General features: G+C 43.6%; 2 protein-coding genes across 12 annotated transcripts; both read left to right on the plus strand.

The window, feature by feature from the left end:
* On the plus strand, window positions 3,658–9,090 carry ACTC1 (actin, alpha, cardiac muscle 1). The gene is made up of 7 exons (NM_001170517.2): window positions 3,658–3,883; window positions 4,430–4,580; window positions 5,743–6,067; window positions 6,717–6,878; window positions 7,063–7,254; window positions 8,034–8,215; window positions 8,770–9,090. The coding sequence occupies exons 2-7, from the start codon at window positions 4,452–4,454 to the stop codon at window positions 8,911–8,913; spliced, it is 1,134 nt and encodes a 377-aa protein (NP_001163988.1). The 5' UTR covers window positions 3,658–3,883; window positions 4,430–4,451; the 3' UTR covers window positions 8,914–9,090.
* On the plus strand, window positions 33,298–50,599 carry GJD2 (gap junction protein delta 2). Of its 11 annotated transcripts, XM_021098291.1 has the most exons (7): window positions 33,298–33,477; window positions 37,171–37,268; window positions 45,054–45,073; window positions 45,160–45,265; window positions 45,909–46,061; window positions 46,828–47,000; window positions 47,991–50,599. In XM_021098291.1, exons 6-7 carry the CDS (start codon window positions 46,930–46,932, stop codon window positions 48,883–48,885), a joined length of 966 nt encoding a protein of 321 aa, XP_020953950.1. In that variant the 5' UTR covers window positions 33,298–33,477; window positions 37,171–37,268; window positions 45,054–45,073; window positions 45,160–45,265; window positions 45,909–46,061; window positions 46,828–46,929; the 3' UTR covers window positions 48,886–50,599. The 11 variants fall into 11 exon arrangements, with proteins under 11 accessions (XP_020953950.1, XP_020953935.1, XP_020953948.1 ...); XM_021098276.1 differs by lacking the exons at window positions 45,054–45,073; window positions 45,160–45,265; window positions 45,909–46,061 and adding exons at window positions 34,460–34,582; window positions 42,289–42,379; XM_021098289.1 differs by having other exon boundaries at window positions 45,054–45,168.

Genomic DNA, 66,272 nt, shown 5'->3' on the forward strand with positions numbered 1-66,272 from the left:
CACCTTGGGAAGAGAGGTAGTGAGTTATCTAAAAGGCAGATTTACTCTTCCAGGATGTAACCTGGGAATCTGAATTTCCCTTAGGCAGCCCAGAGGATTTGGCTGCAAGTGGTTCTGGCATTCCACTGGGAGAAACAGCAGTCCTGGCAGACTGGAAGGCATGTGGGGGAGTGGTTAGGAACAGGGCGTGGTCAGGTGTGGGGATTTTAAGCCTCAGTCTTTCATTTGCTCATGCCTGTGACCTTGGGCAAAACAGGCACAACTGTTCCCTGTCTCATGGGATACAAACCAGTCTTTCTCAAGTTGCAGGGCGCAGCCATTCCTGGGGTTTGAAATCAATTTAGTCACAACTAGCGTCAAAAAAAAGAAAAAAAAAAAAAAGACAAGTAACTCTGTCCAGTCTCTTGGGATAGACCATAATGGAAGAAAATATAAAAAAGGGAATATATATATTCCCTTTTTGAATGGGTCACTTTCTGTACAGCAGAAATTGGCACAACATTGTAAATCAACTATACTTTTTAAAAAAAGCCTCAAAAGGGAGTTCCCATTGTGGCTCAGTGGAAATGAATCTGACTAGTATCCATGAGGATGCTGGTTTGATCCCTGGCCTCACTCAGTGGGTTAAGGATCCTGTGTTGCTGTGAGCTGTGGTGTGGGCTGCAGATGTGGCTCGGATCTGGCGTTGCTGTGGCTGTAGCATAGGTGGTGGCTACAGCTCCAATTGGACCCCTAGCCTGGGAACCTCAATATGTTGTGAGTGCTCCCCTAAAAAGACCAAAAAAAAAAAAAAAAGGCATTTAAAAAAGTAATTGGGAGGTTGGCTGCTCAGGAGTGTGAATTACTTAACACTACTGAATTTTAAGTGGTTAAGATGGAAAATTTGTTATGTATATTTTACCACAATTTTTAAAAAGGGAATATGTAGAATGCACCACAGAGGATAAGTAATTTTTATATACTTAAGTGGATCCATTAAAACCAGCAAATGAAAATCAGTCATTGAATCTCATTTTCCCATTTACTTATATTTTAAAATATATAAAAAGAGGGTTTAGGAGTTCCCACCGTGGCGCAGTGGTAAACGAATCCGACTAGGAACCATGAGGTTGCGGGTTTGATCCCTGCCCTTGCTCAGTGGGTTAATGATCCTGCGTTGCCGTGAACTGTGGTGTAGGTCACAGATGCGGCTCAGATCCCGTGTTGCTGTGGCTCTGGTGTAGGCCGGTGGCTACAGCTATGATTTGACCCCTAGCCTGGGAACCTCCATATGCCGCAGGAGCGGCCCAAGAAATGGCAAAAAAAGACAAAAAAAAAAAAAAAAAAAAAAGAGGGTTTAGAGTTTTAAAATGTGGCCATTGAGCTGTATTACAGTGAACAAATATCAAACCATCATAGATCTGTCAGGGAAAAATTATTACCATAAATATAATGCATAAGAAAATATATTTTGTTCTAAGTGGGAAAAGGTGGAATTGTTTTTAAACATTTTGAGGGTGAAGATTAATTCACGAACCTGGTCTCATTACTCCACTGGACTAACTCCCCACTACTACCCTTCAGGGCCTATATATCCCTAGGTGGGTGGGCTGGAATTAGCCCCTGAGCCCTGGAATTAGTTTCAAAGGATTCAGGGAATAACCACGGTGTTCAGGGATCTGCTAGACTTCCCAGGAGTTCCCCTTACACATATGGCAGTGAATGTGGAAATCTGCCATCAGCCACTCCCAAGGAGAAGAAACTCTTTCACACAAGTGTTTGTGAATTTCAGCCCTACTCTACTTTAAAAATATGAAATAATTCCTCAAAAAGGCTTTCTCTGAACCCTCTTTTGAATCCCTTTTTTGTGACTGTCCCAGTGGTTCCCTCCTTGTCCTTCCCAGCATGTACCATAACTCCCCCTGACTTGTCTGTAATTGCTTTGTTATGTTGATCACCGTCACTCACACAGTTCTTGTCCCATAAATACTTGCTGAATCAATAATCGCTGAGTCCTTTCACAAGTGAGAGTCACAGCTCCCTTCAAAAGAATCACTATGACTGAACTGTAATAGATACAGTTTGCTTTGTATCTTCTATGTGGCTTATATCACTTGTCTGCAATTATTATAGTAACTAATAGTCCCTGCCTGAAAAGAGTTACTGTGTCCTTTTTTTTCAGAGGAGAAAATTGGAGCTTAGGAAGTTGAAGGGACTTGCCTAAAAGCAAATGGGTAGTAAGTGATGGAGGCAGGATTCAAACCCAGGATCAGTCCCACCAGTCCTATTTCTCCTTTTTCTTGGTCTTCTGCATCTGTCTGAGCCAAAGTAGCCCTGCTCTTTGCATCCTGTCAAAGGGTATTCTCATTAAAAAAAAAAAAAAAAAAAAGCCTACGATGTGGTGGAGTGTGATCCCACCCTCACCTGGCTCTGTCCCTCAACTGCCCCCACATGTTCTTCTCCAGATCAACCCAAACATGGTTGGGGAGCTTTGAGGGGAGGACCCAGCATTCCCCAGTCTGCACAAGTATCTAATCAGCAGGCCTCCTTAGCACATCAATCCAAGACCACTCCAGAGATGGATGCCTGTGCCCAGTTTTCTATTTTTAACTGGTGTGAACAGGAGGAAAAAACACAAGCATTAAAAATCCAAGTGCCAGTCAAGAACTGAGAATACAGGGCACCCCAGGCAAACCAGTGATCTGTGTCCTTCTTATGTCTCTCTGTTCCTTTCTCCTCTCCTTGATTCATATCATCTTTTCATCCCTTTCTCCCAAGTCCCAAGATCCTTCAAAATCTGTTTCCACAAAGCAGCTGATATCATTTTTACCAATGAAGCTTCTCACACATCCATGCACATCAGCTGAGCATCTTGCTAAAATGCAGATTCTGACTCAGTAGTTCTGGGATGAGGCCTGAGACTCTGCTCTTCCAACTCAATTCTGGTTAAGACCATACTGTGCAGCCATGTGATCTGTTCATACAGTTGAAGTTGCTATTATCTTCTTGACAAGAATATTTCTCTTTGTCTTTTCTCCACCTGGAATAAAGGCTTTTGCCCCAGTTTATGGATGTTGTCCACCAGCAAGTGGACAAGCCAATTTTGGCATTTGTTCCTTCATTCACTTTAGCCACAGGTGATCCTTTTCTGGACTAAAGACAGGAGTTGTGCATAAATTGGGGACCAAGGTGGCCTTGGTTAATCTCAGCTTCCCTGCTCTAGAGGAGCACAGCATCCAGGTTGGTGAGGGCTACAACAGGAGGGTGCTCTGTCCCCAATGCCCCTTTTTTGGCTGCCCACATGTACTGCTGTGGTGCCCTTTGGGCCCCAGAGGACTGCCAGTGCTTTGCTCCTCCAGCTCCCAGTCTGGGAAGATGAGAAGCTGCTGTCACTCCCCTGCTGCCTTAGCCCAGCTGTCAGGACCCCTCAGCAGAGGGCAGGGCGCCAAGCCTTCCCACTCGTGTGGGGCTTATTGTTTCTGAGGCTGGCGGGGCTGCGCAGGAAACTAGTCCACAGCACACCCAGGGAGCACCCCCACCCAGGAAGGGGGAGGGGTGGGCTGGCGTCACTTAGTCTTCCCCTAGCCCCTACCCTTCCCCGCCTGCCCCTCCCTGGGTCCCTATTTGGCCATCCCCCAGGCTGCCCCCTCCCCTTCCTTACATGGTCTGGGGGCCCCCCGGCTGATCCTCTCCCCTGCCCTTGGCTCCATGAATGGCCTCGGCGCTCCTCAGTGGCGCGAAGGCGACCAAATAAGGCAAGGTGGCCGACCGGGCCCCCCACCCCTGCCCCCGGCCGCTCCAACTGACCCCGTCCATCAGCGCGCTATAAAGCGGCGCGCCCCGCGCGGGGCACCAGCGCCTGCCGCCGCCCGAGCCCAGCCGAGCCCAGCGCGTCCCGCGGACGGTGAGTCGCACCGCCGGCCCGCGCCCGGAGCCCTTCCTCTCGTTCCTGTCCCTCCGTCACTTCTTTAAGACCAAACTTTCCATTTAGTTCTAACTTATTTTGTCCTGACTCTAGGTCCTCGCAGAAGGGGGGGGGGGCTTGGAAGGGGAGTCTTGGGCCCCAGTGGGGGCATTTGGGGTCCCTACCCTGTGCTTTTCCCTCCAACTGGAGCTCAAGCCTGAATGGGGTGTGAATGGGACAGAAGTGGGTTCCCGGTTTGTGACAAGGCGAAGATGTAAAGGGCTGAGGAGCACCTGCTAAGGGGTGACCGCCCCTTTTGAACCAGAGCAGGGGCTGAGCCTTCTGCGGGGGAGCCGGAAGGTTCCTCTCCTCCCCGCAGCTTCTTCCCATCCTTCTTTCCTGCCCGAAGGAGAAGGGAGGTGGCAGGCGTCGCCCACTCCCTTCCCTGCCCGCGGATCCCCCGCCCCGTCCCCTCCTCTCCGGGGCGCGGACGAGGCCAGTTCCGCATCACTGAACGTGGGCCACCTTGCTATCCTCCCCCTGCAGACCCTGCCAAAGCTGTACAAAGATGTGCGACGACGAGGAGACCACCGCCCTGGTGTGCGACAACGGCTCCGGGCTGGTAAAGGCTGGCTTCGCAGGCGACGACGCTCCCCGCGCGGTCTTCCCTTCCATCGTAGGCCGCCCGCGCCACCAGGTAAACTTGGCCCCCCTCCCGACCTGCCCTCCCCCCAGCCATCTCCACAACCCCTCCTGGCACGTCTTCAGCGAGGAAATCTCTCACTTGACCTTCCTGCGTCATGACCTCTTTAGGTCAAAAAGGAAAAAATGGATTCGCTTCCAATCGGAGCCAAGGCAAAGCAATACTCACACTCTCCAACACACCAGGAAATGTGCGTTTTCCCCAGTCGGCTTCAGGCTTCAGGCTTCAGGGACTCAGCACAGCAAGGGTCCATTTCCCTGGTATAAAAAGGCAGCAGCTTCTCTCTTCTGCTCCTGACCTGAATCTTTAGTCCTGTGTCTTCTCTACCTCTCAGACTCTTCACTTTACCCCTTGGCTTCCCTTTTCAGTACTGTTCAAAACTCATAATAATACACTTATTATTAATACCAACCAACCCAGGGCCAAGCCACATTGCTCCCTCTTGTTCACAGCTAGTTCAGAGGACTCCCAAAAGATGTCATCCATCTGCTTCCTAGCTGTTGCATTTTTAGAAGCCAGGCGTGACAGAGGCAGTAAGTGCCATGGTGATAGTTACATACCACCTTATTTATTAAAAGAAATACCACCGTCTCGGGCTTTGCCACAATGCCTGGCCAGACAGAGTGCCAGGAAGGAGAGTGGCATTCCTAAATGTGGATGGATGATGGGTACTCCAGGGCCGCTCTGGGCGGGCTGGATTTCAGTGACAGGGTGATAATGGCATATCAGTCCATCTTTTTATGTTCACTTGATGGATGTCAAAATCTTTTCTTAGGACAAATACAATGGGTCATTAATTCAGTCATTCCACAGTGTAGTCATTCATATTCCAGTTGACATGGGTGATGAGCTTAATAATTTAATGGAGGCATTATAATATTTTAAAAACGAGGTGAGGCTCTGCTCCTTCAGTGAAATAGCTTCATTCCTTCCCATCCCCAGTTGTATTCGAAACAATAGAATAATACTTGGAATGGGGAGAAGGCAGAGGGCTGATTTTAAGTGATATTTCTGAATGGGAGTGAAATCCATATTGTTTATTATTTCTGCTCTCCATAAGATGTCCCTTGACTTTGGCAGGTAGGTATAATTGATAAGGCATCGATTATTTTCCTGACACTGTGGAAGCTGATTTTCTCATCTTTCTTCTTGTTAGGGGGTCATGGTGGGTATGGGTCAGAAGGATTCCTACGTGGGTGACGAGGCCCAGAGCAAGCGAGGTATTCTGACCCTCAAGTATCCCATTGAGCATGGCATCATCACCAACTGGGATGACATGGAGAAGATCTGGCACCACACCTTCTACAACGAGCTCCGTGTAGCCCCCGAGGAGCACCCTACTCTGCTCACTGAGGCCCCCCTGAACCCCAAGGCCAACCGCGAGAAGATGACCCAGATCATGTTTGAAACCTTCAATGTCCCTGCCATGTATGTGGCCATCCAGGCGGTGCTGTCCCTCTATGCTTCTGGCCGTACCACAGGTACGTTTGGATGGTGGGAGAGTCCCTGCTTAGTTGTACTCCCAAGTCATCGACCTTGCTGTGACTCACTTCCCCCAACACAAAAGGAATGGTCCCCGGAAAGGTGTCTGTGCTGAGAGAGGTAGCAGTAGTACCCTGAGGTTGGTTTCAGAGTACACTTATTTGTAGGAGTGGAAATACAAGAACATGGAGTTAGATCCTTCCCTTGCCCAAAGTATATAATGTCCCATATGGAGGCTCCATATAACCTATCAACCTGGAATAATCACAGCCTCTGGGCAAATATCCCCAAAGAGAACCCACATTCCCTACAGGGTTGGAGTCAAAAAAGAGAGACGTATAAGTTAGATGGGAGGAAAGAAAAACATGCCTGGACACTTGCAGAATGTACTAATGTTTCAGTAAGAGGGACAGGCATTTGAAAGTATCCTGTTTTCTACTACAGTATTTAAAAGGATGAACTGGTGTTGACTTCAGATTTAGTGTCCATGATGCTCATTTTTATTCTTCATGTGTAAGAGATCTAATTTTATCTGGATCCTTGCCCTGTACTAGTATCTCTTGGCCAAGATTGGAGATCGGCTTGGCCATGGCCAAAGCAATGGTGTCCTCAGAGATTTACATTGTTCTGGTCTCTTTCCTCTGACAGGCATTGTTCTAGACTCTGGGGATGGCGTAACCCACAACGTCCCCATTTACGAGGGCTATGCCTTGCCACATGCCATCATGCGTCTGGATCTGGCTGGTCGGGATCTCACTGACTACCTCATGAAGATCCTCACTGAGCGTGGCTACTCCTTTGTCACCACTGGTAAGTGTGTGTATGTGTGAGTGTGTGTATGTGTGAGTGTGTGTGTGTGTGAGTGTGTGTGTGTATACCTCATCTGTCATGGCGTGTGTCTGCTTTTTGTCTCCACCAGCGAATCCACCTGCCTCCCTAAGTTTGACTTCATTCCTCAGAGGTTAATTGTGACCCTCTCCCCCATTGTTTGCAGCTGAGCGTGAAATTGTTCGTGACATTAAAGAGAAGCTGTGCTATGTTGCCCTGGATTTTGAGAATGAGATGGCTACAGCTGCTTCTTCCTCCTCCTTGGAGAAGAGCTATGAACTGCCTGATGGCCAGGTCATCACTATTGGCAATGAGCGCTTCCGCTGCCCTGAGACGCTCTTCCAGCCCTCCTTCATTGGTGAGTTGTAGGGTCTAGTGCAGAAACACAGCTTGGGGGCTCCCAGAGTAAAACCTATTATGATCAACAACGATTATGGGGCCCTCACAGTAAAAGAAGTCATAGCTTGGAGTCCCACACAGTTTGCTTCGGGTCTCGATGCCTCATTACAGGACTGGCTGTCACTGCTCTGCAGCAATTATATAATAAAGGATGACACATTAGCTTCATCTCAGAACAAAGAATGAGGCAGAGTGGTAACTGATTAATCCATCTCTGTAAGGAAGAGATGATGACTCAAGAGTGCTGCCTTGTTCCAACAGGTTCCATCACCAAATAGCTGGACTTTACTTTCAAGTTACTCATTATTAAGTGTAACAACAATCCTACTGACAATAATAAATGGACACTTGTGTGTCACTGAATGTCTTTCCTAAGGAATGATTTCCAAGAGGAAGCTTGTCAGGGTCTTATTTTAATCCATAAATATGAATCGCATTAATTAATTTAATGGAAATGTGTGTCTTATCCTCTTCTAATACACTTCCATGCATTTGATGGGTACAGCAAACAGGTGTTAAACAGGTGTTAAACACAGTTGTGTGTTTCTTGGCAGTCTGCTATTGATTTACTCTCAGACATCTGTTCCACAAAACCCTGCAGTGTGTCTTATAGAGGAACATATGTTTCAGAGACAAATGGTGACAGTTCACCAACACAGAGGAGTCCTGTTCTCTTTCCTCCACCCTGGTCCCCTGGCCTAAGTGCACTGTGACTTTTTTTCCTTAACTTGTTCCTAGGTATGGAATCTGCTGGCATCCATGAAACGACTTACAACAGCATCATGAAATGTGACATTGATATTCGCAAGGACCTGTATGCTAACAATGTCTTATCTGGAGGTACCACCATGTACCCAGGTATTGCTGATCGCATGCAAAAGGAAATCACTGCCCTGGCTCCCAGCACCATGAAGATCAAGGTAAAGAACTTTGTGGGTGGGGTGTGTTGGGGGGTGGGGGCAAGGCAGGTCTTCATATTCCAAGCAGAATTCCTAACTTCTTTCCCCTCACACTTAGTTTCCTGTCTTACCTTGTAGTTTTTCTAGCACTATTTCTAACACTTTTTCTGATTTTTCTAGCACTTTTCCCAAGATAGGAGATTTGAAAACACTTCCAAGTAGTGGATAAAAATAAATCTTTAAAGAAAAAAAAAAAAACCTAAATCTTTGAACACATTTTGAAAGTCCCCAACTTTCAATCTAGCCTCTACCATGTACCAAGCTTATTGTCACATTACACCTTGGTTCAAAGAAATGGGGAAGTTCTGTTTTACAGAGACTTTGATTATGGGAATGGTGAAATAGAGGAAAATGCATTAAATTTCCCTCAGCCATATTCATTTGTGATAATGAAATATCACATTACAGTGAATTGATCATGAATATATTTTTTGTGAATCTCCCTAACAACATGTTGGTTGCTTTGTTGCTTGGAACTTCAGAGTTCACTGGAGGATTTTGGTTTTGTTCTGCAGATTATTGCTCCCCCTGAGCGTAAGTACTCTGTCTGGATTGGGGGCTCCATCCTGGCATCCTTGTCCACCTTCCAACAGATGTGGATTAGCAAGCAAGAGTATGATGAGGCAGGCCCATCCATCGTCCACCGCAAATGCTTCTAAGGTGCCTTGTCTCTTAGTCTACTTTACGTTCAGGATGACAGGTTAATGCTTCCAACCCACCCTTCTTTATCTCTTATCCATCATTGTACAGTTTGTTTACACACGTGCCATTTATTTGTGCTTCTAATATTTATTGCTTTATAAATAAACCAGACCAGGACTTGCAACCTCCCAAAACAAGCCTCTCATTTCATTTGGGGGTTTGGGGTGGGGGTGGGAGTGGGGTGGGGCCAATGTTTGCTTACTCAGTGTATGAGCACATCGATTGGTGGCTTTGAAAACCACATGCATTGTAGTATCACAGCACTACCAAGTTCATCAGATGAGTTAGTGTGACTTTTAGCTGGGAGTTACAAGATTAAATTTTGATTTTACCCTTTGGGACAGAATCATGAACATATTTCATATCTGAAAAGCAGATTAGGTTTAGCTCCACATAAGCAAGAAATGGAGTTGGATGACACAATTCCATAAGATTAGTTTCTATGGATGACACTGGAAATTGTTTTAGCACAAGGTCCAGCTGTTTATGTAACTTTGCAGAAACCACATAGATATTGGTAATGAAAAAATCAAAGACTATTTTAAATAAATTAGTTCACATTCTCAATTCTTGTTCTCTTCAGTTGTCTTCCTGAGGGCCATGCTTGTTAATGGTGAAACACTGAGGCCAGCTGACAGATGAGCCCAGCTGGCTTCCATTCCAAATACTCCCTAAACCAATCAAGACCATTGTGCATGTTCAAAACAAATGTGAAGAAACAGGCACCATTTACCTCTGCCTAATCAGCAACTGACTTGTGGGACAGAGGTCTTTGAAATCTTGGGATCTTGGGTTTTTTGAAATCTTGGGATCTTGGGTTCTTTGAAATCTTGGGATCTTGGGTTGAGTGGAATGAAGGCAATGAAGTCCCAAGGGAATAAGGGGAGCAAAAACCCATGATATTCCTTTTACTCTGTGCTGGGCTCTTTACAAAGTATGATGGCAATGCATCTAAAAGAATTTACTGTGCTCTGTCCTTGAGGAGCTCACATACACACTACTCATAAACCCCCAGGCTTCAAGGAGATGGACCTGAATCTGGGTCTTGAAGAATGGTTAAGAATTAGAGTGGTGAGGAGTTCCCTGGTGGTGCCATGGGTTAGGGATCTGGCATTGTCACTGCAGTGGCTCGGGTCGCTGCTATGGCACAGGTTAAGTCCCTGGTCTGGAAACTTCCACATGCCACAAACACATCCAAAAAATAAAAAGAACAAGAATCAGAGAGATGAGCTGAGCCTGGAGGAAATCTTAGCAGAAAGAAAGGAGGCAGAAGCCATCATATAAAGCACAGGGCAGGCTTGTGGGAGCTGATGAATTTTAGGAAATGAATTTGGAAAGGCAGATTTCAACCTGACTGCAGAAGCTTAAAAATTTGCACTTTCAAATTAATTGTTCATGAACTGTTACAGAATTTACATGGACCTAATTAAACTAATTAAACTTGCATGGACCTCATCTATTGCATGGACCTCATCTATTGATGAAGGAATCAAGACAGAAATTAAGCAACTGGTACAATGTTCTGCAGCTTGTTTGTGGAATACCCAAGACAAGTAGGCAGATTTTTTTTTTTTTTTCTTTTTAGGGCCATAACCAAAGCATATGGAGGCTCCCAGGCTAGGGATTGAATTGGAGCTGCAGCCGCCGGCCTACGCTACAGCCATAGCAACGCAGGATCCAAGCCAAGTCTTGCAAATATGCCACAGCTCACGACAACATTGATCAAGGCCAGGGATCGAACCTGCAACCTCATGGTTACTAGTCTGATTCGTTTCCACTGAGCCATAATGGGAACCCCCAGGAATGCAGATTTTTTTGACATCTAAACTAACGATGCTTCTAAAAGAATCTTTTCTAACTTTGTTATAGTTTATCAAGAGTAACCCCATTTTATCACATTCTCCTTTGAGAGTCTGGATTCAAAATGTAGAGTACTTTAAACTTATCAGACAGCTTTAATAAGTTGCCAATGTCATTATCATTCAAGGTAGTAATTGTGTTCAATTATTCATAAAACATCTCTTGATCCCGGATCCTGGCCCAGGCATAGTAGTAGGTGTGGAGCATGCAGAGGTGGATCAAGCACATTTTCTGTGCTTACAGAGTTCAAAGTTTAGAGCTCCATATTCAGCACAGCTGGGTAGAAGTCTTTCTCTGCATTAAGGGTTAAAGAATGAATTAATGAAGTTTTCTTTAGATAAGATATAAACTTTATTGTAGATGTTCCTTTTTCTCCCCCCCAACTGTATCATGTAGCACAGATAGACTGATTTAAAAGGTAAGTATCAGCCAAAGACAGATTTGGAGCATATATGGGGAGATATGATCTAGTCAGTCTCTGTGTCTTTTTTCTCACCTCTCAAATTGAATATATTAAATGCTATGAATTTTATCCTCTGAATACAATATTAATACTTTAAGTTTAGATAACTGGCTGGGTATTCTGTGAGTGAGTGTAACTGGAATGGGTATTGTTATCTCTACTTGAAAGAAGAAACTTTCATAATCAGCTTCTGGTATTTGTATCAGAAGTGATCAGACTCTTGTTGAATTCTGAGATTTTCTCATCTCTGCATGATGATAGAGTGTAAAATACTAGAGCAACTGACTCTTCTAATAATTGTGCTTAAGAAAGGCACTAAGGTAATAGAGTTTTCTTTTTCTTCTTTTTTTCTTTTCTCTTTCCCTCTCTCTCTCTTTCTTTCTTTTGTGCTTTTTAGGGCCACACCTGCAGCATATGGAATTTCCCAGTCAGGGGCTGAATTGGAGCTTCAGCTGCTGGCCTATGCCACAGCCACAGGATGGTAGATCTGAGCCACATCTTCGACCTACAGCACAGCTCATGGCAATGCTGAATCCTTTAACCCACTGACTGGGGCCAGGGATCGAACCCACATCCTCAGGGATACTAATCGGGTTCATTACTACTGAGCCACAATGGGAACTCCCATTTTTTTTGAAACAGAGTTTTTCTTTTCTTTTCTTTTTCTTTTTTTTTTTTTGTCTTTTTGGCATTTCTTGGGTCGCTTTCGCGGCATATGGAGGTTCTCAGGCTAGGGGTCGAATCGGAGCTGTAGCCACCGGCCTACACCAGAGCCACAGCAACACGGGATCTGAGCCGAGTCTGCAAACTGCACCCCAGCTCACGGCAACACCGGATCCTTAACGCACTGAGCAAGGCCGGGGATCGAACCTGCAACCTCATGGTTCCTAGTCGGATTCGTTAACCACTGCGCCACAACGGGAACTCCAAAACAGAGTTTTTCTTAAGGCTGCCTTCACATGTGTAAAATAATTGAGATACCAACATATATCCTTGGTTAAAATGCAATGTAAAAAAACTTATATAGGTCATGTTATTTCTTCTCAGTGTATAATAAAAAGTGTTTTTATTTATTTATCACATCCCCAAACGCAATTTCTTCATTTTCCTCCACAATGGTCACTTCTTAACAATGGTTGTTATGTAGAGGTGTTTAAATAAACAAGAGAGTAGAGTTAGAAAAAGAAAATAACTGAAAAAAATGAAATATTTAGAGGGGTATGATTGGTTTACTATACTCAGGGCCTAAAATGAAGTCACTGGGTCTCCACCTTTCTCTCCATTTTCTCCTATGGAATCTGTTATGGACTAAATTATGTCCCCTAAAATTCATATGTTAAAATTCCAACCCCCAATGTGACTGTATTTGGAGATAGGGCCTTCCAGGAGGTAATTAAGATTAAATGAGGTCATGAATACAAGGTTTGTCCCCCTCTTGGATATGATGGCTCAAGATTCACAGTCTGAATTCGTCAGCCTCTGGAACAAAAAGAGCATCTTCCCATGTAGTTTGACAAAAACTTCAGGGAGTCTCAGGCCAGGCTGGAGAACTGAGTCGTACCATTCCCACCAGGAGAGCCACAGTTATCTTGAGCTGGGGAGGGGTAATTCTCCAAAGGAAGGAACCAAACACTATTCCCAACGAGCTTGGGCAGGAGAAAAATTATTGTAGTTGGTTGGGGAGGAACGGTTAGAGGGCTCTAGCTTCTAATTCAGGGTTTTTATTTGACTAAACAGGCCCTGAGAAGGACTCGGGAAAAGCAATGACTTCATTCAAACACACAGGGGGCAAGACTGAGAAGACTATGTGATTGATCAGAGTTTTTCCAGATGATGCAGTGGCCCCAGGGACCCAGAAACCCGACCATCTCTATACGACCAGATGTTGCAAAGTAAATAACAATTCAGTTTTGCTTTGTGATTAAAGTGATAGAAATACTATAAATATTTCCAAAGAACTAATAGGGAAGAAATTCCAAGTCCTTTAGGCCTTAAACTGCAAAGGTTGTCTATATTCAACTAGAGGTCTTCCAGGCTCATTATATAAGAAATCTCTCCTTCAGGCAGAGCTTGAATGTTGCTATAGCAACCAGGCTCACACTAGGAAGACAGAGGGAAAGGCTCTTGGGAGAAAGCAAAGGATACCTTTGGTCGCTGGTGAGCCTGATGCTAGATGTTCCCTGAAGTTCACTCATCAGCTCTGTGTGCAAGAGATGCAAACAAGATTGACTAGGAGCATAAAGAGCTTGGGTTCAAGCCTGGCTCTCTGCGTCCTTGTGGTTCTGGGCCCTCTCTTCTGCTCAGTGAAGGGGAGCTGAGTCCGCTGAGAGGTAGGCAGGGGTGGTCTGCATGTCCCTCAGCAGCATCCTTCGCTTATTGCTCTTCATTATTTTACTGCAGCTTCCGTGGGAATCAGGGTTGGGAGGAGAGATAGAAAAGAGATCCAAGAGAAGATTTCAGTAAAGCTGCACTGAAATGTGGCATCCATTGTCGATGAGAAGTGGACTCTAGAGTCAAGAGTAAGCAAGAAATTCAGTCAATGGGTTGAGGGCCGAACACAGAAAAATGACCTGAAGAACTTTGTAAATACTATTGGATGGGGATGTCATGTAGGTTAGGATATGAGAAAGCAGACAAATGCGGGAAATTTAAAAGCAAATATTGAAATTTTCCCAGGGCATCTTTAACTCTAGCATCCACCCTTTGGACTTCTTTTCCAGGATCTTCCATACAGTGCCCACTACCCAGGATGGTCTTCCCATCTTGATGACACCAGCCTGTCCTCGACTTGCATTCCTTAAGAGCTCATTAAGGTAGTAGTTACCTAGTCTATGTTCCAGAGGAAAAGTCAGAACATATTTTCCCACTAGAGAACACATTCATAATTTAACAATAATTTTTCTGTATCTGGATAATTTTTTCATTTTATGGACCTGAAGGATAGATGCTGCATGGGCTTTTAGTCAAAAAGGTTTGAGTGCAGATAGTTCTCGATGACTCAGTGGGTTGAGGATCCAGAGTTGTCACTGAAGCAGCTCAGGTCACTGCTATGGCACTGGTTAGATCCCTGGTCCTGGAGCTCCCACCTGCTGCAGGTGTGACCAAAAAAAAAAAAAAAAAAAAAAAAAAAAAATCCTAGTTCTGCTGTTGACTAGTTGAGTGGACTTCAAGTAATTAGCCTCTCTGAACCTCAGAATAGAAGGGCTAATTAAAATCATGGTCCCAGAGCTATCTCAAGAATATGAAGACATCATGCATTTAAGACACTTGAGCTCCAGATAAACGTCAACAAAGGTTACTTCTCTCCTCTCCCCCTTTCTTTCTGTCTAGTACAGACTTTGAAGACTGGCTTGGGAAGGGTGGGTGGAGGGGGAGGTGAACTGTAAATGCCTCTTTACACTGCAGTGGTTTCTCTATAATCCTGAGTTTTTCTTGAGCCAAAGAAATAGAATAGGAAGAAATGAAGGAATAGAAAGCACAGGAGTTCCCATCGTGGCTCAGTGGAAACGAATCTGACTAGCATCCATGAGGACGTAGGTTCCATCCCTGGCCTCGCTTAGTAGGTTAAAGATCTAGCATTGAAGTGAGCTGTGGTGTTGGTCACAGACATGGTGCGGATCTGATGTGGCTGTGGCTGTGGTGGAGGCCAGCAGCTATAGCTCTAATTCAACCCCTAGCCTGGGAACCTCCATATGCGGAAGGTACAGCCCTAAAAAGATAAAAATAATAATAATAATAATAAAGCATGGGAAGGAGAAAACATTTAAAGAGGATTTTTATGAGGAAGTGAAGGAAGGCAAAGAGGGAACCAAGCTTCTTCTCTGGAGAATTGGAAGACAAAGTACAGAGAGATGGGGTAGGGGTAGGAAGAGCAGAGGCTGTGTGTGTATGCACGTGCACGCATGTTGTTGCATGTGTGTACGTGTGTGTGCCCTCATAGGGAACACACATGAAAGCAATCACCAGAGTGCTAGGCTGTTCGCCATGGCCATGGGAAGAGGATTTCCTTTTTGTTCTGGGTTCAACTCCCACCATTCTCCTTACCCTTTCTTTTCATCTCCATTCAAGAGCCTAGGTTTCCATCCTTCACTTTGCAGCTATAGAATCAAACAGATGGACAAACAGATGCACAGTTTTATCAAGAAAAGTTGACATGAGAGAATTTGGTCCCACAAGCCTGGTCTTCCAGCTAACTCCTTTCCTGCCAACCAGACCCATGCAGAGGTGGGCACTTGGGAAGAAACTTTGTCCCCATCCCACCCCCACTCAGCTTCCTGGCTCTGTGCCAGGTGTCAGCATCACCATGTTTCTCATTTCTCTAGGACTTTGGATTCTATTCTTTGGCTCCAGCTTCTGGTCAATGCCCTTCTATCCTCAAGGAACAGAACCTTCCTTAAACTAGCTGAAGTTAGGAAGTTTATTAAAAATACATAGAGGAACTCAGAGTTCCTGTTGTGGCTCAGCAGTAATGAACTCGACTAGTATCCATGAGGACTAAGGTTCGATCCCTGGATTTGTTCAGTGGGCTAGAGATCCAGCATTGCTGTGAGCTGTGGTATAGTTGACAGACCCGACTCAGATCTGGCATTGCTGTGGCTGTGGTGTAGGCCAGCAGCTGCAGCTCCAATTCGACCCCTAGCCTGGAAACTTCCATATGCCATAGGTGAGGCCCTAAAAAGCCCATCTATCTATAGGAATTCCTAGAACATAAAGGCATCATAGGAAATGGGCACTTAGAACTAAAAAGCCATCAGGAACTGAGGGCATTCTCTATCCCTTCAGTACCAATTCTCCATGAACTTGACCTATCTCTCACAAACTCCTCCCAAAGGGATGGCCCTCGGCAGACAGGTGTGTGTCACATATGGCCCCCAAGTCCAGCAGGATGGGAGGGGTACATCTGACATGAAGACTTATACATCTAAGGGCCGGCAGCCCACCAGACATTTTTTTTCTCTCTCTCTCTAGTTTGAAGAGGCCAGACGGTGCTGTCAGTTATCTGTGGTTTTCAGAACTGACAATGAGTAAGTGGTGGCCAAGATGGATTGAGAAAGCTAAAACGTACGGAGAGGAGTGAGAAAACGGAGCTGTTGTAGCTCAGGGAACAAACACGACTACTTTAACACATCTCTTGTGTTTAGGGGTTGTGTGTATGTATGGGTAAGGTGGTTTCTTTATTACAATGGAGTTTGGGTGGAATAACACCCACATAGGTCTTAAGTCCATGTCAAAGATTTAGCTCAAGAAAGGATTAGAAAGATATTCCCACTAAAATCTGAATCAAAGTCACTCATGCTGTCACCCTTCCTGGAGGAACAATACATACTCCAAGTCAATAAAACAAGACAAGTTAAGCAAGAGGGAAAAATTAGAAAACAGGGTAAATGGTGGGCAGGGCATCTAAAAAGTATTTTATTTCTCAGTAAGTCTCACTCAATTTTTTTTCCTTTTTTTTTAAATTAAAATATACCTGATTTACAATGTTGTACCAATTTCTGCTGTACAGCAGTGCCCAGTCATACATATATATACATACATACACACACACACACGCACACACACGCATTCCTTTTCTTATTTTATCTTCCATCATGTTCTATCCCAAGAGACTGGATATAGTTCCCTGTGCTATACAGTAGGGCCTCACTGCTTATCCATTCTGTGTGTGTGTGTGTGTGTGTTTTAAGGCCACGTAGATAGCATATAGAAATTGAATCGGAGCTGCAACTGGCAGCCTATACCACAGCCACAGCAATGCCAGATCCAAGCTGCATCTATGACCTACACCACAGCTCACTGCGATGCCTGATCCTTAACCCACTGTGCGAGGCCAGGGGTTGAACCCTTATCCTCATGGATACTAGCTGGGTTCTTAACCCACTGAACCACAGCAGGAACTCCTGCTTATCCATTTTAAATACAATAGTTTGCACCTACTAACCCCAAACTCCCAGTTCATCCCACTCCCCGCCCCTTCACTCAATATTTTAACTCTATTACTTAGAGCTTTACTTCATTCCTGCCCTCCAGACTAGCTTCTAGATCTGTAAAACTCAGACCCTAAATTGCCCAGATGCTCATTTACCCACTTTTGAAACACATCATCTGTCATAGAGAAGGTATAGGTGTCAGAGGTATCACTTCTGTGTCCCCACAATCTGACTCTGTCAAGCACTCACCTCATGTGACTGTAACATTAATGGCCTTATGAATCTCCTTAGACTATGAACTTTGCGGTGGTGGGTGGACAGAGGTCTATGTTATTCATACAAGTACACAATACTGTGTGCTCAAAGAAGGGTTGGTGATGGTGAGACATTGAAATTATCTCTCTTTTTTTTTTTGCCATACTCACAGCATGTGGAAGTTCCGGGGCCAGGTATCAAATCTGCACCATGGCAGCAACCCAAGCCACTGCACTGACAACACTGGATCCTTAACCTACTAGGCTACCAGAGAACTTCGGAAGTTATTTTCATTAATGTTCAAAGGTGCTTTTACACATTACTCTGAGCTGCTCAGCCTAATTAACCAAAATAGTGAAGATATTTTCTTTTTTATAGCCAACCATGAACTTGGCTCTGTGCCCCCATCTTTGCCTTTGGGTAAGTTACTCCATTCACAGAGCTTACTGAGAGGCTGGCCAGACATTTTTGCCCCATGGACAATTACAAATATAAAGCAAGAGGGGTCAGTCGTTGGCAGGGTGATAGGGGTTTGAGTGTCCTTTGACCCCAGCCCTTTGGGGAAATATTTTCATTTCTAGTGTCAGGTACTTGGTGTATTTTCCTCCTTTATTCCTCCCCACTTACTGGTTCCCATAAACTACAAGAACAGAGCCAGAGTGGAGGAACTTTCAAGGCAGCTTCAAGTCTCTTTTTAACCCCCCCGCCCCGACCCCAAACAGATGCTTGTACACACACTTCCTATAGCCGGATGATGTACTTATCAGCAAGAAAAGCTAGTATACGGGATATACTTATATTTTGTCCAACCAAGTTGGGTTAGAAACAAAATGCTCATGTAGAGAGAATCCTTCTGCTTCCTGGAGTAAAGGAAACATTGCTTCTTCTTTTAGGTGTTTACTTTTGATCTTGGTGTTTTTCATATTGGCTGCCTTAGACTGGAGGAGACTGAACTCACCAATGGGCTGGGTACCTAAAATAATGATTATGATGCTAATACCATTATTTACCAATGAATGAGTATTTACTATGACCCCCCACTGTACTAAGACCTTCAGATATATTATCTGATTTAACAAAACAGGGAAATACTACCCACCTCCTTTGGTGAAAACTAGGATCTGAAGAGCCTATTTGCCTTAGGCTGCTAGTAAACGGCAGACCCCAGAGTCAGCACTCTTGGGGCATCTCCACCAGCAGCCCAGTGGGTCTCAGTGTCAGCAAGGAGAACTGGAAACCAGAGGACATTCTTTTACCATGTATTCAAACCATCAGCCCAGTAAGGAGTTTCTGAGTCCCTGTCATACTCTCCATGTGCAGATAGAGGCTTTAAGGGAGTTCCCATTGTGGCTCAGCGGGTTAAGAACCCAAGAGGATGCAGGTTCAATCCCTGGCCTTGGTCACTGAGTTAAAGCATCTGGCATTGCCATGTGCTGCAGTGTGTATCGCAAATGCAGCTCAGATCTGGTGTTGCTGTGGCTGTGGCATAGGCCAGCAGCTGCAACTCTGATTCAGCCCCTAGCCTGGGAACTTCCATATGCTGCAGGTGCAGCTCTAAAAGGAAAAAAGGGGGGTGGGAGCTTTAAGGAGAAGAAAAACAAAAAAACAAACAAAAAACAATGAACCTATCAAAGAATTTAAATCTGTTTTGGGGAATGGATTGTTTGTTTGACTAATGGATTAAACCAGTGCATACTTACTGAGATCTTTCTTCTGGGGGCTGAGGACAAAACAGACATGGTCACGGTACTCACGTGGCCTCTAGTCCAGTAGTCCAGTGCACATGTGCATGTGTATATGTGCTGTGGTGGGCGGGCAGCAGATGAGCAGCAGCCAAATCTACAAGCAAGAGAGAGAGGGTGATCTCAGCCCATGGACATGATAAGAGGGCAGTGAAAGGAGATTCCAGTGGAGAGGAGGATTCTACTTAGACAAGGCTGTCAGCAAAAGCCTGTTTGAAAGGTAACATTAAGTCTGGGACCTGCAGAAGGGAAAAAGCAGGCAGTGAAAATAGCATCCACAAAGACAGGAATGTAGGAGACTGTCTCAAGTTTAAAGACTTAAGAGGCCCCAAGTGGATGGACAGCACTGGGGGAGCTGAGGAGGAGTAGAGTAAGGGATGGTGGAGAGGTGGTCAGAACACACATCACACAGGGCCTTTAGAATGGGGTTAAAAGTGTAGATTCTATTCCAAGTGTATCAAAGGGATGCTAAAGGCTTTAAAACATGGAAATATGAAATCTGTGTGTGTATTTTTTTTGGTGGGGGGTACTGCCCACCACAGCAGTGACCTGAGCCATGCTGGATCCTTAACCCACTGAGCCACCAGGGAACTCTGAAAACATTTATTTTTTATTGTTTTATTTATTTTCTTTTTTTGTTGCACCTGTGGCATATGGAGTGCCTAGCCAGGCATTGAATCTGGCCAGAGTTTTGACCTATGCCGCAGCTGCAGCAATGCTGGATCCTTAACTCACTGCAGCAGATGGGGGATCAAACCCTTGTCCCTGCTGCTGCAGAGACACCATCAATCCTGTTGCGCCACAGTAGGAACTCCCAATGACATATATTTTAAAAGCTCATTCTAAGTGCCATGTGGAGACTGGGCTAGAGTAGCAAGAGTGGAGGCTCTTATGTTGATGCAGGTAGGAGACCGTGGTGATTGGACCCAGAGGAAACTGTGAAGACGGAACAAAGTGCAGACTGAGTCCAGATGAGTCTCATAAGCAGCAATGACAGGATGTGGTGGTGGGCTGGAGAGGGCCTGGCAAGAAGGGGAGGGGCCAGGGAGGCTGCCCAGATCGCTGGCTTGAGTGGACTGTGTGTTTTCAAGGAATTGAAAATGTTAAGATCATTCAAATGCAGCTTCAGTCCAGCACTGGAGAAAAAGGTTTTACTCTCTCAAACCTCAAAAATGCGGATTACTCTGGGTCTTGGAAAGTGCTTTCTGGAAGAAAGGAAGGGAGGCTGAAAGAGCAGAGAGTGGTTTTGGGGACAGGAGGGTGGTGGGCAGAGCTGACTGGAGCAGGAGTGTGGGCTGAGAAGCAGCAGTCAGGTGGATAGGGACCTGGTACTGTGAGGGCCAGAGTGTGGGTTTTGGAGACACAGGTGGACTCTGTTCTTGCCAATAAAACACAAATGATGATAGTACTGCCCCGGTGGCTCAGTGGGTTAAAGGATCTAGCATTGTTACTGCTGTGGCTCAGGTTGCTGCTGAGGTGTGGGTTCAATCCCTGGTCCTGCAATGTCCACATGCTGTGGGTGCTGGAAAGAAAGAAGAATGAATTGCCCTTTGAAGTTGCTGTGAGGATAAAATGAGATAAAGTCGATACTATGCTCAGGTCTTGGCACATAGCATTACCTTAAGTAATGCTCTACAATCATTATTGTTAATTGTAATATTTATATATAGCATATATAATATGTATTCTACATTAAACACACATCTGTGTTTTCGTGTATTGTGGAAAGATTGAAAGACAAATGTGGGAATTTGGATTTGATATGAAAGAATATGTGGGTTTTGCTGATGACACTTCCTCAGAGAAGTGGTTCATTGAATTGTTAACAAACCAAACCTGGGTCTGCTCACCCATGTGCAGTGAAGCCAATCTACTGACTGGGTTGAGGTGAAGCAAAGTGCAGCATTTACTGCAAGGCCAAGCAAGGAGTACCTGCGGCTCGTGCGCAAAAGGCCTGAACTCCCCGAGGGCTTTCAGGGAAAGGGTGAGGGAGAGGGTTGCAGGGTGCCTGGTCAGCTTGTGGACATTCTTCTGACTAACCAGGTGTCAGCATCATCAACCTTCTGGTTCCACCCAGGCTGGGGTCTACTGCTTGTAGGCAGCATACAGTTAACTTCTTCCATCTGGTTGGAGTTTCAGTATTTGCACAACAGCTTGAAGGATATAGCTCAGAATATTATCAATAGCCCTTGAGGAGGAACTAAATGTCCCTGACTTTGTTGAATGGCTAAACTATTATTACTTTGTCTGGCTTGTTTTCCTTTCTTTCTGCATTTTCATACTTCTCTGATTAAGTTTACTCCTTGGCACTCAGGAAGGGCCTAGAATAGGTTAAAGTTTTTCTGTAAACAAGAGGCAGGTGGAGGCCATGGGGGAGGGGGTCTGTTCTGGGAGGGCCCCCAGAGGGTCCTGCTCAGTTACAGAATGATATTTAAAGAAGGTCAATTCCACCATCTGGGTCCAGACGGTCTAGTGAGCAGAGATCCTTACTGAACGACCCACTAGTCAAGAGCAGCTAAAGAATTTAGGGAGCACATACTCCAAAGGGCAAGACTGCATAGCTAGAGTCTCTTTCATCTGCCAAAGCAGAGACTGACCTAAATAGCTTCAAGAAGTGAGGGCTAGTATGGCTTCATGATACAGGGTTTAAAAAGTTTGATTAATAATCACCATGGCCTGGAGTTCCCGTCGTGGTGCAGTGGTTAACGAATCTGACTAGGAACCAAGAGGTTGCAGGTTCGGTCCCTGCCCTTGCTCAGTGGGTTAACGACCCGGCGTTGCTGTGAGCTGTGGTGTAGGTTGCAGACGCGGCTCGGATCCCGCGTTGTTGTGGCTCTGGCGTAGGCCGGTGGCTACAGCTCCAATTCGACCCCTAGCCTGGGAACCTCCATATGCCGCGGAAGCGGCCCAAAGAAATAGCAAAAAGACAAAAAAAAAAAATAATAATCACCATGGCCCTACATTACAGGGACTATTAAGAAAGTCTAAACTGGCTTCCTGAATTCGCAGTGTAGGAAGCACTTTTATACTACTTTGAGCCTCCTCTCATGTTGAAACAATTTATTTTAAAACTGTTTAAATCCTACAGCAAAGGGTAGCCATATTCTTTTATGCCCATTACCCTGGAGTGTCAATTCCATTGTGTTATAATAACGGGTTTGATTTTAATACATAAAAGGAAGCTCTGTCACTGAAATGTAGTATGAGGATTCCAGTTTTTAAAAAGAAAACCGTAGGTTGGTAGGCATAAGAGGTTCAGCAGGAGGAATCTGATGAGTGTTTACTCCAAATATAAATCTTAATTGGGAGGCTATAAAATAGAAAATATGTATCCACACTCTAAGAGAGTGAAATATACAAGGAATTAAAAATCTACTCCAGGAGTTCCTGTTGTGGCTCAGTGGTAACAAAACCTTCTGGTATCCATGAGGATGAGGGTTCAATCCCTAGCCTCTCTTAGTAGGTTAGGGATCCAGTGTTGCCATGAGCTGTGGTGTAGGTCGCAGATGTGGCTCAGATCTGGCATTACTGTGACAGTGGTGTAGGTCGGTGACTACAGCTCTCATTTGACCCCTAGCCTGGGAACTTCTTTATGCCATGCGTGTGGCCAAAAAAAAAATCTACTCCACTGCTCACACGTTGAATTGAGGCCTCCATCAGCCTGGGTCCCCACAAGATTATAATGAGCAGCGACCCCTGCAGACAAAAAGCATGAATGAGGAATAAACTGTTAAGTAACCAAAGAGATTGTGTTTATTACCATGGCAAAACTTAGCTGATTCATATTGTCATAACTGGCTTTGGACACTCAACTCCACAGGATTTCACCTTACTTTAGGGCTCTGAGGAAGTTTCATGCCAGCTGAATAATAATTTCAAACAATAAACGTAATCCAGAATTTTTGTTATTTCAGTTGGGACAGTTGTTCAGGATATCCAAACTGCCACACTGTCAGAAATGAAAGTTTAGTACTGGGTAATTTCATTTCATTTTTGGAGGGGAGGGCATGGAATTTTGTTTTTCTTTGCCATTTGAATGAAACAAAATACTCTCTGACTAGTTACCCCAGATACATCTTTCTGGTTCAACATGTGAGTTTTACTAAGTAAAAATGAAGGGTTTCATCCAGGTTACGTTGCTTAAGTCTATATTTAACTTTTGCACCTGAACTGGCCTCATCATGGAATTTTATCACCTTATTTTTTTAAGCTTCAAGATATAATTCACATGTACTCATTCAGAGTATATAATTCAACTGGGTTTTTTTAATAGATTGATAGATAATGTGCCATCATCGCCACAGCCAATTTTAGAATATTTTCATCACCTTTAAAAAAAAGAAGCTTCCGTCCTAAAAGAAGGAGGAAGAGGAGGGGGAGGGGGGAGGAGAAAGAGAAGGAGGAAGAAGAGGAAGAAGAGGAAGGGGGAGGGGGAAGCGGGGGAGGAGGACGAGGAGGAGAAACCTCAGACTCTTTAGTTCTTACTTCTCTGTTAGAAGGAATTGGTGGGATGATCTGGTTGTGCTTACCCTCTCCAGGCAAGAGTAAAATTAGGAGTTCTGTCTTAATCAAGTCCTTTATTGCAAGAAACATAAAGAGAGCAATCAGGGCCTTTGCTGGTGTCATTCCTTCTGCACCAGCCTCTTTCCTGCTTGTAGCCGAGAGAGAGCCTCATCTATAGAGAAGACTTTATGAGACACTCATCTCAGCTGGACTCCCACCTCATTCTACTTTTGGCTTCTTTCTTTCATACCCCATGTGACATTACTTTTTCCTTCCACTTAACTTGATTGATTCGTAATTTAAATACAATAAAATGTGCCCATTTTAAGCATGCAAGTCATATACTGGGTTATACCCAATAACCACCACCCTGAGCAAAACATAGCACCCTCCATCTCCCCCCAGATCCCCTTCTGCTGCTGCAGACTTCACCCTCTTCAACTTAACTCCAGACAACCCTTTTTGTTGCTATAGATTAGTTTTGTCTGTTCTCAAATTTCATAATAACCATAGTTTAAATTGTTTGCCTATTTCTTTTCTGTTTCTACTACTAGACTTTATTTTTAACCCTGATTTTCTAGCATAGAGGGTCTAGCACAGGGCCAGGCAGCATCAGAATGTGTAAAGCCCAAATCATTCTATTTATCAGCTTTAACTTAAAAAAATTGAAGCATCTAAATATTTGATGGTAACAGGATTTTATTGCGAGGGTTAACAAACAAGAATTTCTTATATATATCTTTGTTGCTTTCTTGCTTCCCTGCCCCCATTTTCATTTCAGCAATGGCAAAGTTAGTCTGGAATTGGGAGAGAAAGCTGTGATAGAAGTCACATTCCTCTGCCTTTGGGCAAAATGTATTATCATTTTGAAGGAACAGTCTCATTTTTTTTGTAACTTTCAACTTTGAGCTTTCAACATCCTTGGTGATTTTTTTTTTTTTTTTTTTTTTTTTTTTTTTTTTTTTGCAGCACCTGTGGCATATGGAAGTTCCTGTGCCAGGGATTGAATCTAAGCTGCAGCTGTGGTAGCACCAGCTCCTTTAACCCACTGTGCTGGGCCAGGGATGGAACGCATGCCTCCGCAGCAACCGGAGCTGCTGTAGTTGGATTCTTAAGCCGTTGTGCCACAGTGGGAACTCCTGTTGAAGACATTTTGAGGGCATTTTACAAATCCATGGCTTTGATAACAACGTATGAGATCCACTTGAACCACATCTCTATTTCTGAAAATACACCCAAGATTTGTGATCTCCCATGGAAGCTCTGTTAACTTTTGACAAAAGATTTCTTTTGCTATAATGCAATCAAACCTCCAATCACACACTTGTGAACTGGCCGCTCTCATTCAGGCAGAAGGAAGGAAGGGCACCTCTACCTTATAGAGGGAGGAGCTAAAGTGCAGACCCTTTCTTGGGCTGCTTCTCGCTTCCTTTGCATGCCTTCATTTCCGGTTTGGAGTGTGTGCATCCCCTTTAGCCCAAGTTCTAAATCTCTTTCTTGCTCACTATCTAGGACACATGAGAATTAACCTACTCACGTAGATTACAGGGCCCCAGCCCTCATTAACCTTAATATTGAAAGAAATACAGCGTTTGCGGGAGAAGTGGAAATGCCCTTCCATTCGGCACAAAAAGCCATGTGGGCATGAACCAAGGAGATGGGCTTTTGAGGAGGGAATCTGTCCAATAAAAATTTTGTTTCCAGATGATATTCCTGGATTTGTGGACCCCTTTGGGCAGCATTGTAAAATTGTATCCCTGAGGCTGTTATTTTAGAGCAGATCCAAGGTGCTATCTACTGTGTATTTTATTGACGACCTTTGAATTAATGACTCTGTCCTGAAATTCTTGTTGTCCTTCCCAATGGGTATCTGTTGAACTGCTACTGTTGAAGCACTGAACAGGTGACATCTCTTTCTGAAATACAGTAGTGAATGTACCCTTGACCTCCTTATTTCCAGACATCAGGTGCTCTGCCTGGTCCCTGTTTGCTGGGACCTTTGCTTTAATGAGATTTAAGTGCTGAGTAGATCTCAGCCATGACCTCGTCTCTCCTCTTTGGAAGAGGTTGCTTTTGTCGATGACACTGAGTTTGGCGGGGCGGGGTGGGCAAGGTGGGAAGACAATCTCCATTTGGGAATGGAGAAAGGGGGAAGAAGGGAAAGGACATAAATTCGTAACCTGGGCAAATTGGAGGAATGCTAAGAATAGGCAAAACCAGGAGACAGAGGAAAGAGAAGCTGCTTAGAGCAGCCCAGGCCATGACCTCTGGCTAGTTTCTAGAAGCAGGTAAACCTGGGTAAGAAGAGTTTGAGAATGGGCGCAGGTACAGAGACGTGGCAGCAGGTGATGCTCTCTCCTTTTGCTAAACCTGGTGACACCTCTTGCCAGATGAGAACCAGGCTTTTCCAAGAAGGCTGGGCAAATTTCCATTCATTCTATTCCATTCCTTCCCAAATAGTCACTGCTCTTCTCTTGATCCAGGACAATAGGCAAATATTTAATTGCTCGCCACAGTGATCTGATGCTGTTTACAGCTGTGTTTTTCAAACTGTAGGTCATGATCCACACTAAATGGGTCTTGAATCGTTGAGTAGGTTCCAGCTAGCATAAGAAAACAAAAAACAAAAAACCCCACAAAACAAAAACCAAAACAAAGCAAAAAACAAGCAGGGCAGAGAATAGAAAATATTTGAGTGGGAGTTCCCTTCGTGGCTCAGTGGTTAACGAACCTAATATCCATGAGGATGTAGGTTCGATCCCTGGCCTTGCTCAGTGGGTTAAGGATCCAACGTTGCTGTGACTGGCTGGTGGCCTCAGCTCTGATTCGACCCCTACCTGGGAACTTTCCTATGCTGCGGGTGTAGCCCTAAAAAACAAAAAAAAGGAAGAAGCCAGAAACAAAAAACATCAGACTATACTGTATAGTGAGGGTAAGTAATGTTTCATGGGACTTTGTTTTAGTCTCTATGTATGTGTACCAGGTTGCAATATAATTTTTTTTTTTTTTTTTTTTTTTTTTTGTGGATCATGGTGAGAGAAAGTTTGATTTACAACAGTCCATCTGCAGATTTTTTCTTTCTTTTTTTTTTTTGCCACACCCAGGGCATACAGAAGTTCCCAGGTCAGGAATCCAACCCAAGCCATATTAATGACAATGCTGGATCCCTAAGCACTAAGTACCAGGAAATTTCAGATATTCTTTAACAATTTTTTTATTAGGAAAAATTTCACATATGCATAAAATAGCAATAATAATAAGCTAGACCCCATATATCCTCATCTAGTTTCTAAATTATCTTTTGTTGGTAGTACGATCCTATTTATTTCCTTCAGTAATTTCTTTCTTTTTTCCATCCTACCATATGCAGGGGTGATTTCAGTAGAATTGAAGTAATCCTTCCTAATGGTTCAAGCTATGAATATTTCAGGTCAATTGGGAGCCTTTTGTGGCTACAGGAAACCACTGGAAAGAACAAGATTGGAAGAAAAACTGAGGCAAACCTTACAGATGCTGCTTTAGACCCAGATGCTGTGCTATTTCTGGAAGAGACAGTCATGCCACCTGTTTAGTTCAAAATTCTCTCTTTATCCCATCACCCTTACAGAATTGAGAAAGGTAGAGCTGCGTGCAATCTGGGAACACTTAGTCCAGCTTTTTAGTTTTACAGATGAAGAAACTGAACTCTAAGAGTGGGACTGGGTTACCCAAGAAAGCCTCTCATCTAATGCTGTCTCTCACAGCCCAGCTGATGCCAGGAGCCTGTATATTTCAGACACAATGAAAGTTTATTTATACTCATCCTCAACCCCCTTCTCTGTTTTTCCTTCCTTCTTCTGAAATGGGTGCCTGTTCTTCTAATCCACAAGTCTGTATTTTTTATACATTTACCAAGTATCCCTACATCTATTCGGTAGCCACATGGAAAACATAGGCTATTGTTTCCCGTGTTTAACATGCATACAAATGGAGTTATATTCTACTTATTATTCTGTATCTTGGTTTTTGAGGTCTACCCTTATTGATATATAGATATATAAATTTCATTCATTTCACTTATATATATATAAATTTCATTTATTTTCACTTCTAGGTATTATGCCATCAAATGAATAAATTGCATTTTGATACTTCAACCATTGAATTTTGTGTTTTTCACTTATTGTACTTTTTGTTTTGTTTGTTTTCTTCCTTTACTGACAGTCATGGACTGACTATATCCTCCCAAAATTCATATGTTGAAGTCCTAAACCTTAATATGATAGTATTTGGGGTTGGGCCTTTGTGAGTAATTAGAGTTAGGTGAGATTATGAGGGTGGGGCCCTCATGATGGGATTAGCGCCCTTATAAGAAGAGACACCAGAAAGCTGGCTTGCTTGCTTTCTGCTCTGAGGACACAGCAAGTAGATGGCCAGCTACAATTCAAAAAAAGGGCCTTCACTAGGAATGGGCTGACATCCTGTTCTTAGATTTCCAAAGAACAGTGAGAAAATTAATTTCTCTTGTTTGAGACCCCAGTCTGTGGTATTTTGTTATGACAGTTGGAGCAGACTAAGACACTGATTTCTAATGAACTGATTTTTTCTCTACTGGTCTGGAAGTTTTATGTTCCATGTTTATTCTTTTTTTATTTGCTTTAAAGCTTTTAAAACATATTTAAACACAACTTAATTTCTATGCTACTCTTGGTATGGTTGCTTTGTTTTTTATACCCACTCTGCTTACATAAAGTATTTACAGTAGATACTTACTTTCACACACAAGACTATCTTTTTCATAATTTTTTCTCACATACCACTCTGGGTTTGACTTCTTTCTTGATTGATCATTCTGTGTAATTCTTCTATAATTCAGTCGCAGTCTATACACAGGGCACCCTTTCATTCTTTGTCTCAAAAAATATTTTTCTCTCCCTCTTTAATGTAGTTGGGCATGTAGACATAGAAAAACAACTGCAAGGCAATGCTTACATCTGAATGGAAAAAACTACTGGTAGTTTTTTTAGTTACAGATTCTAATTTTTCTATACTGAATATTATTTGTGTAATTTCTCAAAAGTTAAAAAATACCCAACAAAATGCAGTAAGACATGAAACACTTTGATCACTGGCTCATCGAATCACTGCCAAATCTTCATGTATTCTGGTCCTGTTTCTGCAAGATTTTCTTCAGGAGAACCATTGAAGGTGATGCTGTTGCCATGGCACCATACAACTAGTCCCCTTAGATATTAAAATGGAGGAGTCACATCATTCTAGGCTCAGGTTTCAGCTGCTCTGGGCTGCTTTCATTTGCACAACTTCAATGCAAATGTGCCTTTAATCCTGCTTTCTACTTGACATTAGAAATTCTTCAGTGAGGGGATGGAAGTTCTGTTTTCATGAAAGACTTGAAGCTGGAGTATGAAAGAATCGCGGTACCTGGGAAGTGTTGCTATATCCCCTCCCTGCTTTCAAAGCAGCTTGTTTTTTTTAAATGCAAATAATGTTCCAGTTGGCCTCAAGAGCAGTATCTGTGCTTGAGATGGAAATCCAGAGCACCATCCAGGTCCCCTCCAAAGTCACCAAATTTCAAAGGACAACAGTAAAAATTAGATTTCTAGAGAGAGAGAGAGATCACAGACAGTGACAATGAGCTAACATCATTTTTCCCAGCTGCTTGTGAAGTTGGTCAGCCGGAGAAATCTGAATTTTTTTCACACAGAACTTCAGTTAGTCACTTAGTCCACACTGCTATTTTATTTTTAGCAGATTATGTTTGGATTCTTGTTTTCTCGTGGGTTTAGATTTTTCTTGAAAAAAAATGTTTTTTCCTGGCTCCCATCATACTGCATCCTGCAGATTAAATGGGCTCTAAATTAGCTTCTCTTCATATTTGTAGCCAGTGGATTTATTTAAGAAAAACACTTGACATCAAAATACATTTAATGGAGTTCCCACTGTGGCATAGCAGGTTAAGGATCTGGCATTGTCTCGGATGCTCCCTGGATTTGATTCCTGGCCCTGTGCAGTGGGTTATGGATCCAGCACTGGCGTAGCTGTGACATAGGTTGCAGCTGTGGCTCAGATTTGATCCCTGGCCCAGGAACTTCCATATGCCATGTGTGATACCAAAAAAGAAAATCAAAATCAAAATCCATTTAGTAATATGCACCTCCAAACTGTCCATGAGAGATTCAACATTTACCTGGTATTCAGTACAGATACATTGTTTCCAGGATTCCCTTAATGGAGAATACCAATGAATGAGTCAGCACAAAAAATAAAATTGTGGGACCTGCACATAACAGACGTAGGCTTACATGCATTTACACTCATTTTCATTCCCTCACTAATAAGACAGTAAAAGGATTTTTTTTTTTTTTTTTTTTTTTTGTCTTTTTGCCATTTCTTGGGCTGCTCCTGCAGCGTATAGAGGTTCCCAGGCTAGGGATCAAATCACAGCTGTAGCCGCCGGCCTACGCCAGAGCCACAGCAACGCAAGATCCGAGCTGCGTCTGCAACCTACACCACAGCTCAAGGCAACGCTGGATCCTTAACCCACTGAACAAGGCCAGGGATCGAAACCGCAACCTCATGGTTCCCAGTCAGATTTGTTAACAACTGCGCCACAACGGGAACTCCATTAAAAGGATTTTTAAGACATAATCTATAAAGGCAAAGAGAATAGAAAAGTGGAAAGCTGATAGATGACTGATATAATCAAGGTCTGCTGTAGAAAAAGCTGAGCAGTAACTATTTTATTCTGCTGAAACTCACCTGATGGGAATGAAGAGAAGGTAAGAATGTAGCTAAAATCAGGGTGATTGTTCAGAAATCTATTTAAGAAGAAATAAAAATGCTCTATTTCTGTTCCCATTCCATCCAGTCAAATCACTGCCTTTTCTTCACCCTGGCAGAAAACTGCATGTTTAGCCACTGGAGGGGGTCTCAGGGTTAGAGGAACGTAGCTACAGTTGATGGTGGGGAGGCAGTACTACTATTCAACAGAATGGTTAAGTGACATTTGCCCATTGACTGTTAAAACCACCAGCCCACTGGGTTAGGCCCCACCCTAACCCTAACTCCTAACCCTAACCCTACTCCTGGCTTTCAGATTATTGGAAGACAGAGCTGTACCCACGAGGCAGGAGCCTGGTACAAACCTGTCTGCAGAATCTGACTAGCCCAAGAGATTTTTTTTAAAAATCAGAAATTTCCTAACTATACAGCCCAATGAGATAGTCTATACCAGGATTTCTCAACCAAAACTACAAACCTTTTGGGCAGGATGACTTGTCATGGGGCTGTGCTGTGCATTGCAGGATATTCAGCAGCATCCCTGGCCTCTACCCACCAGATGCCAGGGGCACTGCTCTACACTGAAGCACACAGTCAGCAGGCCCCACTCATGCACTTGGAGTTTCCAATCATTCACTCTCAAAGGTGAACTGTCAGCCAAAAATCAGAAGGCTCTGTCTTGTGGGTACAGAGATGAAAGATACAATCCTTGATTTCAAATCCAAGAAGAGAGGCACACAAGGAAGCTGATGGAGTGTGTGACTGAGAGAGCACAAAGGGGGAATCCATTCTAACATTTACTGAACACTTCCTATGTGCCAGGTAATGCATCATGTAATGTTCCCAGCAACCCAGTGATACTACAGACAGTTGGCAGTGGAGGAAATCAGTGCTCAAGGTTAACTGCACCTGAGTATTACAGCTAGAAACTAGCTGCAGAGCAAGAGTTAGGCCCAAATCTTTCATCCTCCCATGTCATTCTCTCTTCAAAAACCTGTGCTGCTTAAGAGCACTGAGCTTAGACAAGGAAAAGGTTAAAGTCAGAAAGGCTTCCTGGAGAGGGTGGTTGCAGAAGGGAGGGTGGATGAATGGATTCTGCTGGCCATGGGAAAACCTGGATGCTAAATCTTTCACTCCTGGACCAGTATCCTATGGGTAATTCTATTTATGAAGCTTCACTTAGCATATATTTGAGTGCCTATTATTTTTCATGGACTGTGCTAGGTACACGGATTTAAAGGTCAAAGCAAAGCAAACAAACACAGTTCCTGTTCTGGATAAGCTTGCTGTCTGTTTACGAGGATAATTAGAATATAACATGACAAAAAAAATTTTTTTTTCTTTTTTGGCCACGTTATGGCATATGGAGTTCCTGGGCCCAAGATCAGATCCAAGCTGCAGTTGTGACCTTAGCTGTGGCAACACCAGATCCTTAACCCACAGTGCTGGGCTAGGGATTGAACCTGTCTCCCAGAGCTCTAGAGATGCCAATGATCATGTTGTGCCATAGCAGGAACTCAAAAAGAAGAAAAAACTTTTTTTTTTTTTTAAATAAAAGGAGTTCCCTTGTGGCTTGGTGGTTAAAGGATCTGGCTGTGTCACTGCTGTGGCTTGGGTTTGACCCCTGCCCTGGGAACTTTATGTCACAGATGTGGCCAAAAACAAAGAAACAAACAAACAAACAAACAACTGGCGAAAGTGCAACTAGTTTAGTCTGGCTGGAGCTGAGGATTTAAGGAGGAGTTGTAAAAGATGAAGTTAAAGAGATAAACCAAAGCTAGTTCACTGATGGCCTCATGTACCATGCTGAAGACTCTGGACATTTAAAAAACTTTATATGACTATGTAGCAATGGGAACTCTATCCAATCTCTTGTGATAGAACATGATAGAAGATAATATGAGAAAAATAATATATGTATATGTATGACTGGGTTACTCTGCTATACTGGAGAAATTGACACCACACTGTAATTCAACTATAATAAAAAACTTTATATTAATATTGAACATTAGATAGGAGAGCAAGAATCAGACTGCAAAGTAGGAAGATCCCTCTGGAGGCAGAATAAAGGGTGAATTAGAGAGGAGTAAGACTGAGGGCAGGTAGTACAGTGAGGACTAGTGAATGATTCAGGGAAGAATGGGTTAGAGGCCTGCACTAGGGGAGTGACAAAGAGATGAGAAAGGCAGATGCATCTGAGAGCATAGAGAGGCATTTAGCTGCCAAGGATGCTCATCCGAGGGCTGCATAACATTTCTGCCCAAATCCCCCTCACAGGAGCTGGTCTGGAACCTGTGAGAGCAGGGAAGACCTATCTGCAGCACCGTTTTGTCCATTATGAGCTCTGATTCCTGCCAGAGCACCCCTCTGAGGTTACAGCTGGGAGGGAGGTCTGGGGCCAAGGAGTTAGAGCCAACCAGTGGGCAAGGGGAGGCCTTCTCAGCAGAGACTAGCACCTGTAAAAGCAAGGATATGTGGGAGGGGATGGTGCAATGGGGAACTGCATGGGGATCTGGGTGACTGGAGGGTAGGCAGTGTGTGGGAAGAGGACAGGCCATTAAACTAGAGAGGTAGGTACAGGCCAGATCTAAGGAGCTCTCCTTAGGGGCCTGGGTCTGCTCAGGCCACTCATGATGACTGTTCTCTGGCTCCTTCGCCTGCACCCTACTCAGCTGACCAAGTTTGCCCCCAGCCCCAGCTAATGATCATTAGTCCTGAGGCCAGAACAAGCTCCCTCTGCTGGATCATTGAAGGGAAAAATCTGCCCTCGAGAAGGTGGTTAACCTGAGGGGCTGTGCGGGGATATGTCCCAGCTGCTGGTTTCCCTGGTAACTGATGATCCCACCTGACATCAGCGTCAGCTCTCCTATAGATGGTAGCCTCCTCCAGTAGCAGTGAAGGTTGTTGCCACGTCCTGCGGTCCTGCTCGCCACTGCCAGTTGCCACGTACGATGGAGAGTTGCTCCAGGACTCTGTTTTAGACTTGTAAGATACCTTTTCTGATTCACCATTGATATCTCTGTCGCTGTTTCTGGGGCCTCTCTTTGGACTCCAGGCTGGGCAATTTCTGGGCTCGCAGGCCTGCTGAGTGCAGCCCAATAGCTTGCTAATGTCTGGCCTGACCAGAAGGCCATAGAAACCACTGAAAAACTGTCAGTAGGTTGGGTTATTATTGTAATCATATTCCGGGGAAATGCACTTTGAGTAAAAGATGAAGCTATCCTGTGTGACCTATGCATTTATCCAAAATACTATGTTGGACTCTCACCCCCATCCTATCAACACACACACTCAGTACTGACCACACTGTGTATTTCAAAGTAGCTCCTCCTGTGTACCACCTGGAAGGTTCCATGTGTGCATTACAGCCTACCGCCAGTGCATAGGACATTTTAGGAACTCACTTGTGTCCTGGGGCTGGCAAATATGCATGCGAATATATTCAGTGATGGCAAACCCACTCTTCGAAGGGGAGTTTGTTTTGTAAATAGTCAGAAGTCATTGGATTTTTTTTTTTTTTTTTTTTAATGGCTGCATGTGGTATATGGAAGGACCAGAGCCAGAGCTTATGCTGGATCCTCTAACCCACTGCACCAGGTTTGGGATCAAACCTGAGCCTCTACAGTGACTCAAGCTGCTGCAGTGGGATGATTTTTTTTTTTTTTTTTTTTTTTTTTTTTTTTTTTTGTCTTTTTGCCATTTCTTGGGCCACTCCCACGGCATATGGAGGTTCCCAGGCTAGGGGTCCAATTGGAGCTGTAGCTGCCAGCCTACGCCAGAGCCACAGCATGCGGGATCCGAGCCGCGTCTGCAACCTACACCACAGCTCACGGCAATGCCGGATCCTTAACCCACTGAGCAAGCGCAGGGGTCAAACCCGCAACCTCATGGTTCCTAGTCGGATTCGTTAACAACTGTGCCACGACGGGAACTCCTGCAGTGGGATTCTTAACCCATTGCGCCACAGTGAGAACTCCAGAAGCCTTTGCATATTAATGGACAACACATGGAAACCTTCCTACTTGAATGCTGGAGAAGCAAGAGGAACTCGGATCCCAGCTCAAAATTGCCATGAAAGAATGTGATGCAGGTGAACATCATTTTGTCTCCCTCTTTTAAATTCAGACTCATGAAAGTATGTATTACCAGAAGCCACCAATGAAAATAAATTGGGTAATCAAGGTGGCTCATGCAACTCAAAGTAAAAAGCAAGGTGCAAGTTTTCAAGCAATGAGGGTTTTCTTACCTGTTAACAAGGGGCTCTGAAGAGCCTTGGAACTTGAGTTAGGGCACTAAATTTGGAGTAAATTAATATTCTAGGGAGAGAATTTTCATTTATGTCCTCTTTCCAGGGTTCAATTATCAACAGCAGTTTTGATCTCCCTTGTCCTATTTGATAGTTTTACTGTCTTTAAACACTGCTATTTAAAATGAATGGAAAAAAAAATGAATGGGCAAATATCTTTGGAAATGCTTAAATATTAATGTCTCAACATGTTCTTCTTCCTGCAAAGAACCCCACCCTCTACCTGGACTTTGCTGTAGCTCCTGGTGAACTGTAGAACTCAGGCAAAACCTGGATTTCTTTCTTTTTTTTTTTTTTTTTTTTTGTTTGGCTGCGGTGGTGGCATATGGAAATTCCTGGGCCAGGGGCCGAATCTGGGCCACAGCTGCGGTGACACCAGATCCTTAACCCACTGACTGGGCCAGAGAGCGAAAACGAGCAGTGATCTGAGCCACTGCAGTGGCAATACCAGGTTCTTAACCTACTTTGCCACAGTGGGAACTCCAAAATGTGGATTTCAAAGGCAAAAAAAGAGAGCCCTGGCCTCCCTGATTAGAGGACCCACTCTTGCCATTTCTTTAACGTTGCTAGTTTCCTGGAGTTCCCTGGTGGCCTAGTGGGTTAAGTATCCAGCATTGTTACTGCTGTGGCACAGGTTCGATCCCTGGCCTGGGAACTTTCACATGCTATGGGCATGGCCAAAAATAATAAAGTTGCTATGTTCCAAGGGGCTGTCCACTACAATTTGTTTACCATGCCTAAAGATGGGCATTTTGAAATGGACATCAAAATTTGTAATTCAACTAATCATGGAGGTATTATGTTGACCAGGGCCCATTTATTTCCTAACTAAAGATTACGAGTTTGGTATGGTTCCTGAGGAGGTCTCTAGTTCATTTCCCTGAGAGCAGACAGGGTGGAACACTAGAGATGGTTCGTTGGTGGGGCCACACAGTCCCCAAGGGAAGGAAGTTATTACTGAGTGGAACCCGTTAGCAGTGGCAGTGTTGTTTCTAGTTTCCCTCCAACCACTCTTGTCCAGCCCCTTCAAATGATTCTCTTCATCATGCAAAGAAATTGAGCTTCAAAAAAGCCCAGGAGTTCCCATGGTGGCTCAGCAGAAATGAACCCTAATATCCATGAGGATGCAGTTTCTATCCCTGTTTGATCCCTTGCCTTGCTCAGTGGGTTAAGGATCCAGTGTTGCTGTGAGCTGTGGTGTAGGTCACAGAGGCAGTTTGGATCTGACATTGCTGTGGCTGTGGTGTAGGCCAGTGGCTACATCTCCAATTCGACCCCTAGCCTGGGAACCTCCATATGCCATGGGTGCGGCCCTAATGTATTTTAGAAGCCTTCAAAAGCTACACATTAGTTTCAGGGGAAAAGCCACCACCTTTGGTCTGTAAGGCTTCAAAAGCTACACATTAGTTTCAGGGGATGCTTAAACAGACCCCAGCATCCCCTCCTTGCTCAGTGAACCACCTGTGGAGACCTTGCAGTTCTCTGTGCTAATTTCTCCAGTCTCAGGGTCTGCTTACTCCTGTTCCCCCAGCTCAGAAGTTCTTCTTTCCCCCCTTTCCCTGGTTTACTACTATTCTTCTTTTGGATCTCTGCTAAAGAATGTCTTTTACCCCCAGCCCTTCCCCACCAAGTAGTCCAGCCCCTTCCTGCCGCATTCTATACGCAGCTCTGAGAGAGATCTCTAGCCATGTCTACTGATTGCACTTAGCCTGGTTTTAAGGTTAAATATTAGTCCTTGAGATTTGATTAATTAGTATGTCTCTCCCACTTTAAATTCCATGAGGTCAAGGACCATATTGTTTTTCTCACACTTGTATCACCCTGGCCCAGAGCAGGAAATGAATAAATCTTCACTGAACAAACAAATAAATGAGAGGGCCAAGAACTCATATGTACAAAGATGAAATCTAATGGGTTGGTGGAATGTGGTTGTAGAAATGCATATATATACACATGGTAGATAGATGGGCATCTCTGTTGATTTTTAAAAATGTATGTTATAGGAGTTGCTGCTGTGGCTCAGCAAGTTAAGAACCCGAAACTTACTCTCTGAGGATGCAGGTTTGATCCCTGGCCTTGCTCAGTGGGTTAAGGATTCAGATTGTGGCAAGCTGTGGCATAGGGTGCAGATGCAACTTGGATCTGATGTTGCTGTGGCTGTGGTATAGGCTAGCAACTGCAGTTCCAATTCAACCCCTGGCCTGGGAACTTCCATATGCTGCAGGTGCTGCCATAAAAAGAAAAAAATAAAAACAAAGATAAAAATGTATGTTCTGGGAAAGTAAAGGGGTAGGAGAGGACATGACTAGTTAATAATAAAGCATGAGTAGCATGTTATTTATCCATCCTTCTTTCATTTTTTGTTCTTTCAGATGTCACAAGACAGAAAAACTCTATTTTTATTTGAACCGTGGGCACTATAATTTCCCTTGGAAGAACAGTCTTGACTGCAACAACACAGAAGACTATGGTAAGTATTCAAGTTAAGAAATGGGTCCCCTTCCCTCCTCTGCTTCTCTACTCCACCAAGAAAGGGCAGAAAAGTATAGAATAGGCAGGTAGCTTTCTGACCATCTGACCTATTGCAGAGATAAAGCCTAGTGAAATTAAGAAAAAAGTGATTAACTTAGCTCTTAAGTGCTCTTAGGTAATCCTTCCTGTATACCAATTGGTTATTAATGTGAACTATGTGATGAACATTTAAAAATGGAAACCATGCATGTAACTATAGATTATCATAGTAAATGAAGTAAGAAAGAGAAGGACAAATACCATATGATATTACTTATATGTGGAATCTAAAATATGGCATAAATGAACCTATCTACAAAATAGAAACAGACTCAGACATGGAGAATACAAAATATAGTGACTTGTGATTGCCAAGGGGGAGCAGGAAGGAAGGGAGATGAACAGGAAGTTTGGGGTTAGTAGATGCAAACTATTCCATTTAGAATGGATAAGCAATGAGGTCCTACTGTGTGGCACAGGTAACTATATCTGGTCTGGGATAGACCATGATGGAAAAGAATATGAGAAAAGGAATGTACATATATGTATGCCTGGCTCACTTTGCTGTACAGCAGAAATTGGCACAACATTGTAATCGGCTATATTTTAATTTGAAAAAATAAAAATGGAGACCAGTAACAAATGCCTTATGCTCGTCACTGAAACATCTGTATTATATGAAACAAACAGCATAATTGAAGTTTATTGAAAGCAACAGCATATTTGATTTATACTCTCACCTTCATGGAAGACCATCCCAGCTCTGTAGGAAATAGAAAGAATGACTTAATTATTGACATCATATCAGAAATGGTGATGCTGGAAAAAATACACAGACTGTTCTTGTGCTCTGAATAAAAGATGTAATCAGATGCAATCATTTCATTAATACACACATGGCCCTGTAATGGGAATACAGAGGACCAGATGGCCAGGAGTGGACTGAGATGAAATGAGATGGGTGTTTGCAGTTTAGCAACTAACTACTTAGCCTGTATGGATTAAGTACTTACAGAACCACAGGAACACATTTTCAGAATGAAATTCTGGCTTTGTGTCCAGAAGCACCATTCCCAGCACAAGGAGAAAGCCTATTTGACTGGAGTTCTACGGGGCTGTTGTGTCTAAGTAGCTGATAGGGAGTATAACTGCACTTGTGCTCAAATGTGACTGCATATTGAAATCACTTGGAGAGTTTTGTTTTGTTTTAAATACCAATACATGGGGCTCATCTCCAGAAATGCTGGTTTAATTGGTCTGGGTTATAGCATAGGCATAGGGATTTTTCAAAATCCCTCAGGTGATTCTAAAGTGCAGTAAAATTTAAGAACCACTGCATTAGTGCAACTCCTGGATTTCTACAAGTAGGCCCACTTTATAGATCAATAAAAGAAGCACATAGAAGCGTGTGTGGTGTGATTTTGGAGGGCTCCTTGCCCTCCAATAGCTCTTCTCTCCTGTGTCGTGTTTGCAAAACTACCTAGAAAAATTCATTTCTTTGAATGAAGGCTTTGCAACTTAAATGAGGATAATTCCTCTGAGAAGGATAATACATTAAGTGGTTATCAGTTATTAACACCCTGGTGTGCCTGTTTATCGGATTACTTCCTTTATGGTGGTGGATTGAGGGGTGGTGAGTGGGTGAAGCCCAATGATGGGAGGGCCAGAGGTCAACAGGATGTAGATTCAAGGTGAGTTCCAGGGGTGGGAGATGTGACCAAAGGCAGTCTGTAGTCAAGGTGAAAGGATGAGTTTATATCAGAATGAAAAATATTGGTTTGGAGTTCCTGTCTTGGCTCAGAGGATTATGAATCTGACTAACATCCCTGAGGACCCAGGTTCGATCCCTGGCCTTGTTCAGTGGGTTAAGGATCCAGCATTGCCATGAGCTGTGGTGTCGGTGGCAGACACGGCTCGGATCCTGTGTTGCTGTGGCTGTGGCACAGGTCAGCAGCTACAGCTCCGATTAGACCCCTAGCCTGGGAACCTCCATATGCAGCAGGTGCAGCCCTAAAAACCGAAAAAAAAAAAATTGGATAGGGTCCTGAAAGTCCAAGAAGATTGTGAACCAGAACCAAACCCTCATCTGACTGTCAAAATACTGTACCCAGGGAGCTGTACACATGGTGAGTGACAAGTGAGGGGTGGCCCCTTTCCAGTTCCAGAAATAGGAGGCTCTCTGGACCAGATTTGGATGTTGGTGTCCAAGAGAGATCAGAAGGCAGGTAGATGGACAAGAACTGGAAAATCACAGAAGATTTTGGGTTAACAATGCCTGATTTGATAGTCCTGATAAAAAACAGGAACTGGCTAAATTTCAAGAGGTCAAGATACTAGACAACCAAAACATCCCTGTATGATTATGAGAGCAAGGAAGAGCCTTGAAAATCAGCTCCAGATCTCAAAGGAGGTTCCTCTGGGGACGAATGTTATCTTGGCTGTAGATATGAAACAACAGGATGGATTCAACTTTTAGCAGCACACTCTGATGTAGGAAAAGTACAGGAAGGGTGCATATGGGAACTAACATATTCTCCCAGCTAGCAGTTCTGTCAAGGGCAGGTCCTACCCATGTGCATTTCCCCTGCAATTTCAGCTCTTTTATGCAGATTGGAAATAGACACAGCAGGAAGCCCAGTTATATCCCGCCTGGCTGGGACTCTGGCTGGACGGTGACAATGAGAGTGTGAAGAGGAGGGTGCCCAGACCTCAGGCAGGTTCTCCCTGCACTGGAGCTGGGTAACTCTGAATAGTGTTGACTTAAATCTCTTTCTGCATGTTTAATGAGCCCCCCTGGGAAGCTCCTGATGTGAATGGGAATCACAACTTGACATAAACATGAAAGATTATGTGTCAGCAGGGCTGATTTGATTCTTAATGAGTGTTAATTTATTTGCTGTGATTTCACACATCTGCTCTGGCCACAATGTCATATTATGTTAATCCCTGAGATATTACTACACACACATATATTCTCTATGTACAAGGTGGGGAATGGGGAATTTGTGTATGTGATTTTTTTTTTTAAAGGGATACATACCCTTTTATTCAAAAAATTGGAAGGCAGATGTAGATTTCCCTGCTATTTGGATATATAGTCTCTTGAGGCCAAAACATAACTTGGCATTTGTGTCCATGACACTGCAGAACAGGGTTTGTTTCATTGGTCTGTTTTTTTCAGACTAGTTTTGGAGGTAACAGGCTCAGGAGAGTCCTAGGCCACACAGCAAACCACCATATTTAGGGCTACTCATAACTGGCGAGTTGGACAGCTCTGCTCCTGTATGGAATACTGGAATATCACTCTCTAAATTCTGTCTGGACAATGCAAACAAAAAGTATTTCCCTAAACATTTAAGCTGGGGCTTAAACATAGGGAAGGAAACATGTACATGCACAGAAAAAGAAAAATCAGTTTGCAGCAAAAAGGAGTAAATTTCATCTGCCACTTACATTCTTTCAAGTCTCTTAAGACAGGTTGGGTTTGCCCTGTCAAAGGACAATTTGATGGTTTCATTAGGAAACAGATGTATGTAGGCCACTGGGGGAGATAAAGCTTAGTTAATCCTAGCTGCTTGTGAATGAAATGTGGAGGACTTTAACACAGAGACCAATCCCAAACCAAATGCAGTCCCCCTCAAGCCACACAAATCTCAGAGGCTACAGATGCTGGTGCTTCCTTGAGCCGGTGTATCCAGGGCTGTGATCAGCTTTCCGAGGGTGCCTCTCTGGTGCTGCAGCCCAAACTTTGCATGCTCAGCAGCATTCTCCAGGTTAGCTCAGCAGGCCTTCAGACCACAGTGAGTGAGAGGAGCACAAAGTGAGAGCAGGGGGCTGGATGTCAGCAACAAGGCTAGCTAGTGAGGGGTCCAGCTGCCCCAAATGCATAGGGACTTTCACTTAGCAAAGGGAACCTTTTCTTTTCTCGGTCTAAATGTAATTTATGGTCGTGGGGGAGCCAGGACCCACCTATACTCAAAGAACACACAGCTTTCCCAGGTTGAGGAAAAACCTCACTCCTTCAACAAACTAAAAGCTTCCACAATGCTAAAGACACTAAGTGTGTGTATGGAAAGCACTGTGTATAAGGCATGCCTTCTGCTCCCCAAGAGTTTATGGTCCAATAGAAGAGAGGTCAGTGGATTCAGTTTCATTTTTACACCTTAACAAAACTCTTAGAGGGGTTCATTTACCAAATATTTGAAGCTACTAAGCTAACAGGTTCACCTGGGAATCTGATTGAAAAGAGAATCAAAAGGTACAAACCTCCAGTTAGAAGATAAATAAGCACTAGGGATGTAATGTACAACATGATAAATATAATTAACACTGCCAGATGTTATACATGCAAGTTAAGAGAATATGTCCTCAGAGTTCCCGTTGTGGCACAGTGGTTAATGAATCCGACTAGGAACCATGAGGTTGCAGGTTTGGTCCCTGCCCTTGCTCAGTGGGTTAACCATCCGGCGTTGCCATGAGCTATGGTGTGGGTTGCAGATGCGGCTCGGATCCCGCGTTGCTGTGGCTCTGGCGTAGGCCGGTGGCTACAGCTCCGATTCGACCCCTAGCCTGGGAACCTCCATATGCCGCGGGAGCGGCCCAAAGAAATAGCAAAAAGACCAAAAAAAAAAAAAAAAAAGAATATGTCCACAGAGTCCTCATCACCAGAAAACATTTTTTTTCTATTTCCTTTATCTTGTATCTATATGAGACGATGGATGTTCATAAACTTATTGTGATAACTATTTCATGATGTATGTAAGTCAAATCATTATGCTATACACCTTATATGGTGCTGTATGTCAGTTATATCTTAGTAAAACTAGCAGAAATAAAAAGAGAGTACCAAATTTTAAGCACACATAAGGATAAGAGCAAACCCAGATGTAGCTGTGTAGAAAATTGGATTATTCTTGGTAATTCTCCATTCCTTCCCTGTATTAGAATATTTAACTATGTCCTTTGCTATGTGCTTTTAGTTTTTTCCATTTGACATGGAGAATATCTTCCTGATCTGTCAACGGAAATTCCTGTGTGGTGAGACCTGGCTTCATGAAGTCAATAGTCCAGGTATTATTTTCCTTTAGATGCTTTCAGATAGTTCTCTCTCTATCATCCACATCACCTTAATTCCTCCTTCCTTCCTTAAAGGTCACATTTTCCATCTTTTAAAATTACTTGGTCCTCTTCTCCAGGGCTCTTAATAGAATTTTCTTCATAGATTTTTTTTCCTTAGCTACTTGCATGACTTTAGGCACTTAATCTTTGGGCCAATTTTAACATCTGAAACAAGGGGATAGGATTTCCTGATTTCCAGGATTACTTCCAATCTTAATACACATAGAAGTAAATGTTTTCAACTTTTTTATTTTATTAGATCCACTGGTGAGAACTGAATAAAAATGCAGGTACTTAAACCTCACTTCTACAGATTTTAATTTAGATCTGTATCATCTGTATCATACCTGGCATCTGTATTTGCAATGAGCATCCCCAGATGGGCTAATGTACACCAAAGTTTATTCTATGATTTCCATTTTTTTTTAATCCAAAACTATTACTTTAGTAGAGTAGAATGAGTTTTAAATAAAAGTTAAAGAATTTCCCTTTTGGCTAAAATGGGGATCTTTAATCAGAGGGCAATTGAGAGAGTCAGAATCTAGCTGGTTGAGACAATGTGCTGAGGAAACTCAGAGATGCCCAGCTCTACACAGAACCTTTTCAAATTGTTACAGCACTGTTGGGGCAATTAATTAATTGAAAGTGACTGGCCCTCAAGAAAAGGAAATACATAAAAAAGAATGAAATGTTGCCATTCGCAGCAACATAGATGGACTTGGAGAGCATTATGCTAAGTGAAATAAGTCAGACAAAGACAGATACTGTATGATATCACTTATATTGGAATCTAAAAAATATGACAAGCCAGTGACTATAACAAGAAAGAAGCAGACTCACATAGAGAAGAAACTGGTGGTTACCAGTAGGGAGAGGGAATTGGAGGGCAACATGGGACAGGGGATTAAGAGGTACAAGCTAGTAGGTAAGCTACAAGGATATATTGTACAATACAGGGAATATAGTCAATAGTTTATAATAACTATAAGTGGAGTATAACCTTTAAAAATTATAGATCATTTTATTGTATACCCATAACTTATATAATAGTGTATATCAACTCTAGTTCAATGAAAAATGTTTAAAAAGATAGAGGAAACAATGTAGTGAAATAAAATAACTTATGAATGATTAAAAAAATAAAAACAGGAGTTCCTGTTGTGGTTCAGTGGTTAACGAATCCGACTAGGAACCATGAGGTTGCGGGTTCGATCCCTGGCCTTGCTCAGTGGGTTAAAGATCCAGCCTTGCCGTGAGCTGTGGTGTAGGTTGCAGATGTGGCTCGGATCCTGCGTTGCTGTGGCTGTGGTGTAGGTTGGCTACAGCTCGGATTAGACCCCTAGCCTGGGAACGTCCATATGCCGCAGGAGCAGCCCAAGAAATGGCAAAAATAAATAAATAAATAAAAATAAAAACAGTTCATTGTTTTCAAAGGGTAGTAGTAAGAATAAAGTTTTTAATATAAAAACAGACTACCAAATCTAATGAGTTTTAAAATATAATTTCTATATAGGTATTTTGTGTGTTTACACATGTGTTGTATACACAGGTGTTCATATGTTGAATTTTTGTCATGTTAATGTATATTTTAAAATAGTAAACTAGGAGTTCCCATTGTGATGCAGTGGTTAACGAATCTGACTAGGAACCACGAGGTTGTGGGTTCGGTCCCTGGCCTTGCTCAGTGGGTTAAGGATCTGGTGTTGCCATGAGCTGTGGTGTAGGTTGCAGACCAGCTCAGATCTAGCGTTGCTATGGCTGTGGTGTAGGCCGGCGGCTACAGCTCTGATTAGACCCCTAGCCTGGGAACCCCCATATGCCGAGGGAGCGGCCCTAGAAAAGGCAAAAAGACAATAAAATAAAATAAAATAGTAAACTAATGATCAATAATTTAGTTATAGCCTAATGCCTCAAAATTGCGCTGTGAGAACATTCAAAATGACTTTCCTGCAATCTGTGTCCTTAAGACCACCATCTTTAAGGGTTTGGGAAAGCCACATAATGAGTTTGAATCGTGCAGTCTATTTTGGGATATTTAAATATGTGAAACAGATTTCTCTTGGGACTTTCTCTTTCATTCACTCCTTGTCTGAAATCCTTCACTTCAAAGAATCTACCAGAGAAGGAGGGAAAATAGGGAGCCAGGGCCTAAGGGAGCAGGCAGCAAGTTTGAGAAAACATGCCAAGTCTGAGTTGGGGGATCACCATCTGGAGGTGGATTTTTTTTTTTTTTTTTTTAAAAGGGCCTCATCCGAGGCATATGGAGGTTCCCAGGCTAGGGGTCCAATCAGAGCTGTAGCCACCAGCCTACACCACAGCTATAGCAATGCCAGATCCAAGCTGAGTCTGTGACCTACACCATAGCTCACAGCAATGCCAGATCCTTAACCACTGAGCAAGGCCAGGGATCGAACCTGCTTCCTTAGGGATACTAGTCAGATTTGTTTCTGCTGAGCCACGACAGGAACTCCTGGAGGTGGATTAGATCACAGGATATCCAACTATTCCCATTTTTGCACCCCCTCTCTACCCAGCAGGAAATATGGAGCACCTGCCATAGCCCTAATGTTCCCTTTACACCCTATATCTTTCTCTATTTTCAATGGACTCTTTTGCTCCTTTGCAGGGAGAAACTGCTTCCTTGGGGTAAGGGTGTCAGGGATCTCACTGACCCCACTTCTCTCTCACTCTCATTGAAGCTTGAGTTGTGCCTTTAAACGTATTTTATGCAGAGGTGCATGGTGAGTGGACTCAAGCCTCTGCTCTGTAACCCTCTTCCCAGTCCCCGTGTCACCAGCTACCCACCCATCTTGGGTCTAGAACTGAAGGACCATTAAGGTATGGCTTGTGTATGTGCTATGATCCCTGTGGATAATTAAGGCTACATTACCTGTCTAGAATAAGTCAGCAACTCTTTCATAGTTGTATTTTTTAAAGGGTGGGAACCCCTTAACCATTGTGCTTTGGGTACATATATATGATACACTCCCAACTATTGTGTTTCCTAATATCTGTCCCTTGAGCTAATCGGCAGCCTGGTGTGATTGTTTCAATTTTCTAGCGACCAGTTAAGCAGTTGCTCTCCATAGAACTGACAGCAAAATGTAAATTTAAAAACAGAAAGCAGAATCTGCTGGTTGAGGGGGGAGAATTCTGAGGCCAAAAAAACCAGGTGGGGTGAGATTGTGAATTCTAGCTAGTTGAGTAATTGGCCTCCTTAAATTCAGATTAGATCACGGTTTACTTGAGAAGTAAATACCCCTAAATAAATAAATAAATACGCGATAGACATTAAGAACAGCACATCGTCTGGTTTGCGCTGGGGAAGCGAATCTTAACCATGGCCACTCGCTCGCTCACGTTAGGCACCTTTTTAGTACAGTCTTGTGCTCAGACCCCAGTCCTTAGAGGCAGCTTCATACCTACATTTAAGTTTCAGTCTAAATGGACTCTCATCAATCTTTCCTCACCTCTTCATCAGATCCATAGAGGCAAAGACCGCAGACTCACTCTTAGTCCTCTCCAAGGGATATGGAAAAGCGTCTTACAGTTGCCCCCATTCTCCTCCCACCCAACCAGCATCTCCGTTTAAAGAGGGCTTTTCAGTAGTACCCCCAAAGACAAAAAGGAAAAGGTGAGGGATGCAGCGACAGACGCTAAACTACCTGCTCACGCCCCTCCCCACTCTCCCACGCGTCTGCTCCCGGCTGCCCCTTCTCCTGCCCGGGGCTAGTGGTCAGGTGAGGTTACCTGCGCGTCCGGAGAAGCCCCGAGGGGCGCTGTGATCCATCCTCTCGAAGTCGCCCCACTCCCCGCCAGGGCCCCAGGACTCTTGCCCCCCTCTCTCCCAGCGCGCGTCCCCTGCCCCTCGGGCCCCGGCACGCAGCGACAGCCGCACGCCGCGCTCGTCTCCCCTCCGCCGACCTGGCGTGACGCAGGCGGAGACTACTTAAGGCCGGATTAGAGGCGGCGGCCGAGGATTCCCGAGCCCTGCAGCCAGCTCCGCGCGCTCCGCCCCGGCTTCGCAGGCGGCAGCGCGGGAGCGCCCGGTGCCTGCTGAAGTGCTAGGCGCGGGGGCTTGTGCCCGGACCCTTCCTCGGCTCCCAACCCCCCGGGGGTGAGTGCAGCCCAAAGACCTCCCCCGGGCGGGCGAGAGCTAGCGGACCTGCACGCGGCCACCCCCGTTCCGCTCCGCCCCGTCCCTTGCCCGGGCATCCATGGGCTCCAGACCTGACCCCCGGACGGCGCGAGAGGTTCGTGCCTGATATCCAGACTGCGCCAGCTGCCCATCAGTCGGGCGCGCTTGGGTTTCCTTCACCATCTCCCTCTTTTAAGTACGATAAAAGGGAGAGGGGAATAGTGGAATTTTTAAATTTTTTGTTTGATTCTTTCATTGGGAGGCAATTCGCTCCTACTTGGGTGGTGCGGCCCGGGGAGGGGCCAGGAGCGGGAACGTGCCCTGCGCTGCCCAGTCTTTGTCTGCTGCCTCCGGATGCACAGCGATGGGGGAATGGACCATCTTGGAGAGGCTGCTGGAAGCCGCGGTGCAGCAGCACTCCACTATGATCGGGAGGTAAGGGCGCCGAGCCGGCTGTCAGCGGGACCCGTCGGGCGGTCCCCGGGAGTCCTTTCTAACGTCCAGACAGAGCCCCAGCAGCCCCCAGACCACCCTCTGCCTCCTTCCCGTCATCCTTGGTCCACGCGCTTGTGTTCCTGTCATTTAGGGATTGCCTAATGCCCAGTGATGTTCCCCTCCTCCAGCTGCTCCTCATCAGCTATCCATCCCTCCCCTATGAAACATTACCAGGGGAATCACTCTTCTCCTATTAGCAAAAGAGTTACTGGCTCAGTCGTGGTTCCCCCACTCTCCGCAGTCAGAGCCAATCTTCATCGGATTCCCTAAATAGAATCTACAAAGAAGGCAGGGTTGTGTTTGGACAGAGAAGGACAAATGGGGAGATGGATTTGCTCTTCGGAGCAGATGTATCTTTTCCCAACAAATATTTATTAAGCTAGACTGATTTGCCTGTTAAAACTGTGCTAGCAACCCACACGTGCAACTGATAACTGTCTTCATATATATTCACATATATATGTGTATATATATTCATAGCTATCTGTCTATATAAAACATTAAGTTCAATTTCATATTGAGAAACTAAATATACACTTGGAGTAGTTATATACATATTATGTGTGTAGACTATGAAACATGTGCTCTCTGTGTTCAGCTCTTCTGGATGCATTTGCCATATCCAGAGTGAAGGTGTGTTTTGTGCCTCTGTACATTCCATATACAGATGAAATTGATCTGTTGCAAATACACCATGTCCAGTGTATGGAGTTGCACATACTTGAGATCCATGTAAAATGAAGTGTTCCCAGTCTACCAACAACCAGCAGAGAGGAAAGAGTCAAAAAGGCTTGCTGGATTCCTAGTTCAGTACCACTTAGAATGGATAGCTCCCCAGTCAATGTCAGAGCTGGGAAGGGAGGAGCGGGGTTTCTTAAGTCAGTGACTCAGCCCCTGAGAACCTCTCTTCCTCCCTTTTCCCCTGCTCAGGATCCTGTTGACTGTGGTGGTGATCTTCCGGATCCTCATTGTGGCCATTGTGGGGGAGACGGTGTACGATGATGAGCAGACCATGTTTGTGTGCAACACCCTGCAGCCCGGCTGTAACCAGGCCTGCTATGACCGCGCCTTTCCCATCTCCCACATACGTTACTGGGTCTTCCAGATCATAATGGTGTGTACCCCCAGTCTCTGCTTCATCACTTACTCTGTGCACCAGTCTGCCAAGCAGCGAGAACGCCGCTACTCTACTGTCTTCCTGGCCCTGGACAGAGACCCCCCTGAATCCATGGGGGGTCCTGGAGGAACTGGGGGTGGGGGCAGTGGTGGTGGCAAACGAGAAGATAAGAAGTTGCAAAATGCTATTGTCAATGGGGTGCTGCAGAACACAGAGAACACCAGCAAGGAGACGGAGCCAGATTGTTTAGAGGTTAAGGAGCTGACCCCACACCCATCAGGGCTGCGCACTGCAGCTCGATCCAAGCTCCGAAGGCAGGAAGGCATCTCCCGCTTCTACATTATCCAAGTGGTATTCCGAAATGCCCTGGAGATTGGGTTTCTGGTGGGCCAATACTTTCTCTATGGCTTCAGTGTTCCAGGGTTGTATGAGTGTGACCGCTACCCCTGCATCAAGGAGGTGGAATGTTATGTGTCCCGGCCTACCGAGAAGACTGTCTTTCTAGTGTTTATGTTTGCTGTGAGCGGCATCTGTGTTGTACTCAACCTGGCTGAACTCAACCACCTGGGATGGCGCAAGATAAAGCTGGCCGTGAGAGGGGCCCAGGCCAAGAGGAAGTCAGTCTATGAGATCCGCAATAAGGACCTGCCCCGGGTCAGTGTTCCCAATTTTGGCAGGACTCAGTCCAGTGACTCTGCCTATGTGTGAAGGGGCAAGTTTAGGGAAGGCCTGGGGGATGACAAGCAGCCCCAAGGCAGATGATTGCTTGGGAGTGTCTCTATCTGCTCTTATTTATGTGACAGTCATCACTGAGATGTAGAGTGTGGTTGGTTAAGAGAAGATCTTGCATCAGTGGGAGAGGAGAGAAAGTAGAACCATTACCACATCATGTCGCTGGTTCCAGAGACAGTTGGGTAGAGTGATGTGATGGATGCATTGGACTTCATTGGGACCTTTTCTTTTGTGGTTCAGTTTGATCCTGATCATAGTGGACTTGCACAGCTACCAAGTAGACTTAGCTCTGCTAAGCTCTGTATTCTGGTGAATGGCATGAGTCAAATATTTCATTGGTACAAAATTTACGACCTTTCTCAACACATCCCATCATCCTGGGCTGCAGGACAAACATTCCTGAGGCATCCTTCAAGGACCTCCCTCATCAGCATGTCCCTCTCCCTCAACCCAAGATAGCATGCCAGCTTTTTTCTCAATCTGGCCTTATGGTAGACCTAATATGGTTTATCTGAAAGCAAGAGGGTTCCATGGGGTGCTTTTCGAAGAATGGCCAGGGCAGAAGTTTGCATCATAGCCCCATCTGACCGGCCCTTATTCATTATGAAAACCTTCGGAATGTCTCAATATTTCCAGTTTTTTAACTCAAACTGCACTGGTGCTGTTTATTAGGGGCAGGGGATGGGTGGGTGGGAGGGAATTGCAATATGCAACTACAACACTCCTGTGGGTTGGTTGTTGCACTGTTAGGCATGTGGTTATGAGCTTTGGGATATTTCTGCCTTGCAGCTTGTGGACTTTGGACAGCATTAAAAATATTTTTGTTGTTGTTAATATCAAGGGTGTCTACCCGAGCCACAGAATTTCTAACTGGTGTATTTCACTTGTTTTCTTGTATGGTTTTGTTGCACAACACAGCTGCACTTCATTTTGCCATGGTTTGAATTTACCTGTGTGCTCACACCAGAGACCTTAATCAGCCCATGTCAATCCTGATTTATTATTTTATCAGTTATTTTTGAAACACACATAATCACCGGCTAAGAAATCTGAAAATAAACACTATTGGCTAACATGTGTTTACGGATGCTTATTTGAGACATATACCAAAGGTTCAAAAACCTATTGCTTTGGACTGTGAATATATTTCCTTCTCTTTGCTCTTATTTATTTAAGTGCCATACTGTACCTTTCATATCCACTGTGTATTTAGTTAAAGCATTGGCCAAGAGTAGTATTTGGATAATGTGCTTTTATGAAGCTTTCTGTTTCCTTTGCATCATCATTATGATTTTTTTTTTGGTTTAGATATGGATATGGTGTAATACAAACCTAAAGATTTGTTTAAAATAAAGTTCTTGCCTTTTTTTTAATGGGGAGAGTCTGCAATTTTCTATTTTTTATTGGGGTTCTGTTTATTTAAATATATGTTTAAAATGTTTTGTTATATATTCAAAAAACCAGAACTTTGGGGCAGGAAGTTAGGGATGGATGAATATTATTTGAGGGATGACTGATAAAATCCAGCCACCAGCAGATAAGAAGAGGCTGGTACATTTTGTGAATGTTTTGAAGAGTGTGAAGAGGTATTCAAATAGTAGTATTTACTAACTCATTTTCATTTTAGCACAAGATTTCTCTGCCTGTCTAAGGATGTTTCTTACAATAAAATGTCAATGCTGTAACATAATAGTTTATTCCAAGAGTGGAGTTATTTTTTTTCCCTTTCCACCTTACTTTCCTTCTATCAGCTGTCATTTTTGGCAGCATGTTGTGCTCTGTTTCATCTCTTTAAGGCCTCATGTTTAAGTGATGTTAACCCAGTAGTCAAACAGAACCCTCTAAACCAACACCGTCCGATATAACTTTGTATAATGATGGAAACTTCCACTATGTTTCCTGCTCAATATGGCAATGACTGTTGAGCTCTTAAAAAGTGGCTATTGCCACATTAGAAGAACTGAATTTCTAATTTTATTTAATTTTAATTAATTTAAATAGCAAGTTATGGTTAATTGCTACTGTACCATACAGCATAATTCCAGACTTTTAATCAAGCATTTCTTAGTGAATTCTTTCAAAGAAGACTGATCCTTTGCTTATACATCATACAATATTACTTTTCAGCCACACATTTTACTATCATTTTTGGCATTTTCTGTCTACAGGTGGTCCCAGTAGTTCAGGAGACTAATGCTTTTCCTCACTTCTTAAATGCTAGTCACCTTTTCATTCCAGTGCACACTTAGTCTGAATATTGCAAAGCAAGGTGGAATTTCCTGCATGACAGTTTTTCAAACACAGTTGTTGCATCCTTTAACTATGGCAGTGCAGATGCCAATTTTAGAGTGAAAATATCTTTATTTCAATCTATAGGTTTCCATCCGAAGTATAAATAGGCAGTTGAAAATGATTCTTCTTGAGTAAAGAAGCAGATCCTCCACTGTCTTGTGTTTGGTGAGCTAAAAATGTTTTAAGGCACCTTCCAGAGTTGGAGGAAGAGTGTTGCTTGAGAGCTCTTAGCATATGCTTGGGTGTGAAACAAGTAGGAATCTGTGTGGAAAACAAGGGCTGTTGTATTTATGCCATGAAGTGAGATTGGAAGAACGATAGTGTTTCCTGGTAGAAATGCATCTCATAACAGTGGGGCTGATCTATTTCAGTCCTTCGATGTTTCCAAACACCCACAAATGGCAAGATTATTAATTCACATGTCGATAGTGGAGAAGGGAACACTCCTTCCTCTTGGCACAGAGAGTCAGCCTTTAGAATGACTGATATGTGTCAGTCTGATTCCTTTGCTTTCTATGGAATGAAGGAAATACTGATGATTTGATGGTTTGTATAGCTATGTGGTGGATGTGACCTTAATCTGTACTTTGCGAGAAGATAGCACCAGTCTATTCTCTTACCTTTTAGAGACTCTTGGTGAACTTCAGGTCCTTTTGGCCTGTGTGTGCCTGTGTGGGTGTGTGCATGTGTGCACATGCACATTGCACACCATGGGGTGTGGGCTATTAATGTGTGAACTGGCTTTAAATATTTGAAGAATATCCTGGAGAGACAAGTTAAAGCTGAAAGTACAGAATATGTCATTTTTTAAGTCCTCAAATATTTAAATTTAAAGAGTTAATAAATATAAGAGATAACAGTTGTACTCTCTAATCTCTTAGAACAGAGGAAAAGGTCTGGATTTAAAATCAAGGGTGTGGGAGGTTAAGAAAGCACTGTTGTGGTCCATGTGCAGGTTGGAAAAGAATTCCCAGACTCAGAGCAGGGTGATGAATAGATCAGTTTTATTGAGACAAGAAACACTGCTATCACAGCAGGCTGACTTCCTGCTGATCAGGGAGAGCTGACCCCTGAGCATATGGTTGTGTCTGTTTTTATAGCCCAAGGACGAAGGAGAGAGAGGAGAGGTCTTGCCGGCTGACCTTCTGATTAGGTGGGGAAAGAGGGGTCTTCCTATACACTGGCTGGTTAGGGTGTATGATGCCCCTATGTGGGCAGGGTAAGGAGTGAGCCAAATACCTTTCCTCATAGGAGTCAGGAAGGAGTAGGCCAGGTTGCTCAAGGGAGAAGGGGAGGGGGCATTACAATGAGACAGGTGGGATGATAAGGGTCTGATCATTTTTAACCCAGCCAGAGGCTTTTTGAGTTTTTTCTCATTGGAGAGGACTTGAAGTCCCACAGGCACCAGGGAGGGCATGGTTTCCCTTTATTTCTTCCTTCCTTCCTTCCTTCCTTCCTTCCTTCCTTCCTTCCTTCCTTCCTTCCTTTCTTTCTTTCTTTCTTTCTTTCTTTCTTTCTTTCTTATCTTTTTTAGCTGGAAGTTCCCAGGCTAGAGGCCGAATTGAAGGTTCAGCTGCTGGCCTATGCCACAGCTATTGCAACGTGGGATCAGAGGTTCATCCTCAACGTACACCACAGCTCACAGCAATGCTATATCCTTAACCCGCTGAACAAAGGCAGGGATCGAACCCAAATCCTCATGGATACTGGTCGGATTCATTACCTCTGAGTCACGATGGGAACTGTTTTTTTTTTGTTGTTGTTGTTGTTTTTAATGCTAGTCCTTCTGTTTGAAATACCTGTCCCACCACCTCCTTTCACTGGGAGTGTTCCTCTTCACTCACTAAAAATTAGTTTGGCTGTCTGTTCACACAGGAACCTATTCTAAATGCTTTTCTAGGCTGACTTAATGCACCTGAGCTGAGCCTCTGTAGAAGTCACCCTGTCCTTTGATGCATGGAGATGAGACATTTCTAGATCCATGTGTGACTCCTTGAGGATAGGAACCATGTCTTACCCATTGTAACCGTATGTGACATTTATTTGCACCATCTTATCTACTACCAGAGAGATGGGTGCCTCAGTTTTCCAGCTGGCAACAGTCTCACAGACTCAGAATATATGGAAGCTAAACACATCTTGTGAAGACATTAAGTCAAGCTCTTTAACGTATGGTTGAGGATACCGAAGGATTTAATATCAGAACAGTAGGTTTCTTGGAAACGGTGTAAGCATTCATCTTGAAGGATTGGAATATTTAGGAAACAAAATTTATATTGGATTTACTTTATATTTTACCAAATGTTGTTAGTCTGCTTGGGCTGCCATGACAAAATTATCACAACTGGGCGACTTGAACAGCAGAAAGTGTTTTCTCACAGTTCTGGAAGCTGGAAGTCCAAGAGCAAGGTGTTGGCAGGATTAGTTCCTTCTGAGGCCCTCTCCTTGCTTTGCAGATGGTCACCTTCTCTCTGTGTCCTCACATGGTCATTCCATGTGTATCCCTAGTGTCTCTCTGTTTGTCCTAATCTCCTCTTCTTATGAGGACACGAGTCAGATTGAATTAGGGCCGACCCTCATGGCCTCATCTTAACTTAATCACCTCTTTAAAGGCCCTATCTTTAAATACAGTCTGACCTAGGGGGACACAATTTAGCCCTCAGTACTAAGTATTTTTGAACCTTTAGTACACTTACATTTTGGGGGAAGCTATGTAATTTATTATACAAAACAGGATAGTTCTGAGGATGAAAGGGGCAGGATTGCTAATTGAGTGGAACAAAGGAAGAATGGGTGTAAATTGGATCTGTCCTGAGTGAAACAAGTTGTGTGGCTACTTTACTTAAGACAATAAACAGCCATTGAGCTCCTGCTCCAGGGCCTGGAACCCTGGAGATAATAACACCTAAATCTCAGCTCTTGAGAAGGGCTGTCAAAGCTGCTTCTCAGAGAGATGAAAATTTATTTCAGTAATAGTGGGAAAATAATAATAAAAATAATAATGCCTTTGGGCTACTCCAGAAAACCTAAATTAGAATCTCTGGTGCTATATCTAGTCTTCTTGGATCTGTATTTTATTTTCCCATTTCTAGGGGATGTCAACTAAAAAAATGCATGACTTCCAAGCTGAGAGGTATATTTTATTTGGTGGACATTCTGAGGACTTCAAGCTTGGGACACCGCATCTCAGATAATGCGGAGAAACTATTCTGAAGAGCTGAGGCGGGGAGCCAGGACATATAGGAGTTTTTGCAACAAAAGCCAGGTAGTCAGAACATCAAACGGTTATTGTTAATTAAAGAAAACCGGACATCTCAAGTTAATGAGATTAGTGCTTTTTTAGGTATGGGAAGATGCAAAGCCTGGGCTCATTGATTTACACCTCGACTATCTGGGGCCAGTATCCTGTGTTTTGTCATCCTGAGTCTTCTTAGGGTGCACATTGGGCAGGGGTTGGGCAGTGGCTGCAGCAGCAGTTGACTGCATCCTTTTTCCATCCTGAGTCCCCTCAGGGCTCACCTTTGGGGAGGCAGTAATGTGATGGCTTGATGGCTGCAACCTCCTTTGTTTACCTATATGCGGGCGATATTTTCACAGGGATAAAATGTACAGTCCCGATAGAGGAAAACTGAGTCAGAGATATTAGCATGCAATTACAAGAATCAGATATTCAGAGGAGTAATTGAAACGGGGAGGAGGGAAGCACGAGGTTCTCTCCACAGAGCTGCTTTCATTTACATCACACGTGAGGTCAGCAATAATACCAGAAAGAGAATGTATATATCTGTATGACTGGGTCACAACGCTTACAACAGAAATTGACATAGCACTGTAAATCAACTATACTGTAATAATAATAATAATAAAAGAAAATGTAGATGGAAGACTTACAATTCTTAGGGCTTTAATAGTAGAAGCAGTGACCTGGAGGGGAGAGGGGCTGACCAAGGATAGAACCTGGAGTGGACAGAGGAGGAAAGGCTCAGGATGGGGGCTGAAAAGGTAAGTTGCAAAGTAGTTTCATAAAGTTCAGGGAGGTGGAGTCTCAGGAAGAAGGTCTGTTATGAGTATTGAACTTAGTGAGCCTTCAGCTAGATAAAATAGCTAAATATAAGCTAGCTACAAGCCTCAAAAACCATCCACTAGACTTGGCGATTGAGTGGGAAGTGAGAAAGCAGAAACAGTGAGCGCAGACCATCCTTTGCCTTTGATTCTTGCAGACTTCCTACAGGTTCCCTGGAAGAAATGAAAATAAGCGCAGGCAAAGGGGAAATTATCCATCTTATCCCAGCCAAGGCTCTGATAATCAATCAACTATGGCCAACTTTGTGACCACCCAAAAGTTATGTTCATTTAGGAGATGGTTACACACCAGATAGATTGTATGTTAGCTCAAGCAGACCTGGTAGAACCCAGCCTAAATGAGTAGTTGTAGCTAAAATGTGCTCAGTGGCTCTTGTCATCTTGGGGTCTTGAGGGTTGTTAAGCAAGGACATTGTAAAAATATAGAGGCCTCTGAGAAGACATTGGTGCCAAATATCAGTGCACCCCTTGCTGTTTTGAATCAGATCAGTGGATTACCCAGAGCAGTGTTTTGTGTCTCTAGCAGCTGCAGCAGACACAGTTCTGAGGAACTTATCTCTGACTCCAAAGACTAGATGGCCTCTAAAACATGTTTGTTTAACTTAATAGGGAGTTCCCGGTGTGGCTCAGCAGGTTTAGAACCTGACTCACATCCATATGGATTCAATCCCTGGCCTCACTCAGTGGCTTAAGAATCCGGCGTTGCCACAAGCTGTAGCTCAGATCTGGTGTTGCTGTGGCTGTGGTGTAGGCCTTTGATCTGATTCCTAGCGTAGCAACTTCCATATGCCATAGGTGTGTCCCTAAAAAGAAAAAATAAAATAAAAAAGAATTTTTAAAAAGCAATTTCAAATATTATTTTTAAAACTTAATAAATAAAGGACCTATCTTCTGTAACTACACCCCAGGTCCCCAATCCCCAACTGCTCCCTTGAAAGTCCCAATCTCCAAAAACATCAAGCAAAAGAAAGTCATTCAGTTTAAATCTCTGCTTTCTTGGGCTTCGATGGTGGGCAAGGTCTTGGACTATGTGTTAAAGGAAATAATACAGAGACTGGTGTGATGCCTTCCCTACCCTCCCAGGGCCTATAGTCTATCTGAGGGGAATAAGATGACTTCATAGGGCAGAGTGTGTACTGTGCCATGCTCAAGGCTCCAAGTGTTCTGAGACCTAAAGAAGAAGCCATCACATCCAGTGTGCATGTGTGTGTATTGAAGGCGAGGGGAGGCCAGATACAGAAAAACATCACCAGCAAGGCAGTGTTGAGATGCATCTCCTTGGAAAATAAAGAAGGAGGTAATATAAACTTTCACCTCCAGCAGAGAGCCTGGGACCTAGTAGAGAACTAGGGGCTTTGTTTTGCCTGGAGTTCACAGAGAGACATTGTGGGATGTGAGTTTGGAAAGTGGGTGGTGTGGACTGCTCTGTGCATCAGGTGAAGGGAACTGTGCTGAATTGGGTAGAACTGTGAAGACATCCCTGTCAACAAAGCTCCTTACTGCCATTGTTTTGGGTACGTTCAGGTTCCTGTGCCTCAGCCATACTGTCCCTTTCTGACCACGTAGAGATTCCATCGCAGGATCAGACTTGATCTGGAAAACACATTTCAATCTCAACAGTAAGGGATTGAAACAAATATCCAGGGTGAAGGTTGGGGATTTGGCAGCAAGGCCCCATTAACATTAGTGGGAGTTAGTCTGCTAAATCCCAGACACTGAGCGGAATCCTCATGTTTATTCATCACTATGACCTTTCTGCTGTAAATTGATACAATATTTCAGCATCACTTAGAACCCATTAAGCTTTGTAGCATCTCTCCCTCCCTCTCTTTTTGAAAATTACTGCTCTGTGCTCTGAAATATCTGTATTTGTGGGCAACTCTGGCCAGTAGGAACATATGGGCACCTAAATATAGAATTGGTGAATTTTGATACCTCTGAGACATTTGATCTGGGGAACTTTATCTGTTGTACCTGTTTCCAGGTAGGGGGCCAAGCTTTTTGCAAATGATTGCTTTCTCCATCAAAAAAAAAAAAAAAAAAAAAAAAAAAAAAAAAGAAACAAAACAAAGAAAATCTTTTCCCTTTTGCATAATTTTCTATTTTCCTCCCTCCGTATTTTTTAGTTACCCAAATTTAATAAAAGAAAAATATTCTTGAAGCCTTTTTATATGAAGTCAGAATATTCTAAGATTTCTATCTATGATCTCAATAACAGCAAATACACAGTAAACAGTTCCCCCTTAACCTTCACAAAGGCCCTGGAAGAAGAGTGCTAAGTATGATAACAACCACTTTTCAAATGAGGAAACCAAAGTATGTAGATGATAAATCAACATGCCTAGGTCATACAGCTCATCCAAGGCTGTGTCCAGACTTTAGCCCATTCCATGTGATGTTGAAGCCTATTTCGAACACTTCATGAAAGTGACCTTCGAGAAAACTCTGCTAGATGAGGTCTCAGGACCTGGTGTATTGGTCTGCGGTCTTGCTCTCAGTTCATCCTTCACTGGGACATTTCTCTTCTGCCTCCTCCCTAATAAAGTTTCTTTTCTTGGTGTGTCTTGGTGAAGCATGAAACTGTGAGGTTTTTCCAAGGCATTGCCACATCATAGTCACCTTTGTTTCTGCAGTTCCCAGTTATAGACAGAGCAAGGATTCACAAATGTCTATTGGTTAAATAAGTAAATATAAACTAAAAACTCACAGGACATAGGAAAAGGTCATCCCTTTCACTCCTTCATTCTGTAGATACATCTTAGGTCCAGAGTAGTAAGTCCGGATAAAGAGCTCCAGGTTATATGGAAGTTGAGAGAGGGTGGGATTAAGAATGTAGTTTGTCTGGTTGTCAGGAAAAGATGGCCTGGGTGGACAAAGGTTGCTAGCAGTGGCTGGCAAAGTCAGAAGCCCTCCAACTCCTAGCCAAGATATCTCCAAGCATAGGTCATGAGAATCATGAGTTGGCCACAGTGTTGGAGAGAAAGAGATCTTGTTTTGGTTAAGCACATGACCCATCCAGCTCTGAGGCACCATATTCCTGGACTTGGTCTGGGTCAGAGGATTAATGTAAGATCACAGACCTGCAGCCCGGGCCCCCATTTGTGTAGGTGGTGAGTGTCTATCTCTGGGAGCACTTTGGACATTTCTATATCCCCTACTCTGAGAAACCATGTCCTTGAACGTTTCTTCCAGAACCCCTGGTCACTATGGTGGGTGGGGCGAGGGGATTCCAGATAGAGCTCAGGCTCCCCTAGGCTGGCCCTGAAGAAGACCTCTGACTCCCACCCAGCCTGACTGTTGCTTCTCTGCAGGCTTTTCTTACTTTCTTCCAGGAGCCCCTGGATGACCTGTGCTGAATTCTCATTGGCCAGTGTTCCCCAGTGCTGTTTAGAAGCTTCTCTCCTTGTCCCATATTTTCCCATCACTGTGCTTTGCTTAAAAGGTACTCAGAAAATTCCTTTATTATTTTTGCTCATCTATATGGAATACAGTACTTATACATGTTCAGCTCTGAGCTTGGCACTAAGGACACTGAAGTCCTATTGGAGAAAACCGAAGAAAGCCACTCGGAGCTGGTCCTTCTTTACCAGGAAAAAAGGCAGAGGTGAGAGACAGCCAATCACAGATGGAAAGGTGCATGAGCAATAGAGTTTCAGGGCATTCCTTCAGAGAAGCTAGCATATTATATGCACCTGATACCATAAGGCAAGTCTTTTCTTTTATAAAAATGTATAAGTGTGTAACCTCAATTTATGCTGTAGGCCAAAGATAACTTGGTGACCTGGACATGGGGATATTATTTCTCCCTGAAAAAGAAACTAAAATCAAATTTTAATCTTAGCTACTGGTTTCTTCAGTTATAAGAGCTGTAATAGTGACAGTAATAACCATGATAACAATCATGATAGTGATAGTAAACATTTGAGTAGATGCTTTTTCTCACCTTTTCCCTGCGTATTATCTTATATAATTTTTTAACATCCTGAACTACTACTGTATTATCTTATTTGGGCTTTGCAACCTCTGTCAGGAGTGGGCAGACTATAGAATGGGTGATTTTTTTTTCCCTTAGGGCAGCAAAACCTCAAAGCTTTACCTTTGGTGGCTTGTCCAAAGCCATGGTTATTTTTTTTCCTTTTCTCTTTTTGGCTGCACCCACGGCATGTGGAAGTTCCTAGACCAGGGATCGAACTCATGTCACAGCAGTGACCCGAGACACAGCAGTGACAATGCTGGATCTTTAACCCACTGGATCTTAAAAGCCATTAGTTTTAAGACAGGTGAGACAGAACCCAATTCTCTGACTTACAGTCTTTCCATCTTGACTTGTTAAATGCTAAGCTTTAGATTAACAAGAGAGACACCTAGAAAAGTTAGGAGAAAAATGAATATATTCTCATAATGTGGTTTCCTATATTTCCAAAGAGATCGCAAAGAAATGTGGCTGGCCAGTCTTTTAGGGAAGGATATCAGTCTTGGTCTCTTGGGAACTGTGATTTGTTGAGAAGAGAACAGTGTTCGTTCACCTGGACCACAGACCTCAGGAAGCTAATGTGAGCATCCTGGCAAGGTAACTGGGTCTGACATGGGATCATCCTCTTAGCCGTTTTCCATAATTTCAAAGATGAAGAGGAAATAAAAAGCAGCACTTTTTCTTTTCCAAAACCCTCATCATTTATTTCCCCTAATTGCAAAGTAGTACATAATCAGGGCAGAGAAAAGCACAACAAAAAAATTCTGTCACTCAAAGAGAACCATTGCTACCTGGGTCTGTTCTTTGGTGTGCACCCATGTACGATGTCTACTTATTAGAGAGATGGGTACACATAGGACCACAGATGTGGGGTACCTGGAGGTAACATCACAGTGTCCATGCTGTTTTGTAGGCTTTTTTCCACTTGAAATAGGTCAATATTTTCCACATCAATAAAAACCTTTACAATGTGTTTTTGTTTGTTTGTTTTTTTGTTTGTTTTGTTTTTTAGGGCCAAACTCCCAGCATATGGAGGTTCCCAGACTAGAGGTCGAATCAGAGCTGTAGCCGCTGGCCTATACCACAGCCATAGCAATGCAGGATCCGAGCCATGTCTGTGACCTACACCACAGCTCATGGCAGTGCCGGATCCTTAACCTACTGAGCAAGGCCAGGGATCGAACCTTCAACCTCATGGTTCCTAGTCAGATTCGTTTCCACTACGCCACCACGGAAACTCCAGAACATGTTTTTAATTAGTAGATATATGTTCTATAATACGAAGGAACCACAGTTTATTTGAACAATTCCCTAGTTTGGGATATGTGGGATGTTAACCAGCTGTTACTGTCAGGCACAATAGTGAGGTGAACATATTTGCACACTTTTTAGATTCCTGCTTCAGGAAAACTGGGTTACAGTGCAGGCACTTAACGTTTATTGATGCATTTTGCAAAATTTTCAGAAGAGGAATATGAAGATATGAGTAGATGTTTGTAGTTAACGAGAAAGTTCAAGAAGCAGATAATTTCTGAAATTCTGGCAAAACTAGCTTATAAGACAGGAAGATACAGAAAGTCCCCTCAAATTTGATTTTGAGGAAAAAGGTAAATGAAAAAAATATTTTTTAAGGTTCATTTTTAAAAAAATTGAAAACAGCAAATGTGTGTGTGTGTGTGAGTGTGTGTGTGCATGTGGGTTTGTTTATAATGTGTAGGTGTGTATGTGTAGGTCTGTTAACTAACCCCCCAAATATAAGATAGCAACACTGAAACACTGGCTGGCTGTGACTCCTGAATCTGAGACAAAAATTTTGGTCCAAGTGTTGAGAATGAGCATAATGCAAAACCAGGTCAGGGAAGCAGCCTGAAGTATCCATAAAAGGATGGCAAAGTTGTGAGTGAGAAAACAAATGGATATAATTTAATCCTGAAGGCCAACTCATGCATTAGGTCATGAAGCAGTCTTGGCTAAAGGAATCATATGGTTGTAACCAACACTGAGTGATCAAAACCCAGTTGGTGAATCACAGTGAAGACGTGAAACTCCAAATCCTGGTCACAGAGAGGGCACTCCATTTAGCCACAAAGTTGTTTTTTTTTGGCTTTTGTCTTTTTAGGACCACACCTGAGGCATATGGAGGCTCCCTGGCTAGGGGCCCAATCAGAGCTGTAGCCACTGGCCTACACCATAGCCACAGCAATGAGGGATCTGAGCCACATCTGTAACCTACACCACAGCTCATGGCAATGCCAGATTCTTTTTTTTTTTTTCTTTGTCTTTTTGCTATTTCTTGGGCCACTCCCACAGCATATGGAGGTTCCCAGGCTAGGGGTCAAATCGGAGCTGTAGCCACCGGCCTATGCCAGAGCCACAGCAACGCGGGATCCGAGCCGCGTCTACAACCTACACCACAGCTCACGGCAACACCGGATCGTTAACCCACTGAGCAAGGGAAGGGACCGAACCCGAAACCTCATGGTTTCTAGTTGGATTCGTTAACCACTGTGCCATGACGGGAACTCTGGCAATGCCAGATCCTTAACCCACTGAGCAAGGCCAGGGGTTGAACCTGTGTCCTCATGGATACCAGTCGGGTTCATTAGCCACTGAGCCACAATGGGAACTCCCACAAAGCTTTTACATACACTCTTTTTCTAAAAAAAAAATTCTTTTCCATTATGGTTTATCATAGGACATTGAATATAATTCTCAGTGCTATCCAGGAGGACCTTGTTGTTTATCCCCTCTGTATATAATAGCTTACATCTGCTAACCCCAACCTCCCACTCCACCCCCTCTCCCCTCCCCCTTGGCAACTATATATCTGTTCTCCTTGTCTGTGAGTCTGTTTCTGTTACATAGGTAGGTTTATTTGTGTCCTATTTTAAATTCCACATGTAAATGATATCATATGGTATTACGTTATTTGTCTTTCTCTTTCTGACTTACTTCACTTAGTATGGGAATCTCTAGTTGCATCCATGTTGCTTCTAATGGCATTATTTTGTTCTTTTTAATGGCTGAGTAGTATTCCATTGAATATATGTACCACATCTTCTCAATCCATTCATCTGTCAATGGACATTTAGGTTGCTTCCATGTCTTAGCTATTTTGAATAGTGCTGCTATGAACATAGGGGTGCACATAACTTTTTGAATTACAGTTTTGTTTGGATATATGCCCAGGTGTTGAATTTTGGCTACAAAGCTTTTAATATTTCCTGTCAGGCCTATGTGGGGACTAGAACCCCAAGGCAAGTAATTGAGATGGAGATTTCATAAGGAAACAAATGTAAAACCTTACGCACTATATATTTGGAGATAAAAACCAGGCTAGAAAGAGTACATAAGATAACCAGTCCTTAATAGAAGGAACATATATTTCCAAAGGAACCCTTTTTCTATCAAGTTACTCGGAAATTTATTTAAATGAAAGTTCATTTGATAAAAATAGCAGATTCCTTCTCTGTGCCTGGGTGCTAATGAGCTTGGCAGGCATTGATTCCTCACTTTGATATATTTGCTCTCCTTACCACACCTCTCTCTGGCACTCCTAGGGTCTCAGGGTGTTGAAATGAGGGTGGCTTTTACATAAAAAGACTTTCCTAGGTGAGAAAATACAATGACCTAATGATTTCTTTTTTAAGGAATGAGGGAAAAAGGGAGGTGAGGGGTGGGTAGAAAAAATATTGTTTCAAGAAAATTGGAAGACTAACTTCATTTGTCTGCATACTTTGTGGGGGGCATGCAGATTTCATATCTAGCCTGTTCTTGGGAGGTCTCTGGGGTCAAAGGCATTAGCTGAGGACTACAGAAGAATGACAGGTAGCTGGAGAGTAGCTGCAAGCATAGGCTTTAGAATAAAATGCCCTATAAAAACAATAGTGCTCAGGAGTTCCCTGGTAGCTCAGTGGGTTAAGGATCTGGCATTGTCACTGCTGTGGCTCAGACCACTGAAGTGGTGCAGGTTTGATCCCTGGCCTGGTAACTTCTACATGCCATGGGCACCACCGAAAATAATAATATTATAATAGTAATCTGTAATATTGTAGTGTCTGGTGATCATCTCTGAGTAGTATTGATGCATTCATTCCACAAGACTTAACTGAAACTCAGTGGTGGGTTAGACACTGAATTAGCTTCTTGACTTCTTTCACTTTCTAGTTGTGTGATCTGGGCAGTTATTGGACCTTGCTAAACCTCAGTTTCCAGATCTGTGAAATGGAAATAATAAAACCATCTATCTCATCAGGTTGTTGGAAGCTGCGAATTTGATTATGAACTCTTCATGTTGCTTGATACTTACTAAGTGTTCAATGCGTGTTATTGATGTTTTATAATAATGATTATCACTATTAATGAGACTCTAGATGATTGGAGGTAGTCAATGGTACATTGAGTTTATCACGGCCCTGTCTGCAAAAGGAGGAGTTACAGGAAGAGGCATGTGGCAAGGACATCAGCTTTTTCTCATTCCACAATTTGTCTCAGACCCTTGCCCTGACTCTGAGGGTCCGTTTGACAGGAGGACCAGGTGATGTATAGGGAGCACAGGATAGAATCCAGCTTGGACACCAGAGAAGGTGGACTGGGAAGCCAGGAAGTTGGGCTCCTTGCTGAAGGAGTAGTAAGGAAAGAGTTATGGAGGAGTTGGAAATACATTTTTTTTTTTCTTTTTACAGCCATGCCTGCAGCATATGGAAGTTCCTGGGCCAGGGGTCAAATCAGAGCTGCAGCTGCCAGCCTACGTCACAGCCACATCTGCAGACTGTTGCAGGTTGCAGCAACATCGGATCCTTAACCCACTGAACAAGGCCAGAGATCTAACTCAGCCTCACCGCACTATGATGGGTTCTTAATCTGATAAACCACAATGGGAACTTTGGAAATCCCTTTGTATTTACCCAGAACTTGGCTCTGCTGCAAGATCAAAATAAACTAATTCCATTTGTGTAGACTTTTATGTTGTCCAGCAAGATACTGTCATCCACATTCTCCAGTGATCCTCCCTCAGGAAACTTGTAGGACAATAGGAAACAGCCCCATCTTTTGGATGAGGAAATGAAATTTAGAGACACTTGTTCTTCAAAACCAAACAGTGAGGCACAGAGTCAGGATTGAAACAAACCTCCAGTTACTAGAATGTTCTACTGCTCCTAATACTGACCCCTCTGCAGTTCATGTGAATATCTGTGCTCTCCAGAGGGCTTTTCTGGACAGAGGGAAGCTTATTTTAACCTTGGCCAGGCCAAAACATGATGAAATAAAACTTTTGGAGACATTGCAAAGCACATAGAACAGATTCTAAAACCACAGAGAAATTTAAATATTATTTTTGTTTATTATCCATGACTCTGATCTTGGCTCTTGTTGAGGCACCGCTAACGGACTCTTTTTTTTTTTTTTTGTCTTTTTGCTATTTCTTTGGGCCGGGCCGCTTCCGCGGCATATGGAGGTTCCCAGGCTAGGGGTCTAATCGGAGCTGTAGCCACTGGCCTACACCAGAGCCACAGCAACGCAGGATGCAGGATTCGAGCCGCGTCTGCAACCTACACCACAGCTCACGGCAACGCCGGATGGTTAACCCACTGAGCAAGGGCAGGGACCGAACCCGCAACCTCATGGTTCCTAGTCGGGTTCGTTAACCACTGCGCCACGACGGGAACTCCCGGGCTCATTTACTGAACTAATAGATGTGTAGCTCTTAGAGACAATGTCTAGTATAGAGTATGTCCTCAATGAACTCCTGTATTGTTGAGTAAAAAACAAATAATTTTATTTATTAAGCACTTAGTAAGAGTTTTAAGTGTAATAATACATTTGGTAGTCACAACAACCCTTGGGGCCCATTTTAGAAAAGAGGAAGCTGAGGGAGTTGCCACTGTGGCTCAGTAGGTTAAGGACCAGATGTAGTCTTCATAAGGATGTCGGGTTGATCCCTGACCTTGCTCAATGGGTTAAGGATCTGGAGTTGCTGCAAGCTGTGACAGAAGTCACAGATGTGGTGGATCCGGCATTGCTGTGGTTGTGGTGTATGCTGGCAGGTGTGGCTCCAATTTGACCTCTATCTTGAGAACTTCCATGTCCTGTGGGTGTAGAGATAAAAAGGAAAAAAAAAAAAAAGGGAAAGAGGAAGCCAAATACCGGAGAGGTTACAGAGCACTAAGTGTGGTTTGAACTTATTTTTGACTGTATGTATTTGCACATGTAGGGAAATCTGCAAGGAATATACCTGTCCCTGAGTGGTAGGGAAATTGGGGAAATTTAATTCAACCTATGGATTTTCCACAAAAAAAATTTGTCATACTTAAATATGATATAATCATAATGTATTTAATTTTGCAATCTTCAAGAATTTTAACTTACCACATTTAGAGGAAAGTGTAAAATTATCCGCTCATACCGTACTAATGTAGTATTCTTGTGAGGGAGGTATTTTTAGACCCAGTTTATAGGTGGAAAAACAGAGGTAAGCAGCAAGCTTGCCCAAGGCAGCAAGGAGAGAATGCCTAATTACAAGGTCTTTTGCTAATTTTGTCTTTATCAGAATCTTATAATTGGCTTAAGGGAGCAGGAGGTGGCAGGGCAGAGATAAGAACTCACAGACATGTAAAGAGGAGAAAGCTCTTGGTTGAATTTTCCCTCCCCATTGATGATCTTAGAATTCTAAAAATGTGTTCCAGGAAGCTGGGTGGAGTAAGAGGGAAGGTGGGGGAGGCAGTAGGTAGATATAGAAGCAGAATCTCTAGGAGATTGGCAGGGTAAAATTGCTTGTTGATTGGCATGTTGGGGAGGAAATACTTGTAAGACATACTCCAGAAATATTTGAGAAATTCTAAAGATGTCTCAACCCTTGTCAGACTTGGTTCCAAATAATTGTGGGGTGGACAAACTTTTTCATAGGGTGGGCTGGCTTTCTTTCTTTCTTTCTTTCTTTCTTTCTTTCTTTCTTTCTTTCTCTCTCTCTCTCTCTCTCTCTCTTTCTTTCGCACCTGTGGCATGTGGAAGTTCC

Source organism: Sus scrofa, chromosome 1 (assembly GCF_000003025.6).
Source record: "Sus scrofa isolate TJ Tabasco breed Duroc chromosome 1, Sscrofa11.1, whole genome shotgun sequence".
NCBI classification, from domain to species: Eukaryota; Metazoa; Chordata; class Mammalia; order Artiodactyla; family Suidae; genus Sus; species Sus scrofa.

What these genes read in the sequence shown, in the direction of transcription:
- GJD2 (XM_021098276.1), top strand. An exon ending in CACTCCACTATGATCGGGAG is followed by an intron (nt 47,001 to 47,990) that starts GTAAGGGCGCCG and finishes TCCCCTGCTCAG; the next exon opens with GATCCTGTTGACTGTGGTGG.
- ACTC1 (NM_001170517.2), top strand. Translation starts at nt 4,452, where the DNA reads ATGTGCGACGACGAGGAGACCACCGCCCTGGTGTGCGACAACGGCTCC. An exon ending in TAGGCCGCCCGCGCCACCAG is followed by an intron (nt 4,581 to 5,742) that starts GTAAACTTGGCC and finishes TCTTCTTGTTAG; the next exon opens with GGGGTCATGGTGGGTATGGG. An exon ending in CTACTCCTTTGTCACCACTG is followed by an intron (nt 6,879 to 7,062) that starts GTAAGTGTGTGT and finishes CATTGTTTGCAG; the next exon opens with CTGAGCGTGAAATTGTTCGT.